This window comes from Triticum urartu, chromosome 2A (genome assembly GCF_056163025.1).
Source record: "Triticum urartu cultivar PI428250 chromosome 2A, HENAU_Tu73, whole genome shotgun sequence".
In the NCBI taxonomy this organism is placed as follows: Eukaryota; Viridiplantae; Streptophyta; class Magnoliopsida; order Poales; family Poaceae; genus Triticum; species Triticum urartu.
The window spans coordinates 761,227,555-761,290,285 of record NC_141874.1 but is presented as its reverse complement, the minus strand read 5'-3'; the positions used below and the strand labels follow the sequence as shown (position 1 = coordinate 761,290,285).

General features: G+C 47.5%; 3 protein-coding genes and 1 non-coding gene across 5 annotated transcripts; 2 read left to right on the top strand and 2 right to left on the bottom strand.

Annotated features, from left to right (window-relative positions):
* The first annotated feature begins 22,298 nt into the window (after positions 1 to 22,298).
* On the top strand, positions 22,299 to 22,370 carry TRNAQ-UUG (transfer RNA glutamine (anticodon UUG)). The gene has a single exon. It is a non-coding gene; the product is annotated as a tRNA-Gln (tRNA).
* Positions 22,371 to 26,842: 4,472 nt separating this feature from the next.
* Positions 26,843 to 32,876, top strand: LOC125527276 (auxin response factor 13-like). Of its 2 annotated transcripts, none has more exons than XM_087545541.1 (3): positions 26,843 to 27,897; positions 30,814 to 31,440; positions 32,549 to 32,876. In XM_087545541.1, the coding sequence occupies exons 1-2, from the start codon at positions 26,950 to 26,952 to the stop codon at positions 31,411 to 31,413; spliced, it is 1,548 nt and encodes a 515-aa protein (XP_087401667.1). In that variant the 5' UTR covers positions 26,843 to 26,949; the 3' UTR covers positions 31,414 to 31,440; positions 32,549 to 32,876. The 2 variants fall into 2 exon arrangements, with proteins under 2 accessions (XP_087401667.1, XP_048560019.2); XM_048704062.2 differs by having other exon boundaries at positions 32,544 to 32,876.
* Positions 32,877 to 33,377: 501 nt separating this feature from the next.
* Positions 33,378 to 35,264, bottom strand: LOC125540447 (uncharacterized). The gene is made up of 2 exons (XM_048704063.2): positions 34,455 to 35,264; positions 33,378 to 34,374 (listed from the first exon to the last, which is right to left on the bottom strand). The coding sequence occupies exons 1-2, from the start codon at positions 34,918 to 34,920 to the stop codon at positions 34,037 to 34,039; spliced, it is 804 nt and encodes a 267-aa protein (XP_048560020.2). The 5' UTR covers positions 34,921 to 35,264; the 3' UTR covers positions 33,378 to 34,036.
* A 786-nt stretch (positions 35,265 to 36,050) lies between these two features.
* Positions 36,051 to 37,167, bottom strand: LOC147987985 (uncharacterized). Its single transcript, XM_087540484.1, is given in 3 exon segments — positions 36,051 to 36,100; positions 36,103 to 36,127; positions 36,130 to 37,167. Coding segments are annotated over 3 exon segments (960 nt in total). The 5' UTR covers positions 37,015 to 37,167.
* Positions 37,168 to 62,731: the final 25,564 nt, after the last annotated feature.

Sequence of the window (62,731 nt, the reverse complement as noted above, 5' to 3'; positions counted from 1 at the left end):
CCCCCATCGTCGCCCTCGCCCGCCCGCCCCCATCGTTGCCGTGGCCGTCGCCCGCGTCGCCGTCGCCGTCGTCCTCTGGTCCGGCCGCGGCGCCCTAGCTAGCATATTTTTTTTGTTATATGCTTTTTTTTCTGTTATATGCTTTTTTTTCTGTTATATGCTTTTTTTTCATGTATATATGCAAAAAATAGTAAATATGAAAGAATATAGGATTTTTTTCATATGATTTTTTTCATAGATTTTTTTCTGTTCATATGCAAAAAATAGTAAATATGAAGGAGAAGAAAGAATATAGGATTTTTTTCTGTTCATAGATTTTTTTGGTGATATTAATTATTGTAAATATGAAAATGTTTGTATATTCATATGAACAAATGAATTAGAAGAGGGAGAAGAAGAGGGGGTCGAGAGGGGGTCTAGGGTCGCCGAGGGGGAGAGGAAGACGGGGAGAAATAAATGAGAAGAAGAAAAAAGAAGAAAAAGAAGAGGAGAAGAAGAAAGGAATAGAGGAGAAGAAGAGAAAAATAGAATATATATTCTATTTTCTCTTTTCTCCTCTATTCCTTTCTTCTTCTCCTATTTTTCTTCTTCTTTTTTTTCTTCGACACGTGGGGGGGGGTCGAGAACGCCGGACATTCATGAGAGAGGCGAGGAAGAAGGGGAAGAAGAAGAGAGGAAGAAGAGGAAGTCTTCTCCTCTATTCTTTCTTCTCTTCTTTTTTCTTCTTCTTCTTCCTCTTTATTTTATCGGGAACGAGGGTCGTCGAGAGGGTCGCCGAGCGGTAGAGGAGAAACCCTAAATAGAAAGTATCGTCGGTGTGAGATACATGTACCGTCGGTGTCGGACACTACATCCACATCCCACAAGTGGCGCGGGCTTCGACCCCCACGTCACTTGTGAGACGTGGATGTAGTGTCCGACACCGAAGGCCACATGTATCTCACACCCACGATACTTGCTAGCTATTTAGGGTTTCCTCTACCGAAAAGAAGAGGAGAAATAAATAAGAAGAAGAAAAAAGAAGAAAAAGAAGAGGAGAAGAAGAAAGGAATAGTGGAGAAGAAGAGAAAATAGAATATATTCTATTTTCTCTTTTCTCCACTATTCCTTTCTTCTTCTCCTCTTTTTTTTCTTCTTTTCTTCTTCTTCTTCTTCTTCTTCTTCTTCTTATTAGCCGGAAGTAGAGAGTGGTTTCCTAGTGTCAAAGTATTGAAGAAATCCATGCCTTCATCATTAGCCGGAAGTAACCAGGGCATGTTGGTACGAAGTTCTGCAAAGTTATTCTGGAATGGAGTCCCGGATAGAATAATCCGCTTTTTGGTACGAATTCAGCAAAGGCCTTCCAAATAGCGATATTCGGAAGGCTCTTGCTGAACTTTGTACCAAAAAGCGAATTATCCTATCTGGGACTCCGTTCCAGAACAACTTTGAAGAGCTTCGTACCATCATGCACATGTTACTTTCGCCTAATGATGAAGACATGGTTTTGTTGAATCCTTTGACACTAGGCAACCTCCCGACCCCTCGGCGATCCTCTCGAACATGAGAGGAAGAAGAGGGTCGTCTAGGGGTCGAGGGTTCCAGGGTCGTCGAGGGTTCGAGGGGTCGAGGATCGCCGAGGGGTCGAGAGAGGTTTCCTAGTGTCAAAGTATTGAAGAAATCCATGCCTTCGTCATTAGCCGGAAGTAACCAGGGCATGTTGGTACGAAGTTCTGCAAAGTTGTTTTGGAATGGAGTCCCGGATAGAATAATCCGCCTTTTGGTACCAATTCAGCAAAGGCCTTCCAAATAGCGATATTCGGAAGGCTCTTGCTGAACTTTGTACCAAAAGGCGGATTATCCTATCTGGGAGTCCGTTCCAGAACAACTTTGAAGAGCTTCGTACCATCATGCACATGTTACTTTCGCCTAATGATGAAGACATGGTTTTGTTGAATCCTGAGACACTACGCAACCTCCCGACCCCCCGGCGATCCTATGGAACATGAGAGGAAGAAGAGGATAAAAAAAGAAGAGGAAGAAGAAAAAAAGAGGAGAAGAAAGAATAGAGGAGATCTTCTCCTCTATTCTTTCTTCTCCTCTTATTTTTCTTCTTCTTCCTCTTTTTTTTATCGGGAACGAGGGTCGTCGAGGGACATAGATGTAGTGTCGTCGTTGTCGATATATACCCCCTCCCGATAGCTTACTATGATTAGGTAGCTAGTTCTACGTTTGGCACTAATATATCCATCTATCATGTTTGAATAATAATTGCCATGTTGTAAATATTTGTAGAAACTATGGACACCGCCCTAGACGAAGCAACAAAAGAAGCGTTGTTGAGGGACATAATCGCAGAAGGAAGTGATGCCATCTCGTTGTTTCTCAACGAAACCGATGGTCTGGAAGGACAGGGTGAACAAGCTGGCTACGGTGACCTAATGCCGGTGCAAGAAGAAGAACATGAGGACGGCTCCGGTGACCCAATGTCGGTGCAAGAAGGAGACCGTGATGACGGCTCCGGTGACCGAACCGAGTCCGGCCAGGTATATATATTAGTTAAGCCTATGCTGACTAGCTGATTGATGCATTCATTGTTTTGGTATGTACACATATTAATTAAGTCTTTGTTCTTTTTTCTAGCCCTCCGAATCGAGCACAACTTCGGTAAAGAGACGAGGCCCGAAGAAAAAGTTGAGCTCGGATGAAAAGTTTGAGATCATAGCAATCGCGCCCGACGGCCAACCTATTGAACCCCTCCGGACAAAGAGCGCATTTGTTGCTCAGTGCGGGGTTCTGGTTAGGGACAAGATCCCGATAAGCATCCAGCAATGGTTTAAGCCAGCTACAGAAGACCCTGAGGTGTCTTATGTCAATGATATGCAGAAAAATGATCTTTGGACTGAGCTGAAGTCAAATTTCACCCTACCGCCTGAGGATAATCCAGAGAACCCAGTTAAAGAGAAATTAATCAAGTCTTTTGCTCTGAAGAGGATGGCAGAACTATTCAGGAGGTGGAAGAAAGAGCTGAATAAGTTTGTCGAAAAAAATGAGACACCAGAATTCAAGGGCAGATATGAGAAGATCAGAGATCACTGGCCCGCATTTGTGGCCCACAAGACATCAGAAAAGAGTAAGAAGATGTCGGCGACAAACAAGCAAAATGCTGCAAAGAAGAAGCTTCACCATCGCACGGGGTCAGGTGGCTACCTCGTAGCCCGGCCTAAGTGGTCCAAGAGTGAGAATGATCTGGTTCATAAAGGGATCGAACCAAAGACAAATAACTGGCCAGACCGTTGCCGGACTTGGTTCTTCGGGGCTGGCGGAACCCTGGACCCTGAAACAGGGAAGTGCATTTGGACGAACGATCAAATGGACATACCAGTCAGTAAGCTTAAGCAGTATATCGAAGCAGCATAGGAAGGGACGTTCTTTCCAGACAGAGAGAACGACGAGCTCACAATGGCCCTCGGGAATCCTGAGCACCCTGGACGGACACGAGGCACGCCAGGCTCCGTTCCGTGGAAGGTTGGGTTTCCGGACGCAGGCGGTTACAAATCCCATGAGAGGAGGAAACAAGTGCAGCAGACCCAAATGCAGGCGCTGCAAGCAAGGGTGGACGCGATAGAGGAACGAGAAGCAAAATCGCAGCAAACGTACTGCCGAAGCCTCCCCCGAAGCTACCCCGCCATCTCAGCGCAGAAGCAGCGTGGCTTCCACCGAGCTGCTTCAGCTAGAGCATGCCTTGACGGCTCCTGCCAGCTATCCCGTGGATGCTATCACGGAGTCTCAAAATTGCCACCTTATGACGCAATGGATGAATTTGAAGGTCAAGGCGGCTGTTGGCTCTGTTTATCCTACTGAACCCGGCGCAACTTTTCACTGCCGGCCGATTCCAGAAGGATATGCTAGGGTGATGGTGGATGAGATAACGGAGGGATTTGAGGACCTCCAGCTTGACCACCCTACCGGTGAAGGGGAGACTCGGCTGGGGTCTGCTCTGAAGACTCCATGCCTATGGCGGAAGGACCTCATCAACCTTCCGAACTGGACGCCACCGCCTCCTCCTCCTCCTCCGGCGAGTTAGGGCACTCCGCCTCCACCGCCTCCTCCTCCTTCGGCGAGTGACGATCAGGGCCCTCGGCCGGCTCCTTCTCCGGTGCGCGGCGGCACTCCGCCTCCTTCTCCGCCTGCGCCGACGCGCCCGAGCAGCCCGCCTCCTCCTTCTCCGCCTCGTCAGCAAGGGCGGAAGAGACCTGCCGCCGCTCCAGCTGCTCCGGCGCGTCGTAGTCCTTCTCCTCCGCCGCTTAAGCAAGTAAAGAAGACAACCGCTACGTCTGCTCGGTCGGCGTCTAGCAGTACAACCAGAGGCGGGAGGACATACAGATTCGGTCCTTCTCTGAAGACTCCAGAGAAGTTACCATACGAGAGGACCCAGGAGGAGAACGCCGAGATCGCGCGAGAAGAAGTGAAGAAATTCTTTGAAGGGGTGAAAGCAAAGAAACATCCACCTCCGGAGGAGAAGGTAGATCGGGTGAAAGTGAAGCGCACTCTGGCTGCCCTGACAAAAACACCGAAGTCTGATTCGCCGAAAGGAAACTATGACCGCATTATTGGAAAGGAATTTGCCGAAGCGGAGCGGTCGGGAAGTACTGTCAGTGATCAAAGGCTGAAACAACGACGAGCTGGGAAACAAATTGCCCAGCTCGGCGAACAAGCGAAGCAATCGTGCCCCCCGCTCAAGGTGCCTAGCCACAACGTCGATAATGATCCGAGGATGGTGCCCGGTTATAGCAATCCTGCAGATTACCTGCCCGACGAAGTACATTATGACCCCATGGACGTGCAGATACAAAGATACGAGTACGGGAAGCCTCTCGTCAAAGATGAAAGATCTCTATCAACGATGATGCGAAGATTGCATGATTGGTACTTGAAAATCTGCAGAGACTCTGGGGGGAGGAGTACTTTGTATGCGAGAGTTAAACCGGAGCATGACCTCGTTGGAATTGATCTGTTGCCTGTTCCATTTGAGGAGTTCTATCAGTTCTTCAATCAATTGGCCCTCGATAAAGCAACTGTCACCTGCTACTGTCTGTAAGTAGTACTACTTCTGTCATTAAGTTTCTCTATATAGCTTAGCTCTTTCATTGCATGTATTTATAATCATCCTCACTATATTATGCAGATTGAAGATCATCGAATTGAAGAAAAGACAAGTCGGTGATATTGGGTTCATTAACACAAATCTCATAGATGCAACTCAGGTTAAATTTCATGCCGCAGAAACCGAGGCCAGCATGCTAGAATCGTTGATAATAAATCAAAACAAAGATATAATACTCTTTCCTTACAACTTCAAGTGAGTGTTACTGTCTTGTGCGTATTCGGTTTCCCTTATATATTAGTCAAGGTTATAGTAATGTAATTGATGAGTTATGCATGCGTGTGCAGTTTCCACTATATTCTCCTACATATTAAGCTTGAGCAGGGACTAGTAACCGTCTTAGACTCAAGACGAAAAGATCCCGAGGACTATGCAGACATGACTCAAATACTCGAGAAGTAAGTTAAATCGATCATTATCCACCATATCAGCAACTTTGTTCATTTCCTAATATATCAAGTAATTGTTTTCTTTGTCCGGCAGGGTTTGGAGAAAATTCACCAGAAAAGCTCCGGGACTGCCGAAGGAGCTGCAATTTAGACACCCGAAAGTAAGTACTAGCTATAGTAGCATTTTAAGCGCATCTACTAGTCATTCAAGCGCTAGTTTCATCAATACCATTTGGCATTCTTGCTTATCAGTTTGATTAACCTCTATTTCTTGTAAAGTGGTTGTGGCAGCAACAAGGGAATGATTTCTGTGGTTACTATGTTTGCGAGTCCATCCGCCACACGTCCTGTGAGCGGGGCTACACTGACGAACAATATGAAGTACGTAAATAACAACATTCACAATTTTATTTTATTACCATCATTTGTGTTGAGTTTCATTCATTCATATATATATATGTATTGACCCCCTTCTTTAAATTAGATGTTTCGGAAGCGGGATGAACTCCTAGCACCAGTTCGCATGCGAGGAATTCAAGAGGAATTGGCGGCATTCTTTCTTGACCACGTGATCCCTGAAGACGGAGAATTCTATGTTAACCCTGAGTCCGTATGATTATATTTGTAAGAGATAATTACTGTATATATGTAGCCGGTAGTGTCAGATAGATATACGAGAACTTGTTGTTCGACCAATCTCTCGGAGAAGGAGAGGTGGTCGATATCACTTCTCTCTGTATATATGCATATATGTTCATGACAATCTTCTGTTTCCTTCGTTTTCTTACTAGCTAGCTAGCGTGTCTAGTCCTCTCTATATACGTATGTATAGTACGTAGCGTCGACCAAGCACAGACATAACAGAGGACACTTCTCTCTATTAATTATAACTAGCTAACACAATATATGAAACACCTAAATTAACCCCCTAAAACCCCCAACCCCCCCCCTTTCAAAAAAAAACAAAAACCCCAGCCACAGAAGTGCTGACGCGTGGATGCCTATTGGTCCCGGTTGGTGCCACCAACCGGGACCAAAGGGTCTCCACGTGGGCAGTGCGCAGAGCCCAGTCAGGAGACCCTTTGGTCCCGGTTGGTGGCACCAACCGGGACCAAAGGGTCTCCTGACTGGGCTCTGCGCACTGCCCACGTGGAGGGCCTTTAGTCCCGGTTCTGGATTGAACTAGGACTAAAGGGTGGAGGTATTAGTACCGACACTTTAGTCCCGGTTCCTGAACCGGGACTAAAGGCCCTTACGAACCGGGACTATAGGCCCTTTTTCTACCAGTGCAACTAAAACTTACACTAGTAAGATTTTTGGTAAGCACAAAACTGCAGTGAGAGGAGTGGCTAGAGGGCAGATCGGGATCATCTGCAGGCCAGGAGGAAGGAAAAGCCTGGTCGGCACTTTGGAATATACCTATACTCTCGAAGATCAAACTATTCGTCTGGCGTTTGGCACGGCATTCGCTGCATACCACGGATGTGTTACACCACAGGAATATGGCAACCCAGGGCACATGTCCTTTGTGTGGATGCCAAGACTCGTGGTGGCACGCTTTGATCTCCTGTACGATGTCGAGGTGTGTGTGGGCACTATCGGATGCAGATGTGCTGCTAGCAATGGCAGAACTAGAAGAACCAAGTGCAAAGAGATGGCTGTTTGAATTATACAGCAGGATGGATCACTCCAAATTTACAACAATGGTTGTCACACTTTGAGCGATTTGATATGCTCGGCGAAAAGCTGTGTACGAGGCAATCTTTCAAGCGCCGCACCAAACTATTTCTTTTGTGAACAACTTCCTTGCGGACTTGCAACATATCCCTAAGGTGAACATGACGGTGAGCATGTTAGCACGGGCGGCCAGGACTCAACGCTGGCTCGCTTCGGGAACCGACACTGTCAAAGTGAACGTTGATGGAGCAGTAGCTCGGAGCAGAAGGGCGAAGCTGTGGCTACACTATGTCGAGATGAGAATGGCAACTACCTGGGGTCTTCGGCAGTGTTCTACGAAGGTGTCATTGATCCAACGGTCTTAGAAACCTTTTCTTGCAGAGAGGGACTAGCTTTGGCAGAAGATCTGGATGTTCATGATGTGGTTCTGGCTTCCGATTGCAAAGGAGTAGTTAATGACATCAACTGGGGAACAAGTGGACCGAACGCAGCAATCACACATGAAATAGTAGCTCGTAGTTCTGGTTTTTCTTCTTGCAAGTTTATTTTTGAGCGTAGAAACTTCAATTTGGAGGCTCACAATCTCGCAAAGTATGCATATAATCTAGGCATAGGTAGAGATGTGTGGTTGGGCAATCCTCATAACCCAACTATTGTACCTATGAACATGTCTCTGAATCAATAAAGCTTGCGAGATCTCTCCAAAAAAAGAGTATACATTACATCTGGAATATTATTCAATGGATAAAATAGAGCCTCAATTAGCATAAGCATAAGTTCACACTACATACTGATAAGTTATACCACGCTTAGGCAAACCAATCCGATTGCGGAGTTGAGTTCAAATACATTAGTCTCTCTTTTACAATGCATGTCTTAGTATCATAATGAAAATTATGATATATCGATTTCAATGTTTAAACCAATGCACAATTTTTAATTTGATAAACGTCTAGGCATCTCATTTGCACCAAACTAAACCAAGTGAATCTGGACGAGCACATTAGGTAATCGAATCATGCATAAAAGTATAATCAACAACATTTTTTGTTCTTCGAATTACTGAACCTATCATGCAGGCCACATTTTCTAAGTCCTAGAAGTTTCCATGAATATGACCACCTAATATACACTAGAAATTGCTATAAAAATATTTGTTGGTATGTCTATAATTTATAAATCTCTATCATAATATTCAATATAACATGAAAAGATATATGAACACACGCATATATATGCAAATGTGTATACACTACACCGTTTATGCAATATTAAAAAAATAAATATGAAAGATTGTCTTAACAATAAAGAAAAGTTTTGGTACATCATAAATTTTTCATTTTGTAAAATTAAAATTTTCAATTATATACATTACAGATGCATACCAAATAATAGTATAAATGTTATTTGAAAACATTTTATGTGGCTAAGTAATAAAAAACATTAATTACAATTGTAATATGATACACTTAATTTAAAATAAGTATAAAAGTTTAATATGAAAAATAATCATTTTACATCGCCCCGGACTCAAAAATATATTGGACCAGCCCTGACCTGGAGGCGTGTGGCTGGGACGAGAGCGTGAAAGGCGTCCAAACCCGTGTCTGATCAGTTCCCTTTGATTTCAAGGTGCACTTCTTGATGCGTTTCTGAACCTTTGTGGTTTCCTTTGATCACTTCATCTAACTTGTACTTACAAAACCCCTTGGATGTCCCTCACAATATCTGTTCATCTGTCAGGATTTGGATCGCTGGAGGCTTGCTGCCAGGACAAGAGCGTGAAAGGCGTCCAAACCCTTTGTGTGTCTGAACTGTTCCATCTGATTTTAAGGTGCCCTTCTTGCTGCGTTTCAGAACCATCGTGGTTTCCTTTGATCAGTTAGTTCATCTTGTTTGTACTTTAAAAATCCCTTGGATGTGGCCCTTACTCTCTCTGTTCATCTGTCAGGATTTGGATCGCTGCAGGCGTGCTGCCTGGACGAGAGCGACAAAGGCGTCTGCACCTTCCTATAAGGCACAGATCCTACCTGTTCTTGCTGCAGAGGCTGAATTGAGTCTGGGTCCTGTTGTAAAGGTGTTGTTCCTACTTCCTCTACATCTAACTATGTTCTTCCATTTTGGTGATTGGAATCCATAGAACCCTCTATGCTTGCATGGTTATTTGGTTATGTGTATGCCAGCAGGAGGTGAAGCGTTAGTGCTAGAATTGTTGATTTTGGTGCCTGTTTAGCCTCTTGTCTTGCATGTTACACAAGCTAGTAATGCTTCCATAGAACTAATTTGAGCGATGTTTCACCTTCAGTAGTGGGTTTTGCTACTGCTCCTTCATCAATCTCATTAATTTTTCTTTCTTCTAGATGTCGAAGGTGAAGCAAGATGTTTTCGACAAGGCACACGCAAAGGCAGTGGCCTCTATTGCAAGAAAGAGCCCCCCCCCCCCCCCCCCGCGCTCCTTTAAAGTATTTAATCTCTTGCAAGATGTTTTCTTAGTTTTTATCTAACTGGCATATTTTTGTTTAATCTTCAATAGGATCTTGAAATTATACAAATCACCTCCACGCCTACTGCAGTTCAACTTTTGCGCATGTACAAAGACATCCACAATTTGTTTGTCAGATATAACGCTGCCCTGGTACCAGAGAAAGTGTGTTTTCCGAAGCCTCGTGGAGGAATTCCGGCAACTTTGAAATCTGAGATTCTAGATGGGGTTCCAATAGCTATACCTTATGACAAGCAGGTATCTTGATCTTTTTTCCCATTGGTTATTGCCTCTCGTATTTTAGTTGGTGGCCTAATTTATACTCCCTCTGTTCCTAAATACAATACCTTTTAGAGATTCCATTATGGACTACAGACAAACGTGTATAGACGTATTTTAGAGTGTAGATTCACTCTTTTTGCTTTGTATGTCGTCTATAGTAGAATATCTAAATTGTCTTGTATTTATGAACGGAGGGAGTACAATCATTGTTGTCTCTGTTATGTATTTGGCTGCTTATTCATGTGTAAATCTACTTTGATAGTATTCTCTCTTGTCCGGTTTATAAGGCTTAAATCTAATCTCATCAACCAAGGCACTTGGTGAGTGGAGGAATGTATCTCGTACTCTACAAAACTACCCAAATTAAAATGATGCATTAATTTGGATTAATTGCAGTGCATGCATGCTTAACCACTACTCCCTCCGTTCCCAAATATTTGTCTTTCTAGACATTTCAAATGGTTACAACATACGGATGTATGTAGACATATTTCAAAGTGTAGATTCACTCATTTTGCTTCGTATGTGGTCACTTGTTGAAATCTCTAGAAAGACAAATATTTAGGAACGGAGGAAGTAGATGAGTAGGAAAGTTACATGCATTGGGGAGTTCCTTTTTAATTATTACATGCAAAGATTTAATGCACCTTGGAATCTCAATAGGAGATGGAGATGAGCCCTTTAAATTGGAAAAACGAAAAAATGGAGATGAGCCCTATAAACCGGAAAGGAGGGAGTAGTTAACTTTAGTTTTTTTACATCAAACAACTTATTGCTTTATCTTGTCATCTTGATGCAGACTTTATATTTCTTTATCATTGAGGTTATGGTGGATGCTGATGAGGTGTTTCAGTTCCCGATGCGTTTGGACAGTATGTACTGCTGCGGTTTCCGTTGTATCAAGCGCACTGAAGATCCCTTAAAAAAGGTTTGGTATTCTTTTGAAAAGGTGTCGATCTTTCCACTGAGGCTTTTCAATAACAGGGAGAAATCTGGTCTGTCTTTAGCCTATAACAGCTTGTAAGTAATTCTGCCTCTAATATGGAAGTTTTGTTGGAATGCCCATTGTTTGTCAATTAATTTTTTGTGTCTGGATCCTTACGTTGGGGTACCATTCATACAAATGTGAATGCTTAGGGAAATGCTAATTAGAATTTATAGATAACATATACACAATCATTCGGGGAAACAATTTGGCCATTTCCCTCATGCTTAGCACTATCATAATATTGTATGAAATAATGATAAGTATTTTGTGAGACTACATGTGTTGCATATTATATCTAGTATAGATCCAGCACCAATGGAGATTTGTATGGCTCCATGTTTGGATGTGTTCTATTTTTGTGTTTTTCCTGCTTTACTCGAGTGTGTTAATCCCCTTCATAAATGAACCTGAATCATGAACATAAAAATGGAGTCTGAACTATTCCTCATGGATGAGTTCTAGCTATGCACATGAACAAAGTCGCAAGAATTGGGGAAGCAGGATGAGTCAGATAGGAGCTGAGGGATCAATAATGAATAAAGAATGTTCTGCTGCATTTAAAAGATGCTGGGGGACTTGATGTTCTGTAAGCATTCACAACAAAATTTGCTGCTCCTAAATGGATGTGACCAGGCTGAAACGTTTCTGCTGGTTGGCTTGTGGGCGGGGACCGACAGAGTTATTCAATGCTACACTACCTGGGCTCTGCACTTGCACCAGCGTTGTCAAAATGAGAAATATATAAATGTTGATATACTTCAGGATTTATCACTTATGTTTTATTTGTGCACCCCATGTTAAAACAGCATGCGCCACATCCTTTTACTGCCCTATAGGAACATTGTTAGCTGTTTTTTTGTTAAGTGTTCTGTGCTGGGTTTTTCCCTGCCTTTTTGTTGTATTTGTTTGAAACTTGTTCTTTTTTTCTCTTTGAACAACAGTGCAAAAATTCAAATTTATAAGGGTGTAATTGCAAAGTTCTGTAATCACTTTCGGCACTTTCGGCCTTGCCGTAATGATCCAGTGGCTCAGGTGTTAAAAGACACGATGTACTTTATATTTTCTGAAGCCTCCAGGTTTTGGTTCGCCATGGGTCTTTTTGAAAGGAATTCAGAACGAACAGGATTATGCCGTTCGTCTCACTGAGCTAATGGGAGATCTAATACAGAGTTATGGTAATTCGTCTCGACTTGGAGTATACTTGTGGCTAGCATTCCTTGAAAGAAAGATGGCGTTATCTGCCAAGTGCCTACTACATGATCCTACCAGATTTCCGGACTTGCTCCTGGCCTTTGACGAAGAGGCCAAAACTTTCTTTAAGTTTGAACCATTACTCAACTTTAGAGGACCAAATAATGATTTGAGTCTTGAAGCCTTGGTTGGAGAATCGCTATTCATTGTCAAGTACAGCTGCGTCCTTGTTCGGAAGGCGCTGATGCGTAATGCAGGCTACAACAAAATTTTCCCTGTGTAAGTATTTTTATTTCTTGTGTTATTTTCTGAACTTGTTCTCTGGTAAACTACACATTTAATTAGATTATAAGCACATCTATTTCCATTATATAACATGTATATAGACACACTGCTCAAACATTGGTGGAGATAGTGGATAATTTATATGCCATTTCTGAGTCAGTATGACTGGATTGTTTAGTCCAAAGCCTACTGTTTACATTGATAGTTATGCACATTTTTAGTTGAGGGTTTCAGCTGATGATGGACACTGGATTTTGTATACTTTATCCACTAGTTTATGTACAAATGTAATTGGGGAGAGGGTAAATTTGCGAGCAGATACTGTAACTGTGGTCAGATTTTTGAAGCATGTTTAAAGTTGAGTAATGGTTCAAACTTAAAGAAAGTCCCAATTATTAGCTGGGCAAACTTTCCAAAGTTGAGTAATGGTTCAAACTTAAAGAAACTTTCAACTTCTCCTTGTTTGTTGTAATCAATCTTTTTGTAATGTCCCAATTATTAGCTGGGCATATGCAGAATGCTGTAGCATACAAATAGTGCACTTTGCTTGTTGTGTCAGCTCCCATTCACGGGTGTTTCTCTCTCTGAACTTGTTCGCTCAGAGTAAACTACACCTAATTCCGTTATAAACCATGTATGGACACACTGCTCAAACATGAGGAGAGATAGCGTAGATTTTATATGCAATTTCTGGAGTCAGTATGACGCACTGATTGTTTAGTTAGTCAGTAAGTTGTCCAATGTCTACTGTTTCAGCTAGTTGTTTGGACACTAGATTTTGTCTAGTTTCTCCACCAGTTAATGTACATACGTAATTTGAGAGTAAACTGCTGTCAGAATTCTGAAGCATGCTCTTTTCCCTGATTGTTGAATACCAAATCTTGTTGGTTGATTAGTCATCTACTAGATTGCTGCTGCCTGCTGCTTCTACGAGCTTGTCTGTATGAATTGTTAATCTACTTTTTTTTTATGCGCATGCTCTCCTCTTTAAGTCAGTACTATGCAGAGGGCAATGGCAGTTTCAGCTTTTCCTTGTTTGTTGTAATCCATCTTTTTGTTATGTTCCAATTATTAGCTGAGGGTACAAATAGTGGACTTTGCTCATGGCAGGAGCATGAACATTGTTTTTCTCCTTCCCATAATTTGTTGTGTCAGCTCCCTCCCATGCACGGGTGCTATTCTCTCTGAACTTGTTCGTTTAGAAACTACGCCTTGACACCTTTAATACACCTAGTTCTGTTGTATACCATCATTTGTACTTTTTATATATTATTTATAAATGCTCTTTGTTGCTTAATTACAGGATGACGCCAATATCTCCTGACGATGTTAATTGTTACGATGACTGAAGGAGCTGCGCTGGAAAACACTAGTGCTGAAAGAGTCCGTCTGGCGAATGTTTCTCATGTGTCTTGGGTAGAAGTGACCAGTATTTTGTCAAATGGTTCTCCTGTGCCTTTGGATGTAAAACCGCACTGCCAGTAGGATTGTAGAAATTTTGGTAGCAATTGGGCAACTATTACCAACCAAATTTGATTCCTTGCCTTTGTTGGTTTGGATGTAAAACCGCACTACGAATAGGATTGTAGAAATTTTGGTAGCAACCTGGCAGTTATAACTAAATTTGATTCCTTGTCTTTGTTGGCTTGGATGTAAAACCGCACTATGGGTAGGATTGTAGAAATGTTTGGTAGCAATTGGGCCTTTGTTGGCTTGGATGTAAAACCGCCCTGCGGGTAGGATTGTAGAAATGTTTGTCGCAATTGGGCAACTATAACTAAATTGGATTCCTTCCCTTTTTTGCTGACTTTTTGTTGATGACTTTTGTTTGCTGGCAAGCTGGAAATTAGTGATTTGCTTGAAGTTAGCAGTAGGAAGCGGTTTTCTTTTTGTACGTATGAAAGTTATCAATAGAAGCAGCCTTTTGAATGAAAGTTAAAAATCTCGCTACCCATGCCAGCAAGCAACCGCCCAATAGTGTAGGGATGATCTAGGCTGTGTTCCCGGACGCACTTGCGGCGGTCGTCGCCGAGTAGAGGCCAAATGGTGTACAACAAGATAGTTGCCTTTTGTTTAGCAGGCAATTGCCAAGGACGCTAAAAGGTCAACCGACGGTTTTTTTTAAACAAGTCAAAACTGACCGGCAGTGCATTGTGTAAGCTGAACTGCTGGGGAGTGGCCAACAAACCGATAATTCGCGATAAGAGACAAAGTCAAAGTTATTTTTCTCTGTGAGACTAGACAGAGTTCATATATGTGACCTCTGAAAGGAAGAAGATCCAAGGACAACATTTTCAACGCTATCATTTCTTTCTCTTTCGATGAGAGAACCTCAATTCTAACAGCTAAAATCTAAGCAAATTTTTGTATGCAACCGCCATACCTGTCATCTTATTTTTAAGAACTTGTTTTGTGAGAACTTATAAAAAAATATGTTTATATTTTGGTAAACAAATAAAATGTGGAACAAGAACAACTGACTTCATTTTGGGGAAGGTCGATGGGAGAAAAATAAAAAATGGGAGGAAAAAACCAAATAGAAGAAGGGAAGAGGGTGGAGCATGTGTAAGAAAAGTTGGACGAAGGAGAAGTAAAATGGGAACCTTACCTTCTTTTTAAGTAGTAGAGATAACCTGTACTACTGGTGGCCAGGGCGGTTGTACCGCTCGGGTCGCCATAGCCTGGTTCTGCTTCCTAGTGCGGTTGTACCAAGCGCTTTTTCATGTCCAACGGTTGGATTTGAGGAGGGACAAGGGGGTTCTTCCTCCTCCCACTCCTATCTCTCTCTCTCTCTCTCTCTCTCTCTCTTACCCCAAGCTCAATCTTGTCCGATCTCCTTCCCTAGCCAACCATACTTGTTGATTTTCTAGGGATTGAGGTAGGAGACCTAGATCTACACTTTCACCAAAAGAAATCTGATCCCCCTTATATTCTAGTGAGGGTATTGTTACTCTTGGGTGTTTGGAAACGCTAGACGGAAGGGAAAATCCAGCATCGCCTTCCCAGAAGCAAAAGAAGGGAATATTTACGGACTTTTGGCATCCACTGGACATCCAGCAACTACATGACATCCGGTACTGCCTGCATGCATTTTCTAGGGTTTTGGCCCGTGTACCCCTCCTTACCCCCTAGACTATAAATACGCGTCTCCTACTCCGCCCTAGGGTTACGAGAAAGCATAGATGATGAACTAGAAGCGCATTGCTCCTACCTACACTATTCCTTAGGGAATATCAAGACCTCCCTCTTGTGGAGAAGAACCTCGATCATAGGATTGCAAGACCCCTCCTTCTCTTTATGATTTGGGATGAACGCTACCTTGCGCTACTTTTCGTTTGTTGTTCTTGTACCTTTGTGGATCTTGTGTGCTTGCGAATTTAGTAAATATGTGATTTGGACTTGTGTCTTAAGTGTACTTCTTGTGATTGGAGTGTTCCTCTCGACCCCCCCTCCAAGTGAGAAAAGATTGGGCTAATTATGGTTCTTCCCTACATCACGTGACTTCCGCATCTTCAACCAAGCTTTACTCGCCCACCAAGCATGGCAGCTCATCACTAAACCGAAATACTTATGCTCTCAGGTATTGGACGCAAAATATTAACCTTATACATCCCTTAAGGACATGGTTAACGCGTCCCCAACATGGCATGCCTTACGACATGGGCTCGAGCTGCTTAAACATGGCTGCTATGGCGAGTGGGCAATAGTAAGAGGGTTCGCATATGGCGGGACTCGTGGATTCCCGCAACCTACATCTTACAGGCCCATCACGGCGCGGAGCACCTGCCAGCTCCGATGGGTGTCTGAACTCCTGGATGCTAATAGCCGCCGACGAGTAGATCTTCTTTGACACGCCCGAGACATGGAACAAATCATGGTGATTAAAACCACCCCCGCACAGACTGGACAACATCCTTGCTTGGGCCCCAAACCCCATGACACCTTTAGTGTCTGCATCGCGTACATGCTTGCGGTGGAAGGAAGTACAAGCACCACATCGTGCGCCATGAGCAGGGAACCAGTCCCACCATCTAGAAGGCAATGTGGGGGTGCCCTACTCCCCTGAACGTATGAGTATTCGCAAGGCCTGTCGCGATGAACTCACTGGCTACTCTTGAAAATAAGCATAAGAGGAAGCTTGAGGTGTTTGACATGTGTATTTTATGTGGAATGGAACGAGAGACCTCTTTCCATGCCCTCTGGAGATGCCAGTGATTGTGGATGGAGATGGCGAAAATCTGGAACATGCCCAAGCTGGAGACTGTTGGCAACACAGGGCCAGAGTGGATCCTCCACTTACTTAACCGGTGCACCCCTAACGAGCGCCTGCCAGTGATCATGATGTTATGGCGAAACTGGCACGTCAGGAACGAGGTGCACCATGAGAAGTCGGCTCCCCCTATAACAACGTCGGCCATGTTTCTATCCGGCTGCATCAATGCCACTCAATACCTAGCAGCAGCATCTATCCTTTAGACATAGCCAAAGGAAAGACGGTGGTTTCGTACAGCGGCATCATGCTAACAACATCTCACATAAAATGTCGTTGTCCGTGATATGCCTCCGTCGTATCTATAATTTTTTATTGTTCCATGCCAATATTATACAACTTTCACATACTTTTGGCAACATTTTATATTGTTTTTTGGGACTAACATATTGATTCAATGCCCAGTGCTAGTTCTTGTTGTTGGCATGCTTTTTGTTTCGCAGAATATCTATATCAAACGAAATCCAAACATGATAAAAATTTACAGAGAATTATTTTAGATATGTGATTTTTGGGAGGTGGAATCAACGCAAACGGAGGCCTACGGCCTCCACTAACCACCAGGGTGCACCTCCCCCTTGGCGCACGAGGGTGTCTAGTGGACACACCGTAAGTCGGTTGGGGCTCTTCTTCGGGCGCAAAGAAGCTTATATCCGGAAAAAAAATCATGTTAAAATCTCAGCCATATCGGAGTTACGGATCTCCGGATCTTTAAGAAACGGTGAAAGGCCAAAATCTGGAAACGCAAACCAATCTTGACGGCAATCTATATCAACAATCTTGCTACCGTCAACACCAAATTTCTCCCCCTCTATACAGCGGTGTAACATCTCTTCTTCCCGTTGTAATCTCTACTTAAACATGGTGCTCAACACTATATATTATTATCCAATGATATGTGGCTATCCTATGATGTTTGAGTAGATTTGTTTTGTCCTATGGGTTGATTGATGATCGTGATTGATTTGAGTTGTATATTTTATTTTGGTGTTGTCCTATGGTGACCTCCGTGTCGCGCAAGTGTGAGGGATTCCCGTTGTAGTGCGTTGCAATACATTCATGATTCTCTTATGGTGGGTGGCATGAGTGACTGAAACACATACCCGAGTAAGGGAGTTGTCGCGTATGGGATAAAAATGACTTGATACTTAATGCTATGGTTGGGTTTTACCTTAATGATCTTTGGTGGTTGCGGATGCTTTCTAGAGTTCCAATCATAAGTGCTTATGATCCAAGTGAGGAATATATGTTAGCTCATGCCTCTCCCTCATATAAAATTGCAATAAAGATTACCGGTCTAGTTATCGATTGCCTGGGGACAAATAACTTTCTTGTGACAAACAACTCTCTACTAAAACTAACTTAATTGTTTCTTTATCTTAACAACCCCTAACTTTTATTTGTGTGTTCTTTATTGTCTTGCTAACCTATCCTACAACACCTACAAAGTACTTCTAGTTTTATTCTTGTTCTAGGTAAAGTGAACGTTAAGTGTGCGTAGAGTTGTATCGGTGGTCGATAGAACTTGAGAGAATATAAATCCTACCTTTTAGCTCCTCGTTAGGTTGTACATCCTTATTTATCTAAAAAGTTACAATTGATCCCCTACATGTGTGGGTTATTAGTCCGCTAGTAGTACCATGGAGCAATGGATGAAAACCCCCTTGGGATGGGAAAAGCTTAATATAGATGGTTCCTGGCAAGAGGAGGAGAGGTGCTTGCTTGATCTTAGAGCATCTATAGTTGGGCGCCTCAAACCCGCCTTATACGCCCGGCGGGCCGCCCGATGACTGTCCGGTCGCGAAATTTCAACCCAGACGGGCACCTCAAACGGGCCTCAAATGCCCGGGCGCCTCAAACAGGCCTCAAATGCTCGGGCAGCCGCAACGTCGGACCCGACAGTCCGCCCCCACTACAAATTGCACCAAATCCACCCCCACAGACCTACCGGGTCTATTTGCTATCTCCTCTCTTCTTACTCCTCTGCGTTGTCCGTCTCGCAGCTCCGCCGCCGCGCGCACTTCGCAGCCATTCCTAGCTTCTGCCATGCTAGCTCTGCCATAGCAGTCCTCTCTCCCTTCCTCGGTGTGGGGGACGTCGTCGCCAGGCCGGACGCCACCGCAGTACGTCCGATAACTCTCTGACTTCGCCTTATGCTTGATGTGTTCGATACATTCTCTGACTGGATTTTTTGTGATTTTATTATGGAAATGATGGATTCCGATGCTTCATCATATGAGGAGTATGAACCGATGGAGCTTGATCAAATGATTCAAGGTGAATTATTTGATTCCTCGGATTCATACGAAGAAGTGGACATGATCATGCTCATGAGCATGTAAGAGGAAATGGACCGGGCGGAGTTTGTTGGGCGGTGCTTGTGAAGATCATATCTGAACCACATGGCAATAAACGGAGCCACTTTGCAACAATGCAGGAAGTGGCTAGGAAGGATGTGGAAAGGACATTTGATGTGCTTCAAGCTCGTTGGGGGATTGTCCGTAGTGTTGCAATGATTTGGGAAACGGAAACATTGTGGCAGCTGATGACATGTTGTGTTATTTTGCACAAGTTGGAAACCCGAAAGATCAAGATGCAGCTCAGCTTATAAAGTTTCTGCAGATGCATCAGAATCTTTGAGATCTTTAGGTGCACACGCAGCTACTTAATGATCTTGTGGATCACATGTGGACTCACAATGGAAATCAAAGAACTGATGTTTGAGTTGTGATTTTCAAATAAATTTTATGTAAACACTGCTTATGCTCGGTACCAACGTTTGTTATTTACGTGCGACATTGGCTTGTGTGATCAACGTGCATGGATTTGAGAGTCCGAAATTCAGATATGAGGGTCCGTCCGGATGCGCCTGCAGGCGTTCCCGAGGGCATCCGCGGACGTATAGGAGGCTGGAGTTGCCAAGTCCGGCTGTAGATGCTCTTGTGAGATTACACAGGTGCGTCAATCTTTGCTTCATGCTGTTTCATACCAAGATGTGCCAACGCCTTGGAACCCGAAGCAGCTGTGCTTCTTGAAGCTCTAACTTTGGCGCTTGATCATAGTCCGGAGAAGCTTGTGGTGGAGATGGACAGCTCAACACTCACACAAATAACCAATGAAGTAACACACAATAGGCCCAATCGCGGCCCTGGTGGGAGACGCAAGGCAGCTGTTACATACTCAGGGCATCTCCAGCCGTTGGCCCCCCCAGGACGCATAAAAATCGCCCCCTGGGGGCGAGCCGGCGATACACTCGGCGTTGGGGGTGGTTTTGCGCCCAGTCGTCGCCCCCAGCTCGCCTCCAGGTGTCGAAATTGGCCCACTTTGCAGCCCAATTTCGGCGAATAAACGGCCCATATTCGGCGTGGTTTCGCCGTGTCTCGGCGTTCAATTATCAACACAATTATTTCTTATCACATATTTCATCACAGAAAAATCAAATACTTCAACAAAATACTACAACAACAAATAGTTCAATACAAATTATATAGTTCAACAAATAAAAACTCGTATTTCATCACGCGGCGTCCCCCTTGAGCCTCCATAGGTGCTCAATCAGATCTTTCTGCAGTTGATGATGCACCTGTGGGTCTCGGATCTCCTGACGCATACTGAGATAGGCAGTCCAAGTTGCCGGTAGCTGGTGATCAACTTCAGCTAGAGGACCCTGCCTGTAGTATGGTTCAGTGTCAAACACTGGGTCTTCTTGCTCGCTCTCGATGATCATGTTGTGCAAGATGACACAACAAGTCATGATCTCCCACATTTGATCTTTCGACCAGGTCTGAGCGGGCTACCGAACAACAGCGAATCGAGATTGGAGCACACCAAATGCCCGCTCGACATCCTTCCTGCAAGCCTCCTGAAGCTTCGCAAACCAGGCGTTCTTGCCTCCTGCCACAGGGTTTGAGATCGTCTTCACAAATGTCGACCATCTCGGATAGATGCCGTCAGCTAGATAGTACCCCTTGTTGTATTGGTGCCCATTGATCTCGAAGTTCACCGGAGGAGAATGGCCCTCAACGAGCTTGGCAAAAACAGGAGAGCACTGCAGCATGTTGATGTCATTGTGGGTTCCTGGCATACCAAAGAAGGAGTGTCAAATCCAGAGGTCCTGTGTGGCTACCACCTCAAGCACCACACTGCAACCGCCTTTGGCGCCTTTGTACATCCCCTGCCAACCAGATGGGCAGTTCTTCCATTTCCAATGCATGCAGTCGATGCTTCCAAGCATCCCAGGAAATCCTCTTGTTGCATTCTGGGCTAGGATCCGAGCAGTGTCTTCCGCATTGGGTGTTCTCAAGTATTGTGGCCCAAACACTGCCACCACTGCCCGACAGAACTTGTAGAAACACTCTATGCTGGTGGACTCGGCCATGCGCCCATAGTCGTCGAGTGAATCATTGGGAGCTCCATATGCAAGCATCCTCATCGCTGTCGTGCACTTCTGGATGGAGGTGAATCCAAGAGCGCCAGTGCAATCCATCTTGCACTTGAAGTAGTTGTCGAACTCCCGGATGGAATTCACAATCCTGAGGAAAAGCTTTCGGCTCATTCGATAACGGCGCCGAAATGTTCTCTCGCCATGAAGTGGAGCATCCGCGAAGTAGTCGGAGTAGAGCATGCAGTAGCCTTGCAGACGATGCCGGTTCTTTGCTTTCACCCGCCCCGGCGCCGAGCCACCTCGCCGCGGCTTTTCATTGCTCGCCAGCAGCTGGGCGAGGGCGGCGAGCACCATCAGATGCTCTTCTTCCTGGACGTCGGCCGCGGCTTCCTCCTCCAGCAGCGCGGCGAGCTCTTCCTTCTCATCCGAGTCCATCGCCGAGACAGGCAAAACGCCGAACACCTTGCGCTCGGTGGGCGTGTACCCACCGTTAAACCGCGCCTCCGCGGCCGGAAACGCCCAGCTGCTGTGGGAGGGGCTGCCGCGGCGAAGCGCTGCTATTTTCCGGCGGGGAATGGCTATCTAGCGGAGTAGGGCGGCGGCCGTCGCCAGGATATAGCTAGTGGTGGCCGAGGGCGCGAGGGGTGTGAGGCGAGTCGGGGGAAGAAAACCTTGACTTTTCCCCTGTCGGTGTGGGCCAGGCGTGCTTTTCCCTAGCGCCGGAGCCCCCAACGGCTCCCCAGCACGCCGGGTTCGGCCTGTGACCGCCGGGCGGAAAAAAGGTCCGAACCGACGATTTTCGGCGTCCTGGGGACGCGACTGGGCCGTTTTTTCGACGTCGGTGCCGAAAAAGTGGCCTGGGGGGGCCTGTTGGGGGCGCGGCTGGAGATGCCCTCAGACAACATGAAAATTAGTTTGGTTAAACGTGAGCAAAATAAAGTTAGCCATACGCTAGCCCAGTTGGGACGTTCTTTGTCTAAAACTGTGGTTTGGCTGCGTCGCGTGCCTGATGAGGTTGACCTCTTGTGTCAGCAGGATTATAATGGTTGTGGTTGATTAATGAAAATTTTCCTTTGCGAAGAAAAAAAAAGATTAGACAAGACCTGGTTCTGTATAATTACCTCGGGGTATAATATAAACTTTGAGCTCCATCCTCGGCTGCATCATTATTAGTAGCGTTCTGTAAGAAAAAATAGCATCAAGTGGTTCTATGGTGTAGTGGTTAGCACTCCAGACTTTGAATCTGGCGACCTGGGTTCGAATCCCGGTAGGACCTCCTTTTTTTTCCATATTGTTCTTTTGCTGTTAACGCTGACTGATCTACTTGTTCTTTTGCTGTTAACGCTGACTGATCTACTGCTTCTTGGCACTAATTAACCCTGATCAAGCTGTGAACTAACGTGAACACGGTCCATTAAAAAAACGTAAAAAGACAGTAAGCATTCGCGAACCAACTTGTGGTTGAGATGGTTAAGTGGACAGTGGTATCCCCAACCCACCAGGGTTCAAATCCTGGTGCTCGCATTATTTCTGGATTTATTTCAGGATTTACGACGAGGCGCCTACGGTAACTTCGTAAATCTCAAGATGATATGCCGGCTCAGTCTCGGAGGTGCTCATAAGGGTAAGGTGTGAGTATATGCGCGTGTATATGAGTGCTTGCGTCTATACTGATGCTTAAAAAAAAAGACAGTAAGCACTCGTCCATGTACTCCGGTATCATCATCCAACTAGTAGTAGTAAACTTTTTACTACTCCGATTTCTTGTGTCAACCGGTCAAATCGGATTGGATGACAATATCCCATAAGCTGCCGTTTCAAACGGAGCCGGCCGATTCTTACGCAAAATTAGGACAAGAGAGACCCGATGATCATGCATGGGCTGCTCGATGGAGAGACCAGATATACTACTCATTCGATTAAGTAGTTGCCGCGCCCGCACCGCACATATAGAGGAGCGTACGTGTTCGCCGGAAGACCAGAGAGATTAGACAGGGCCACACACATCGGGGTCCGGTAGTACTAACGGCCCGGGCATCATGCAGGCGTCTGAAAACAACACATCATCATAAACCCCATGAAGAAAACTAAAACATAACTAAGAGAAAGTTCCACATGACTCGCACGCAGATGATTAGTGCCAATTTCTTTTGCTTTCGCGGAAGATAATCGTCCATCTTAACTTGACAGTGGTTGATCGAGAGGGGCGAGGCTCGAGATATTGCCTTAGCACAGTTAGCACTCCACATTTTCAAAGATGGTAGTGAATCGGTTCGTTTGATTCAAATCTGTAGGCGGCTATATTTCTTACATAATGCACACGAAGAAAGGACTATAAGTGGTTGTTTGGCCTTCATGAATGCACATGACATTGTCGTTCGCTATATATAGACCGATGGAACCAAGGGAGAAAAGCGAGTGCTTCTCAACCGTTGGCAAGTGTGTTCAAACTTTCGCAACCCGCATCGTCCCAATCGAAAAGGAGAGCCCATTCGAGGTGGTCGTTGCTCGCTTTTTAGGGGGGGGGGGGGGGGGGGGGTGATGTGTGTGTCTATGTTCAAATTTCACAACCCCGCGTCGTCCCAACAGAAAAGGAGAGCCGCATATGAATAGGCACACCCTTGTTTTGTTTTGGGGGTGGGGGGGGGTGCACTGTTCCAATTTTGCAAGCCCCGCGTCATCCCAACAGAAAAGGAGAGCCGCACACAAGCATGCACGCACTTGCTTTGTTTAAGGAGGGGCGCGTGTGCAATGTTCACAACCTTGTGTCGTCCAATTTGAATAGGAGAGTCGAATCTGAGCGGGGCCTTCCTTGTTTCCTTAAGAGGGGTGTGTACTATGTTTCAATTTCGCAACATTGTGTCGTCCAATTTCAAAAGGAGAGTCGAATCTGAAAGGGGCCTTACTTGTTTCCTTAAGAGGGGCGTGTGCTATGTTGAAATTTCACAACCTCGGGTCGCCCAATCGAAAAGGAGAGCTGAATCTGAGTTGTCCCTTGGCTATATCTTTTTTCGGTCGAGCACGTGTTGAATCCAAGCAATCCTATAATGACCTAAAGGGTAACAAGAAAGAAACACAAGGAGTATTCCTCCACCATCGATGAGTATGTTCAAATTTCGCAACCCCGCATCATACACTTGAAAAGGCGATCGAGCCGAACCTGAGTTGTCCCTTGGCTACAACTTTTCTAGGTCGGGCGAGGACAACAAGGAAAATTAGATCATGGGAGGACGCCGCCGCTTGGGTCTCGAAGGCCACTGCGTCACCGGCTTACACAGCTGGTGTCTTGCCAGCTGAGCGGAAGCGTAGACCACAGCGACCATCTTCGTCCGACCAAAAACCAACTCTGATCCGTGCTTCATAGAGGTGGAGGGAGGCTATTTGTCCCCTCTTGTTGAAGCATATCTCTCCAGGCTACCGGCAGTCCGATGAGCAGGCTGCCGGACATGGGGAAGACATGTTGTGGGAGTGGAGATCTGCCGCGGCCGGATGTAGACTAGTTTTACCGCAACATAGTATAGTTTAGTTAAAAATATGCCCAAAATATAAATGTTTTCGTTTGGTTTGAATGAAAATTATTCGGTTTGCATGTAATTCGTTCGGTCTGTTTAAAGCCAATTTGAAATGTACTATGCGGCTAGCATTGGATGGCCGGCTCCAATATCCATGTCCGCAGACCGATCCCTAGATATGGTATCCGATTTGCGGGTCAGATGCTTAATAAACTTTTGCATGCATTCATCGTCTGTATTTGTGTGTCAACCAGTGAAATCGGAGATAATATCCCATAAGCTGTCATTTCAAACAGAGCCAGCCGATTCTTACGCAAAATTAGGAGAAGAGCCCCGACGATCATGCATGAGCTGCTCGATCGAGAGACCAAATACTATTCGGTTGTACTAGTGATATGTTAGTTTGGTCGAGTAGTTACCGCGCCCGCACATATAGCGCGTACATGTTCGCGTGAAGACCAGAGAGATTAGACAGGGCCAGATATCCGAGTACTAGTAGCTAAATCCTTGCATGTCCGGTAGTACTAACGGCCCTGAGATCATGCACGCATGCATCCATGCAGGCGTCTCAAACAACACATCATAAACACCGTGAAAAATCCAAAACATAACTTAAAAAAAAGTTCCACATGCTTCGTATGCACATGATTCGTACCAAGTTCGTCGTTCTTCCTTTACTTTCGCCGAAGATAATCGTCGATCTTAACTGGACAATGGTTGGTCAAGAGGGACGAGGGTCGACATCTTTGCCTTGGCGCCCCACACATTTCCAAAGATGGCAGTGAATCAGTTCGTTCGATTCAAATTCATAGGCGGCTATATTGCTTACATAATGCACATGAAGAAAGGGCTATAAAACATGGCCTCCATAAATGCTCATGACATTGTTGTTCGCTATATATAGACCAATGGAACCAAGGAAGAAACACAAGTGCTTCTCAACCGTTGCGAAGCATGTTCAAACTTTCGCAACCCGCATCGTCCCACTCGAAAAGGTGAGCCCATTCGAGGTGGTCGCGTCCCCTTTTTCAAGGGGGAGTGGGGTGTGGGTGGCTATGTTCAAATTTCAACCCCGCGTCATCCCAACAGAAAAGGAGAGCCGCACATGAGCAGGCACGCCCTTGTTTTGTTTAGGGGGGCATATGCACTGTTCCAATTTCACAAACCCCGCGCCGTCCCAACAAAAAAGGAGAGCCGCAGTGCAGGCACATCCTTGTTTTGTGTATGGTGGGAGGGGTGCGCAATGTTCCAATTTCGCAACCCTGTGCCGTCCAATTTGAATAGGCCTTACTTGTTTCCTTAAGAGGGGCATGTGCTCTGTTCAATTTTTGCAACCCCGCGTCATGCAATCGAAAAAGAGAGCCAAATGTGAGTTGTCCCTTGGCTACAACTTTTTCCGGTCGGGTGCGAGCTAGATCCAGGCAATCCATTAATGACCTTAAGGGTAACAAGAAAGAAACACGAGGAGTACTCCTCCACCATCGGTGAGTATGTTCGAATTTCGCAACCCTGTGTTGTCGAATAAAAAAGGAGAGCCGAATGTGAGCTATCCCTTGGCTATAGGTTTTTTTCAGTAGGGCGCGTTCTGGATCCAGGAATCCATTAATTAATGAGCTAAAGGGTAACAAGAAAGAAACACGAGGAGTACTCCTCCACCATCGGTGAGTATGTTCGATTTTCGCAACCCCGTGTTGTCGAATCGAAAAGGAGAACCGAATGTGAGCAGTCGGTTTGCTACATGTTTTTTCGGCCGGGTGTGTGCTGGATCTAGGCAATCCATTAATTAATGACCTAAATGGTAATAAGAAAGAAACATGAGGAGCATTCACAATCGTCGGTGAGTATGTTTGAATTTCACAAACCCGCGTCGTCCAATCGAAAAGGAGAGCCGAATCCGAGTTGTCCCCTGGCTACAACTTTTCTCGGTCGAGCGTGTGCTGGTCCAGGCAATCCGTTAATTAATGACCTAAATCGTAGCAAGAAAGAAACAGAGGAGCATTCCCCATAATCGACGAGTATGCTCGAATTTTGCAACCCCACGCCGATTCTTCTTGAGTTGTTGTTGCATCAAGTTGTTGGGATTTATTGCACCAATGTTTGGGGATGGGGGTGTCCAATCCCCAACAATAACAATGTGGTGTGTGAAGCAGACCCAAACCCAAAGCGGGCGTGCTATAAATACTCTCTTGGTCTTCCGGCCCACCCACCCATCCGCCCCGTCCGCGTGTAAGGAGAGAGGACATCTTCCCCCCATCTCCTCGGGCTTCCTTCCAAGTTCCAACAACCATCTCCCTCATCTCCCGCCCAAACCCTAGATAACCCCTCACCCCGCCCCGCCCGAGAATGGCGGACGCGCCGCCGCCGGCGACCCCGGCGCCGCTCGATCGCGACGTCTGGCTCGCCTGCGCGACCCCGCTCTCCCGCGTCCCCGCCGTCGGCTCCCAGGTCTACTACTTCCCGCACGGCCACTCGGAGCAGTGCCCGGCGCCGCCCCGCGCGCCCGCGCACAACCTCTTCCCCTGCACCGTCGCCGCCGTCCGCCTCTTCGCCGACCCCAAGACCGACGAGCCCTTCGCCACCGTCGACCTCGTCCCCGGCCCGCACCGCGACCCCGCCCTCCACCTCCCCGACGCCGACGCCCACGCCGACGCGGCCACGGGGTTCCGCTACTACGCCAAGCAGCTCACGCAGAGCGACGCCAACAACGGCGGCGGCTTCTCGGTGCCCCGCTTCTGCGCCGAGCTCGTCTTCCCGCCGCTCGACTTCGAGGCCGACCCGCCCGTGCAGAGGCTGCGCATGACCGACCCGCTCGGCCGGGGCTGGGACTTCCGCCACATCTACCGCGGCACGCCGCGCCGCCACCTCCTCACCACGGGGTGGAGCAAGTTCGTCAACGCCAAGCTGCTCGTCGCGGGCGACGCCGTCGTCTTCATGCGCCGCGCCGACGGGGAGCTGCTCACCGGGATCCGCCGCGCGCCCAGGTACCCCGCCGTCTCCCAGCAGGGCGCCGAGCGCCGGCCCCGCAACGCGCGCGCGCGGGTCCCCCCCGAGGAGGTGGACGAGGCCGTGCGCCTCGCGGCCGAGGGCGCGCCCTTCACCGTCACCTACTACCCGCGCCAGGGCGCCGGGGAGTTCGTCGTGCCCAAGCAGGAGGTGGAGGACGCGCTCGTCGGCGCCTGGGCGCCCGGGGTGCAGGTGCGCATGAAGTTCCTCGACGCCGAGGAGCGCCGCTCCGAGTGGGTCAACGGCATCGTCAAGGCCGTCGACCCATCCATCTGGCGCATGCTCGAGGTACATCATCCATCCATGATTCATCTCTGCTGCGTTAATCCATCTCATCTTTGCGATAACTGTTGAAGGCGCAAGTCTGATTGATTGATCGATCGATCGAGTCCACTTCTGTTTGGTTCAGTATTGGCATGCTTGCTTCAATTGTTTTGCTCTGCCATTCAATACAAGTACAAGATAGTGGAAAGTAATATTGGACATTCATAATTGCTGATAATCCACCTGATCCGATGTTGCTTTCATGTTGAATCCGCAAATCTGATTGATCGATTTGAGTCCATCTATGTTTGGTTCAGTAATGCCATTTTCAGTTAACTGTCGGTGTGAGTCCATCTCTGCATGTTTGGTTGATTGGTTCAGTATATATCGCCATGCATATGTGGTTCAAGTATTCTGCTAGGTTCTGAATGAGGGTTCAGAGGCAATCGCCATGCATGTGTGGTTCAAGAATTGTCGTAGGTTCTGAATGAGGGAGGGACAAGCAATCTTGGACTAATAATTAATTACTATGTTTAGCCACTTGCATTTTATCGCTGCATGCTGTAGACTTGCTGTCAACGATTGTTTAGTAGTTCAGTCTTTTTTAATGTTGGTTTGGTAGTGGTTGCTCTGTCGGATGGATGGCTTCAGGTCACTTGTCTATTTGCAATAGCACCGACTCTGCTTCTGGTGGTATATACTGGAACAATCAGAGATGAACTCGATCAGCAGTCAGTTTTAATTTGGAATCTGCAATGTTCTTTTGTCTTAAATGATGTTCTGCATGTTACTTTTTGCCTTTACTGAAGATACAAGAGAGTGGCAAGCAATCTTGGACATTCATACTCCCCCAGTAAAGAAATACAGTATAAGATTGCTACTAATCCACCTGATCCGATGTTGCGTACACCGTTGAATCTCCAAATATGATCAAAATTGAGTCTGTCTCTGTATTCCATTGTTCAGTTAACTGTCGGAGCAGCTAGCGAGTGATCGATCAGAGTCCATCTCTGCACGTTTGATTCAGTATATATCGCCATGCATATTTGGTTCAAGTGTTTTGTTGGGTTCTGGATGAGGAGTGGCAAGAAATCTTGGACTAGTAATTGATAACTATATTTAGCCACTTATACAGGACTACAAGTAGAAGAGACTGGCAAGTGATCTTGGACATTCATAATTGCTGCTAATTCACCCTATCTGATGTTGCATCCATGGTTGAACAAGTGCTAATACTGAACCAAACATGTCGAACTTGTTGAGCACCCTCCCATCCTGATTGCTGCTAATTCACCTGATCTGATGTTTGATTCATCATTGAATCCGCAAATCTGATCGATTGAGTCGAGTCGGTCTCTGTTTGGTTCAGTACTGCCCAGTTTAGTTAACTGTTGGAGCAGCTAGCGAGTGATTGATCGAGTCCATCTCTGCAGGTTTGGTTTAGTATATATCGCCATGCATGTTTGTTTAAATTGTTTTGCTAGGTTCTGAATGAGGAGCGGCAAGCAATCTTTGACTAGTAGTTGACAGGAACTATGTTTAGCCACTTGTACTTTATTGCTGCATGCGTAGAGTTGATGCTATCGTTCATTATTTAATAAGTTCAGTCTTTTTTAATGTGGGTTTGGTGGTGGCTGCTCTGTCGGATTCATGGCTTCCGACAGACAAAGATGAAACAAACAAAGATGAACTCGATCGACACCATCTCTGCATGTTTGTTTGATTGGTCCTGTATGAGTTATCTTCATGCATGTGTGGTTCAAGTGTTTTGCTAGGTTCTGAATGAGAGGGGCAAGCGATCTTGTGTTAATAATAAGTAACTATGTTTAGCCACATGTACTTTATTGCTGCATGCCTAGAGTCGATGCTGTTGCCGATTGTTTGATAGTTCAGCCTTTTTTAATGTGAGTTTGGTGGCGGTTGCTCTGTGGGATGGCATTAGATACTTTGTCTGTTTCCAACAGGGCTGACTCTGTTCTGGTGGTATATACTGAAACAAACAGAGGTGAACTCGCTCAGCAGTCAATTTTGATTTGGAGCTAGCAATGTGCTTTTGGCTTGAATGATGTCTGCTTGCTACTTCTATACTGTTATAAATACAAGAAATCATGCCATGTAATGCCATCGGTAATTAGTACTTTATTGAGATCTTGAAAAATGTAGAGTCTACTGAAGTTAAATCTGTAAATCTGATCGATCGTAAGTCCATCTCTGTTTGGTTCAGTATTTTCATGTTCAGTTAACTGTCGGAGCAGCTAGCGAGTGATCGACGGAGAGTCCTCTCTCCATGTTTTGGCTGATTGGTTCAGTGTACATCACCATGCATGTGTGTGGTTCAAGTGTTTTGCTAGGTTCTGAACGAGGGAGTAGCAGGCAATCTTGGACTAGTAATTTATAACTATGCTTAGCCACTTGTACTTCATTGCTACATGCCGTAGAGTCGATGCTGTTGTCGATTGTTTGATAGTTCAGCCTTTTTTTAATGTGGTTTGGTGGCTGTTGCTCTGTCTGATTGCATTAGATCCCTTGTCTGTATCCAATAGGGCTGGCTCTGCATCTGATGGTATTTACTGAAACAGACAGAGATGAAGTCGGTCAGCAGTCAATTTTTATTTGGAATTCTGCTTGTTACTTCTTCCCTTTACTGTTATTAATAAAACAAGTCATGCCATGTAATGCCATCAGCAGCAAGTCCTCTATTCAGACCTTCAGAGTCATGAATGTCCAATACAGAGTTGTGTTATTTCATAGGGCTGACTGCACCTTTGTTACTGACATGTCAAGAGAAGTGTTCTATGTCGTTGTCCATTCCATCAATTCCTTGATTCTTCAGATAGTGCTCAAACCAGTTGATCTTACAATTTCAAGATTCTGTATATCATTACTGGCTCCAAAGATCCTTATCTGACTTGCTGCTTAAATCTATCTACTTGCTTGCAGATAGACTGGGATGAATCTGTGGTAGGGTCACTAAGGAACAGGCATGTCAATGCTTGGCAAGTAGAACTTGTTGGGTACCCTCCCATCCTGAAGAAGCTCAAGATCTCCGAGACGACCCTTCCCCCTATGTGCTCCGGCGATGTCGGCATGGCTGACCCCCTGCTGGGGCCAGATTGCGAAAACATGGTGATGATGCTGGGGTCACCGATGCCTGCTGGCATGCAGGGAGCCAGGCACATCGGCCTCACTGAGCTGCCCTCTTCATCTCCTACCGTGCTCACAACCAAGCAGTTTTTCCCACCTAGCTCCAGCGGCGGCTCCTCCGAGGTCGTGAACCCTGAAGCTGGATCTCCACCCAACAACTCGGTGAACATGCGCCCCTCTGAGGAAAGGAGGAGCATACAGCTGTTCGGCGCCACGATCACGTCGCCTGTGCAGAGCGCCACCAATGGCTCCTCTGAAGAAGTGAGCCAGGCCCCTGATGCTGCGGTCGATGGAACTGCTCATGAATATGCTTCTGCCACAAGTCTACTTGCCTGCCAACTCACAATCGGTAAAGATGACGGCCACGACCGAAATGCTTCTAAGCAAGAAGCCTGAAGTGGCATGTACACAGTATACTGGAAGGTACTATCTCATTTGATTTTCCTGCTTTGTTTGCGACGATGGACATGCAGAGATGGTTTTACATGACCATTCAGACCTAATTGTGAAAGGCGATGTAGTGATGATGATGCCTGTCAGGCCAAGTGTAGGTTTTCTTTTTCCATTACCAGCCAATTGTCTGTCAGTTTCACTCCCATTCAGACAAACTGAAGAAAGAAATTATCTCTGAATCAGCAAATTAAACAGTAACTAAACTAGTACGTATATGTTGTTTTCTGATTTTTATTATGCCTACATTATGGTTTATCAACAGAAAATCTTTCCAGGTTCCATATCTGTTTGATTTTCCTCTGATACAGTCCGAATTCAATGATTTCTCCATTTTGAGAAAACCAGCAACGATTTCATTGCATTCTTTCGTGTTTCCTTACTTGATTCTCACCTGGTTGCATCAATCAACTAAGTTAAGAGCAACATCATGCTTTCAGCGAATCAGTCAATTTAAAAGCAAAAGCTCAGCCTAAGCAGACTGTATATGTCGTTTGCCACACTGGGCGTGTGTGAGAAACTTCTCGAGTGAAGTTCGGGTGTCCCTGAAGCCGCTGTTATTGACAGTGAACCATAGCACTTTTAATTTGCAAAACAATGAGCACAATGAACTTTGAAGCTCTTAATTATTGACAATACCGAGATGCCATCCTCCTATTTATTTAGTACTCCCTCCGTCCCAAAATAAGTGTCTTGAGCTCAAATTTGTACCTGAGCTGGTACAAAGTTGAGACACTTATTTTTGGATGGAGGAAGTAGTTTTTGTCAGTCCATACAACACTTTGACTAGTACAATTCATTCTGTACAATGTTGTGTACCTATAGGTGTCGTCGATGATTAAGAACCGAGTATGATTCATCTTGAGAGAAACACATAGTTTGTGCTTAGAGCCTTAGAGGCAACGGGCATTTTAGTTGAGTGGCAATGCCACAGGGCTCCTAAACCCATTTATGCCCACAGATGACAAAAAAGTTAGATTGTAAAATGTTCATCTTGTTGCTAGTGTCCATTTAGCAGTTTTTTCTTACTTTGTTTTCTACCAAGATGATTCAACCATTTGTTTCTTTTCCTGTAGCGAAGCCAAGCTGGACGACCGAGGCTGCTATTCTGCTACGCACATTGAGTTCCTGGACCTGACTTGAAGCAAGGATACCTACGGCTGCAAGCCAAGCCAACAAAGTCTGTAGACAGGTGCGGCTGCACGCCGATGTTCGCCGCATTGCTATAGGCTGCCATGTTATTCTTTTTTCTTTTCGCTTTCTGTAAAATCTTTCCTGGACGCCTCTTCCACGTCGTCTTGACTGCGGAGGCCGAGTGCTCCTTGCATCACCCTGATGCTTCGGAAAAGCACTCTGCTCCTTAGCATTCCGGTACGTCTGGCCCATCTTGTTGTGAGCTGGACTCTGTTTTTCGGCGTTTCGGTTGTGATGGTGGTTCCTTGTTTCTTGGAGATGAACTTGTCTTATCCTCTGTTTTTGACCGGTGGAACTCCGTGAAGTGGATACTCGTCTTCATCATTGCGCTGCAGCTGCTGCTGCTGGTGGTGCTTTGTTTGAGATCTTTGCCATCTATCCACGAATCTGTTGGCTAAACCTCCTCTTTTCTCCTTGAAAGAGGAGATATGTCTCTGGCCCTGCTAAAGCTTTGCTGGGGCCGCCAAAGAGAGGAAAAGGCAGCTTTGCTCCAAAGAAGAGAAAAAAGCAGCCTATGTAGTAATACAGACAACTAGACGACATGTAGTCGTAGAGAGAGCATGCGTGCGTGCACATACCATAATACCATACCAAACCCATCATCGACTGGTACCTATTCTACAATCTGTCATTCCGTCCTTGTCTCAAGAGGACTGCTCGTCACTTCAGTCGCAGCGGCAGCTGAAAGGTGATCCTCAGCTGCCTGCCAACGTCTCTTCAACTAACAAACATTCCCAAATCTTCTTCTACTCATACAGTACAGGACAATGCTCCCTCTGTCACAAGATGTTTTGGATAATATACATACAGACTGAAATGAGAACGTCTTTATATACATCTGATTCAGAAAAATATTTAGGCATCTTATATTTGTGAATGGAGGGAGTACATGACAACAAACAAGACACACACACACAAGGAGCTAAAATGGCACTTGGAGATGCAAACCAAAATTACCAGTGTCATTTGCTGAAAATTGACACTACACAGGCAATCCAGACTTCAAAGTTCAGAGTAATATCATGCCACTTCTTGACAGAAAGAAAATACAGGCATTTCTATGTACACAACACGCCAATTTTTTCTATCTGTTTTTATCTGTCAAAACTAATGAGCAAGATCCTGGGGACAAACAAACACCTCTCATGCAGGAAGGAAAGAAACGAGATCTGCAGAATGCGATCCTTTCCTTCTTTTGCTGTGTAGTATATTATATATCTATATCTGATTATGATTACTATATATATTTTTATATATATCTGGATGGAAATGGAGATATGGATGGATCTGTGGCTGGCTGTATGCGCCACGTGCGTGCGTACGTACATACTCGATCCACCGATCACGCGTGGACGCGTAGCTGCCCGTGGCCCGCTCACGACCACGCCCTCTCGCCGTGCGCGGCGCGCCGCCGCGTCAGGCTCCGGATCCAGCTCCGGCCGCCGCCGCCCCGCGCCTTCGACCGCTGGTCCGCCGCCGCCGAGGACGACGGCTGCTTGCCCGACGCCCGCTTCCACCGCGCCAGCTGCAGCAGCCGCCCCACCACCTGCTTCCGCCACCGCGTCACGCCGCCCCGCCGGCTCGCCTGCTCCACCACCAGGGTCTTCGTCGTCGTCGCCGTCGTCGCCTCGCGCACCGGCTTTAGGGACGTCTGCTGGCTGTCCACCCATGTCGCCTTGCCGTTGTCCTCGAACTTGATCGATATGAAGGAATCTGCACACCGGCCGACCCGTGACCGTGAGCCAGAGAGCAACCAATTATTGCATCCGTACGCCGTACGAGCGGCAACTTACCGTCGAGGCTCGCGACGGAGGCGGTGTCGTCATCGTCGTCGGGGTTCCTGTCCTTGTCCTCGCCACGGCCACCGCCGTCGTGGTCGTCGTCGGGGTGGTGGTGGTGGTGGTGGTGGCGGGAGGAGTCGAGGCGCTGGAGGAAGGAGCCGAGCGCGAACACCTTGGGGAGCGAGCTGGAGATGCTGCCCGTCCTGCGCCGGAGCGCCCGGCAGTAGGGCCGCGCCGACAGGTAGCTGGCGCCGTCGGCCGGCGGGCGCGCGCGGCCTGTGCCGCCGCCCTGCTTGGCCGCGAGGAGGAGGAGCAGGCGCTCCCGGAGGCAGTGCGCGCACACGCCGACCAGCAGCTCCCTCGGGTGGAAGTAGCAGAGCAGCGTGCCGTCGGCTCCCCCGTGCTGCTCCCCTCCGCCCCCTCCTCCATGGCCATGGTCACCACGGCCATGGCCGCCGGCGCCGAACACGTTGCTCATGGCGCGCTGCGCTCTTGGGAGAAGCTGCTACGTACGTAGGGCTAGTGGACAGGAGGTGGCGTTGGCATGCAGAGCACGCTAGCTAGCTAGTGGCTTGAGTAAAGAATGCTTGGATATATGCATGCGGAGGAGAAGAGAAGATATGGAGGAGGTGGATTCATTGGAGGAAGCTTCACTGGCTTTTGCGTTTCTTTTATGATTCAGAGAGGAGGAAGAAGAGGAAGAGGAAGAGGCTAGGCTACTACTGTAGGAGCAACTGTTTGGGCAGCTTGTTGTTGTAATCTGCTTTGATGAAATGGACCATGCATGGGGAGTAGTGGACCGGCCTTCCGGCGCCGAGTGACACTCAGGCATCAGGCATGGATGGATGGATGGATCCGGCACCGGCAGCTACCAGAAAAAACACCTAACAACACATGCATGCACCACCCAACTTAATTGTGTGTGTGTTTTCAAGAAAAAAATATTCGTTTCAAAATGCACAATTATTCTGAATGTGTGTTAAGTTTCAGAAAAATCTGTCATATATGCAAGCTACGTGGCCAAATTCCTAACTAAAACGGCTTGTATTATTTATGAGATGGCACACCACAATTAGACAATGCTAAACAACTGATGACTGATTAGGCACGCAGATGTCAGGCCCCAATTAGGCACGCACGCACATTAACTGTTCGCTTAGCTTAGAGCAACTCCAACGGGCCGACCCAAACGGACGGCGATTTCATCCGCTTTTTGTCCATTTGGGTCGGCCGCCCGCCCGGCGTCCACTCTGTTTTTCATATGGGTCGGCAGCGCGCCCAACGCCCCGACTCATATGTGCAGGCGTGGCCGGCTGGCCGCCCAATTTTGCATTGCATTCAGCATGTTGTGAAATGAAAATTTAACAAACAAAATAGTCCGCCCAAATAAATAGTATAGTTTACAGGCCAAATAAAAATAAAAATGTTTCACATAGTTTTGCAAACGAATAAAAAAAGATACATCTATTGGTTGCCAACATGAGTCCACATATGCTCAACCAAATCATTTTGCAGTTGCACGTGAGTTTCCCAATCACGCATGTCTTCATGAAACTGAGTGAACTGCTCAAATGTTGCAAAACACCAACGGCACGCTCGACATCCTTTCTAGCACTCTCTTGCTCTTGGACAAATCTTTTCCTTCTCTCTCCGACAGGTTGGGTATTGTCTTTACAATAGTGGCCCACTGAGGATAGATACCGTCACCCAAATAGTACCCTTTGTCGTAGTTGTGGCCGTTGACAGTAAAGTTCACCGGTGGGCTGTTGCCTTCGGCAAGCCTAGCAAACACCGGCAAGCGCTGAAGCACGTTGATATCATTGTGTGATCCAGCCATGCCAAAGAAAGAGTGCCAGATCCAGAGATCTTGAAACGCCACGGCCTCTAGTATGACAGTGCAAGCCCTGACATATCCCTTATACTGCCCTTGCCAAGCAGAAGGGCAGTTCTTCCACTCCCAGTGCATGCAGTCTATACTGCCAAGCATCCCCGGGAAGCCCCTGCTAGCATTCATCGCCAACAAACGGGTTGTATCTTCAGCTGTCGGCTCTCTCAAGTACTTAGGGCCAAACACAGCAATCACAGCCTTGCAGAACTTATACAGGGACTCTAGGCATGTAGACTCGCTCATACGGACGTACTCGTCAATGAGATCACCGGGCACTCCGTATGCAAGCATTCGGATGGCGGCAGTGCATTTCTGATAAGAGGAGAAACCAATCTTGCCGACGACATCCTCTTTGCACTCGAAGTAGTCATCATAGCCGACCACTTCCTCTCTAATACGGTTGAAAACATGCCTACTCATATGGAACCGGCGGCGAAATTTGTGATGTTTGAACAACGGGTTTGTTGTATTAAAGTAGTCCTTCCAGAGAAGAAAATGCCCGCTCTCCCGGTTACGATTCAATGCCGGAAGATGGCCCGGAATGGAGCCACGGAACAACGACCGCTGGTTGTTGAGGTGGTGATGGACCAACACGGCAGCCAATATCTCCTCCTCGTCGTCGGACGACGAATCGTCGGAGTCGCAAAGGAAACTGTGGAAAAAGAACTCGTCGGCGGAGTCCATTTTCGTACCTTGGCAAACTGTCGAACAGCTTGCGGGCGTCGAAGAAGGAGACGGCCGGCGAGGGGAGACGCGGCGCCCACAGACTAGCTAGCTGCCCGGCCGGCGTCCGACGAGTGTGACGGCGTCCGACGAGCGTGCCGGTCGTATGTGGCGGGGGCGGCGAGGCGTCTTCTTGGTCGCGAGCGGCTGGGCGATGGGGGAAGCGGCGGCGGGAACCAGCTTGCTCCCCGGCGGCAAAACGGCGGCGGCGGGCGACTGGGGCAGGGACGGCGTTGCTGGGCGGATGTGGAGGCGGCGGCAGCTGGAAGAGTCGCCGGCAAAATGGACGGCGGCGTCGGTGACGGAGCAGGCGGGGGCGAGGGTTGCTTGTTGGCCGGGGGGAGGGGAGGCCAACGTGCCACAGACGAGCGGGCGGGACAGGAGTAGGCGAGCGCGCGCGTCCGTCGCGTGCCCGCACCGACGCAAATCGGTTTCAAAAATGGACCGGGAATAGGTCGCCCGCGGACGAAAAACGTACGCGCGTCTGTTTGGGTCGGCGCATTGGGCCGCCTTTTCTGTCCGCGCCGACCCAAACGGATGGCCGCGGATGAAATGGGTCGCCCCATTGAAGTTGCTCTAAGTAAAGTATAATATCTTTTGACGACATGTGTAACAATTTGACTAATAATGCTACTAGTAATTCACAGGAAATGTGTACGGGGGAGGGGTGGATCTGTCCATGGATGGATGGAAGTGGTCGAGTTGGGGTTATGGTGGTCCAAGTTTGATGGAGAAGAAAGAAAAGGACCACCGAGCTATCCATCTTGCATCGTCACATCATGCACCGTACTAGCGCTAACCCATTGTTAAGGAATTGCCTACTCCTAGTCCTATTAGATTTAGACTTGGTACTTTCCCACCCCACCAAAAAAAAAAAGATTTAGACTTGGTGCATGATTGTGCAATCGATTTTGGTAGCTAGGAGTAGGATTCGCCAACGAGCTGTACTGTCATTGTGTACAGTATGTGGAATGATTGATGTTTGCATTGTAAATTAACTAATTAATTAATGGCGGTCAAGGCAAGGGATGGATGGCCCACACGTGTCTGTGTGTATCAATGACGGGAAGGCGCTTAAATTAACTTAGCTAGTAACATAGCGCATTTTGAAAAAATTCTGTTTATGTGGCAAGTAATTAATAAGAGATGGTAACATAATATATTACTGTAATATAGCGCTTTCCAAGACAAGATGAGTCTACAAGCTAATAAATGAAGTCATCTATGATATTACTATTATGTTACTTTGCATTATGAAGATACTCCCCACTATATGTGACCAGCATTAATTAGGCGTCGCTGACGCGCACGCGTCAGGCGTAGAATAGATTATTATGAGATCGTGTTCAATGTGTGTGCATGTCTGCCTGCTTAGAGCATCTACTAACCCATTCCTAATCGCATAACTTGTACAACCAGTAGTACTGTACTTACTTAGTTTTGATTTAATTAAGACAGAACGTACAACCCGATTTAGTGTTCAATAACAAGCCATTGGTTTTCTTTGAACATGCACATGTTGTCAGGATTATTGGGCTGTAGCCCATTTGTTACATCCAATAATTTCGAGTGAAATCCCCGTATGGCCCGTTCATGCATGACAAGAGAAATAAATAAACTATTTTGCGCTAGGGAAGAACAAAACCAAATACTCTTCCATCACAATTTAGAAGACACAGTTAAATTTGCGTATGTTTCCATAATAGATAAGGTTTAGAGCGTATTGCATTTATTTCTAGTAGCTAATTAGTACTCCGATATACTATTTCTATATGCATGCGTAGTGTGAATGCTATATTTTAGCCCATCTCATAACCAATAGATAACCACCTGGATCCCAGAGAATTTCCAAACGCGTCTTCTAAACCGTGACGAAGGGAGTACTACAGTTGTGACCCCTTCCTTCGTCTCCCCATTAATGTTTCACTTTCGTTTCTCCATTAATGTTTTGGTTTCGTTTACATTCATTTCATGCATGGAAAACGGAATCGAATGGGTATGAATGTTTCCATTCATCTTCCAATTGATGTCATTGATGTTTCAGTTTTGCCAAGACATTGGTGATTCGGTTTCGCTTCCACTTTCTGGAGTCTATAAGAGAGGTCGCTCCTCTTCTCTAGATATAAGCCACTTGGTCTCTCCCAAAGCGACTGCCTTCTTGTCACAAGCGTTGTGTTGTTTGTAGTTTTTCCATTTTGATTCTCGGCGTGCACTGCGACGTGAGACAACAAGCCTTTAAAACCCCGCCTTTTTTGATCCGGTACGTGAGGAGCGTGATCATATTTTTGGGTTGTATCCTTGCGTGACTACTAGATCTTTGTTCATCATGGCTGCGAACAAAGACATCCTCGGCGACGAGTTCACGAGGACAACTACTTCTCCGACGTTGATGACCTCCTTGGTGACATGGCAAAGACCCACCTGCATCTTTTTCTGCCGCACAACGCTTGTTCTTCTCCCTTATGACAGGGTTTGTGTATGGTCTACTATTTGTATCAATATGGATATAATGTTCGTATGTTATGTACCAAATTGCATGACTAGTTACATCATTGTGTTACTTGCATATCTCATCATGATTATCATGTATTATCTTCCGTTCTTCTGGATTAAAATTAATGGAACGTTCTCAATTATTAAACACATATTTCAACTTTAAACTTACCGAAAAGCACGGATTCAGTCTGTCAAGTTGAAGAAAACGCTAAGTTGCACGCTGAACTTCTCAACCGGACAAGTTTGGTAGCCACAACCTCTCCATGTGATCGTGAATACTAACCAGTACAGTGTATTTGCTTGTTTCTAACCAATTTCTTTTTTTTTTTGAAAGAAAGACATTTCTTAGTGGGAAAAATAAATCCATTTTGTCTTCTCCACGCTCATCAAACTAGTACTGAACCTAAATCTTCAAGTTTGAGTTTGGTGCCTAGCCCGTGTATATCCAGGAGTGAAGATTCACATAAATCAGAGGACATATTATCAAGAAAAAGAACAAGAAAATGGTTAATTTGATATAACTCTCTTCTTCTTCTTCTTCTTTGTGAAAAATCGCGTAAATAACCGAATGTGGAGCACTCCACTCCAGCGAATGGTAACAGCAAGAAAAAAGAAGGGCCGGCGAATGCATGGTTAGATCGACAGATGGCCCTCGCTAGCTAATTAAGGGCATCTTCAGCCGTTCGGCCCCCCAGGGTGCCTAAATAGAGCGGCCTGGGGGCGTGCCGGCGCTAATTCGGCCCCTGAAGGCGACCTAGCTCCCAGTCACGCCCTCAAGCGCCGGCCTCAGGATGCGGGAAATTTGAACTAGGTCGTTCCCGCTCACAAAAGACGCCACAAATCCGGCGATCGGACGTAGTCTGGCGTTACAAAAAACAGAGTGCCGCACGCCGCAAGTTCGCATGCGCAACGAATCACTCGGCGGGGTCGGCTCCAGGCGTTGGCGGAGTCGGCGTGCGCGGGCTCGGCGGTGTCGGAGCTGCTTCGGTGCTGGGCTGTGTCGGCGCGGCTTCGGTACTGCTGGGTGGCGATGTAGAGGCGTCGTTCGGGCTTGGCGTCCGTGTGGCCGTGGGCGCGGGAGCTGGCGTCGTCGGCGTCGTCGGCGTTGCCGTCTGCATCTGGTTCAGGATGAGGCCGCGCTCCGCCATGTACCACGCCCTGAGCTGCTCGTCGTTGCTCTGGAGCATGTCCGCCCCGTCCATCAGAAAATCCATGTCGGTGTTCCTCTTCTTCGAGACGACGTTCGTCCGGAGCAGGTCGGCGTTGGTCCGGAGCAGGTCGAGCTTGATGGCGCTGTTCGTCATCAGCGACGACCACCGCGCCTCGGTCTTCTCTTCACGTAGGACGGCCCGGGCCTGGGCGTCGGCAAGGCAATGCTCGATGGACTCCTGCACTCGCGCGGTTGCCGCGTCGGTGTTTTTTCCCTTCTTTGCCAATTTGTGGCCGTCCGGCCGCCCCTCTGACGCGCCCGGAGTCGTCGCGTCCGGCTTGTATGTCTCCTTGGCCTTGTCGAGGGTACGTCAGACTTCCGCCCACTTCTCGCACTTGTCAATGCGCTTGTAGACGTGGATGTGCTTGAAGTCGGCGTCGAGGTTGTCGCGCCGATACATGGTGAACATGCGCAGCAACTGCGCGGAGGAACAAACAGTTGGCGGGCGGCGGGCGTAGACGACGAAGAGATGCGGGCGAACGGCGTGCGTACCTGATCCTCAACGCTGGCGCCGCTCTCCGCACGAGCCGCGACCTCCTCGACGATTCCATGCCATTTGTTGCACGCCCACTGGATACGCCCCCAATGGTCCGCCATCGCCTTGGAGCCGCGCTGCATGTAGATGCCTTTGAAGTAGGGGTCGACGAGCTTCTGCTCGTCGAACTCGGCCTTGATGCGGTCCCAGTACGTCTGGAAGCTCTGGTTCGTGCTGGTGGTCGGATCGAGGCAGATGACTTTCCATGCTTCAGTGAGGCATTCCTCCTCCTTGGACGTCCACTTGATGCGCGGTTCGCCTGGCCTAGCCGCCCGCTTCTTCTTCTGGCGCCCCTTCGTCGGATCAGGAGCCGGCTCCTCCTCCTCCTCCTCCTCGTCCTCCTCCTCCTCCTCCTCCTCGGATTCCTGCGCTTCGTGCGCGTCCTCGCCGTAGACGTAGCCGAGCTCAGCCTCCATGTCGCCGCTGAGATCCACTACCTCGTCCTGGGTGGCAAACCCGGGAGACGCGGCGGCCGCGGTCGATCATGTCGCGATGATGTCGTCCATGTCGGCTCCTGTGTCGTCGGTGTCGCCGAGGTGCGAGAAGGGCAGCGGTCCACGGCGGAGATGGGGCGTCGGTGTGGACGCGTAGGCGGGCGGCGAGTAGTTGTATGGAGGGTACTGCACGCCGACGAAGGCGGGCGAGGGTGTGCGCGTCGCGGGGTGGCCATGGGGGAAGGTCACGTTTGGGTTGAACCCACCGTGCGCGTCGTCGTCGGCGTAGCCGGGCGACGACGATCCCCATGGAGATCCGACGCCTTGCTGTCCCCGGGGCGCGTACTGGGCGTGGCTGACGACGAGTGGATTCATCGTCCCCGCGTGGTCGACCGATGAGGAGGACGCCGCCGCGCGCGCCGCGTTGTCGCGGGCCTTCTTGGCGATGGCCCTGTTCCGCCGGTCGGCGGTGACTGCGTCGCGTCGCTGAACTTCCACCCTCCACTCGGCGTTCGACATGCCCGGTGGCTTCAATGGCGGCGCCCTCGGCTTCCTCTGCTTCGGCTGGGCCACGGTGCCAGTCGTGGTTGCCGCCGCGCGCGGCATGGCGTACTTCTTCGGCGGCATGGCGGCGACTGGAAGGCGAACGGGAGGGGGTTTGGCGGGAGAAAGGGAGGGAATGGCGGGAGGAAGGCGAGCGAGCGGGAGGGATGCGAGGGAAAAGTATCAAGAAACGGCGGGAAAAGGCCCTCGGGTCGCCGCCAGGGCGGACCTATGCGCCTTTTTCGCTTGTGCCGGCTCCCAAGCGCCCCCAGGTTCGGCCTGGGTCCGCCGGCACCAGTTTTGGCCCGAGCTAGCGAAAAACAGGCTTCTGAGGGCGCGACTGGACCGTTTTTTTGGCGCCGGCGCGGCAAAAACGTCTGGGGAGTGTCTGTTGGGGACGCGGCTGGAGATGCTCTAACCTGCCATCACATCACATGGGCTGTGGGGGCAGCATATATGAGAGTAATGCTACACATACGAACAAAGTTAACATAATGTTACGTGATTAGCCAGATGGCAGTTTGTGATTGGGATTAGAGGAAAGGAGGGGTGTTCTAAAAAAGAGAGGAAAGGAGGAGTTCACCCCACTTAAAATCAGGGGGGGAAGAGAGAATTGTTGAGGGAAGGTTATGTAAGACTTGACGTAATTCTATCTTATCTTAGAAAAAACTTGACGTAATTCTTGGTAAGTGTAGGATTATCGCATATATGGCTACCAACGACACGACAGACATGGCGACAAGTGCATCTTCCTCCTCTCAACCCCATCCATGGACTCCTTCGTTCGATCGGCATGCACTTGTAATTTGATCTCTCACCAGTTTGTTTCATCGATCTATGCATGTTGATGCATGCATGCGTGGCAGGGTGAAGATCAATCAGTATGATAGGCCGAGAATTCCATCGATCGATCTATCAACGGAGCCGGCCGGCGCACGCGTACCGGCGTACGTGGTCACATGTCGCATGTGCATCGGTCTCTTCGTACTGAGAGCGAACCCACCCGTGCCGTTGGTAGCTTCCTTTTCCCACGGACTGGATGAGGACGGAGACGCGATTCAGATCACCGCCGTACCACCGTTGCTGTCCATACGGCGCATGCATGATGCATCGATCGATATCCATACCATCCTTCCAAGCTACTCCGTACATACCTACCTTTGCTTGCGTTGCGTGGTGCATTGGAATGGCCATGATCTATCTATGTGCCAGCACTGCATCCTGGCTTGTCAAATCTTGGAGCAGAGAAGCCGATCGACAAGGGCAGAGCAGTGGATTTGACGCACGCACGTTTCAGGTTCCTACAAATTCCTCTGCTTCTCCTGCCTTGCCGATTAGATCAGAGATTCCGACGATCCAGATCAATGTGCGCATGGTGCCCCATCAGAGATTCGTCCGAGAGAGTTTGATCTCTGTTTGGAAAAGCACGTGCAGATTCAGCCGGGCAGAGCATGCACGCTCTCTGAGCAAAGTTGCAGTGAACCACAATGGCAACAGCAACAGCAACATTGGAGGGCTGTCAGAATCGCGACGGCAACGCGGTCGGCCGGTCGAGAGACGCGGAGAAGAGCCGTCGGAATCGCGGCTCGACGACGGTCCGGCAGATACCAAAAGCAAGGCCAATCAGAGAGAGAGGGAGAGAGAGAGAACTATGTTCCTTGTTGAAGAAGCATGTGCAGATTGACCTGTTAATATCGATCGAGAGGCAATGGATGAAACACGCTCACGCTGCTGCTGCTGCTGCAAGTGCGTGAAGATGGAGGATCGTGTAGCCATCGCCGGGACAGTGGACCGGAAGGATGCGCCGCACGCACCGCAATAGCAATAGTCAGATGGAGCCACTGCATTCGGACACCGGCATGCGGCCAAACAAAGCTTGGCTCAGGCCTGGACCGCAGCAGATCCTCCTCAGTCTACTCTAGACTCTAACCTATAGTCCTCTCCATTGGAGTACGTACGTCGACAGCAATACGGTCGGTCAAACAGACAAGGCGTCCCTGGACAGGAGCCGTCAGAATCGCCGCCGCCTGACAGCGGACCACAGACATATCGTCGAGCACGTAGAGGTAAGACCGCAGATTTCTTCTAACCTTCTTCTTTGGTGGTTTTTCTTTCGGTAGGGTGTTTCTTCCTTGTTGGTTTGGGCAGCGGTTTTGGCAATGAGAAAGTCCCGCTTCGGTTGCCCATTCAACTTCAACCAATAATATATGACGGTGAAGAACTTCTCAACTTCTTATACACCACACAAGCACGAGTAGGCTATAAAAGTAAAACAATGCATAACCGTCTAGTGAGCAATAAAACTAGAACATCTCCAGCTAGTGATCAACAAAAGTAGAGCATCTCCGGTTAGTGATCAACAAAACTAGAGCATATCCAGCTAGTGATCAACTTACTTGCACGGTGATTTGTGCACCGCTAGGCCACCGTGCGATGAAATGCTTCAAGTGCTCGCAATACTTGGCAACGACCTCTTGGATGGTGTACCATCGAGTGGCAGTCAGGCATAGATGGATCCGGCCAGAAAAACACCTAACAACACATGCATGCACCACCCAACTTAATTATGTTTATGTTTTTGAATTATTATTATTATTATTATTATTATTATTATTATTATTATTATTATTATCAGGCAAAGGATTAGACCTATTATCAAAATTCATCTGAAGTACAAAGGATCTCAAACATAATAAAAATTATATTGAAATTTCAAGACCATTGAGCAACCACTATTGTCGCCAAAACGAGCAGCCGACGCACTGCTGTCGCTGCTCCCTTATCGGAACTGGCTTGACTTTGTCGATGACTTCTTTTCAAAATATACGATCGTAAATGTGTTACGGAAAGTGCTATTGTGATCTCATACGCACCCTTTGCTACCATATAATTCAAATAAATACTATAAATATTCAAATTATTAGGCGCAGCTGGGATCTAGAGATTATTGTAGATCGTGTTCAATGCGTGTGCATGTCTGCCTGCTTAGAGCATCTACTAAGCCATTCCTAATCACATAATGTGTACTCGTACTTTACTACTTAGTTTCTATTTAAGGCAGAATGTACACCACGATTTAGTTATTAGTAGTAACAAGCTCTGGGTTTTCTTTGAACACCTACATGTTGTTGGAATTATTGGGTTTCAGCATTGTTATGTCTCTAGCCCAATTGTTATATCCAATAATTCCTGTAAAATCCCACCATAGGCCCATATAGCACGTTCATGCATGACAAGGAAAAAACTGAATTGTTTTGTGCTAGTGAAGAACGAAAGCAAATACTCCCTCTGTTTATTTTTATAAGGCTTTGCAGATGTTTCAGACAATGTGCAAAACAGCACAATTTCACTTGTCTAAAATGACTTATAAAAGTGAACGGAGGGAGTACAATAGTTGTGGCTGTTTCTTTCATCTCCCCATTGAAGTTTCAACTTCATTTCTCCATTAGTGTCTTGGTTTCTTTTCCTTCATTTCGTGCGTGGAAAACGAAATCGAATGGGTGTGAATATTTCCATTCATCTTCTGATCGATGTCATTGCTGTTTCAGTTTTGCCTAGACATTAGTGTTTCGATTTAGCTTCCACTTCCTGGAGTCTATGAGAGAGGTCGCTCCTCTTCTCTAGATATAAGCCACTTGGTCTCTCCCAAAGAGACCTACCTTCTATTCCAAGCGTTGAGTCGTTTACCATTTTTCTATCCCGCATCTCTGCGTGCACTGTGAGGTGAGACAACGGGCCTTCAAAACCTCATCTCTTGTGATCTGGTACGTGACTGGCGTGCTCAGGTTTTTGTGGTACGTCCTTGCGTGACTGCTAGATATTTGTTCCTTGTGGTTGCGAACGAAGACCTCCTCGACGACGAGTTCCCGACGACAACTACTTCTCCAACGTTGACAACCTTCTTGGTGACATGGCAAAGACGCACCTGCACCTTTTTTCCACCGCACAACGTTTGTTCTTCTCCCCTATGACAGGGTTTGTGTACGGTCTACTACTTGTATCAATATGGATATGACATGCGTATGTTATGTACCAAATTGCATGACTAGTTACATCATTGTGTTACTTGCATCGCTCATCATGATTATCATGTATTATCTTCTGTTCTTCTGGGTTAAAATTAATGGAACGTTCTCAATTATTCAACACCTATTTCGGCTTTAAACTTGCAGAAAAGTGCAGATTCAGTCTGTCAAGTTGAAGAAAACGATAAGTTGCACGCTGAACTTCTCAACCGGAGAAGTTTTGGGAGTGACAACCTATCCATCTGATTGTGAATACAAACCAGTACATTGTATTTGTTTGTTTCTAACCAATCTGCTTTTAGAAGAAAAAAAGCCATTTCTTAGTGGAAAAAACAAACGAATGGCTACAACGTCAATTAGGCTACCGCGCCAGCCCCGACACCCCGCAAAATCCCCGGTGAACCTGCACCAGCCACCCTAACATAGATAGTGGGTTGCTTTTTCCCCGGTGTCGGTGGCCTCACCGTATCCTTCTTCCTCTCCCTCGGCGCTTCCTTATCTACCTTCTCAAAACGAATTTCTACTTACCCGAAAAGTAAATTCAGTAGCTTGACCTTTAGCTGTTGTGGAAAAACAAATCCATTTTCTCTTCTCGACGTCATCAACTCAACCTGAATCTTTAATTTTGGAGTTGGGTGCCTAGCCTGTGTACTTCATCCAGGACTGAAGATTCACATAAATCAGAGGACATATTTTTGAGAAAAAGAAAAATAAGAAAAAGAAATATTAACTGGGTATAACTCTCTCTTCTTCTTTTCTTTTTGCGAAAAATCATCTAAGTAACCGAATGTAGAGAGCACTCCAACACATGGTGGCAGCAGAAAAGAAAAAAGAAGGGCCACGGCCGGCGAATGGTTAGATCGGCGGATGGCCCTGGCTAGCTAATTAACCTGCCATCACATCACATGGGCTGTGGGGGGCAGCGCATATATATGGCTACCAACGACAGACATGGCGACAAGTGCATCTTCTTCCTCTCAACCCCATCCATGGACCCCCTCCTTCGATCGGCACTTGCAGTTTGCTCTCTCACCAGTTCGTTTCGTAGATCTCTGCTACATAGTGGAGTATATATGAAACAGGCAACCGAGACCATGACATGTTCCTGGAAGCATGCATGCAGATGGACCATGTTTGATGCATCTTGATGCGTGGTAAGGTGAAAAGAATTCCGCCGATCTATCCATGGATTCAACCGGCCGGCGCACGCGTACCGGTGTACGTGGTCACATGTGGCATGTGCGTCGGTCTCTTGGTACTAAGAGCGAACCCACCCGTGCCGCTCCTAGTTTCCTTTCCTTTTCGCACGCACTGGATGCATGACGAGATGAGTGAGATTCAGATCAACATCACACGGTCGTACTACCCGGCCTTCTGCTGTCCATAGGGATACGGTGCATGCATCAATATCCATCTCATCCTTGATCTTTCCAAGCTACCTACCTACCCAACTATCTTTGCTTCCGTGGCACTAGATTTTACACGTCCTCCGTTGGCGCATCCCATTTGAATTGTCCCAAATCAATGCGCACATTACATAACCAATCAGAGATAGATTCCCCGGAGAGTTTGATCTCTGTTCCTTTGAAAAGCACGCTGAGCAAACATTCAGCCAGCGGAAGGATGCAGTGCACGCACCGCAGTGCCAACAGCAACAGCAGAGAGCTGTCAGAGTCGCGACGGCAACACGGTCGGTCGGCCGAACGACGCCGGAAAGGAGCCGTCGCACTCGCGGCTCGAGCTCGAAGACGATCCCGCAGTTACATTCCGCCGAGCACGTAGGCGACACCAAGCTTGGAATTGGATAGGCCTGGATAGCAGATCCTCCTCTAGGCTCACAACAGTACGGTCAAACAGACAAGGCGCCGTCGGACAGGAGCCGTCCAGTCGACAGCTGACCGGACCGACAGACATACCGTCGAGCACGTACAAGGCACAATGATCAGGTCGCAAAATTACGGCACACACGTTGATTAACACCACAGAGATCATAAGCGCCTGCCCGTGCTGGCACTTGACAGTATCGTATAGACTATAGAGTACAAGGATAGGCAGGTCTGCACTAGTAGAAAACAAGACTTTAGTTGAGGCTAGGATAGGACATCAATCCCGGTTCACTCACCGGGACCAAAGGATGCATGCCATTGGTCCCGGTTCGTCTGACCCCAGCTCGGACAAAAACCCCTATGATGAAAAGACTATATTTATGATTTGGTGTGATGAAAAACAATTCAGTAGCTTGTCTGCAAAATTAATATATTACAGTAATCAGTAGTGCACATCTCTTCTACTTAAAGGAGGTCTGCAGTTTTGATGGTACGTCATGACTTGGTTTGGTCTCGTGCATTTGTTGATTTCATGTTAACTATGAAGAATATCATTCATTAGACGGGAGATCACGTTAATTACACATAGGATAATTGTTTGGACGGAAATATCACGTTCCCTATGAAAAGTGTCATCAAGCGTTAGACATAAGGATCATGATAATTATGAAGAGAATCATCCTTTGCAATCTAGAGCTATTATCAAAGTTCATCCAAAGTACAAAACACTTAAAACATAATAAAAAAATACATCGAGATTCTGAAAACACCGAATGACCACTACCACCACCGGAACGAACCGTCGGTGTGCCGTTGTTGCTGCTCCCCTACCGGAGCCGGCTTGACCTTATCAATGACAGTCGACAAGTCTGCACGCATGTGCCCTAATAAGGACCAGCACCCTGGAGCGGCGACTCCAGTTGTCGCCGTTGAACCCCTTGAAAACATCAGCAACACCTGACACCAAATCTCGACAAGAAACCTAACCTCACCGCCTTAACGAGACGACCCCACAATTTGTGGACATCATGACGAAAGGCTTGCCGACATCCATGTTCAAGGAGTTTCGGTTCAGTCTCTGCATTGTCAGCAATGACGCTTCGACTTTGGGAAGGGGGGATGTTGAATGACATTATGCATGTGCCATGCATGTATAGTTATCTAGCCCACGTTCTCTTTTATCTCTCTCTATTAGCTTTGATATTAGGGTTGTACGTAAGGCCATGCATGTAATCATATATATGGCACTGGACGCCCTTAATAGAATTGTGTTGAATCAAATCTTTCTCTACAACTTTAGTCTTTTTTTAATAGGAAATGTAATTGTGATCTGACCCGTTCATTTCATCGATCTCTGCTGCGTATGCATGGAACAGGCAGCCCGGACGGCTGCATGCTCATTGTAATCTGACATGACATGTTCCTGGAAGCATGCATGCAGATGGATGGACCGTTTTGATGCATCATGCATGCATGCGTGGCAAGGTGAAGATCAATTGGCTTTTTCAAAAAGTGTTGGAGCATCGTCAAGCTTACGGTCATGAGAGTTGTCCAACGCTTCGACTCCCTCCACACCTCTAACTTGCAATGGTTGAACTCCGCCAATGTGGTCTTGCTGCCCAAGAAGGAGGGTGCAGAGGGCATCTCTGATTACAGACCTATCAGTCTCATCCACGCCATCGCCAAAATAATCGCCAAGGTCCTTTCACTTCGGCTTGCTCCTCACATGGATCACCTCGTCTCCAACGCGCAAAATGCTTTCATAAAGAGGCGCAACATACATGGCAATTTTATGTGCGTTCGGAATTTTGCTAGGCGGTTGCACAAGTGCAAGACACCTGCACTGCTCTTCAAGATGGACATAAAAAAAGTCTTTGACTCCGTCAAGTGGGGCTACCTTTCAGATCTCCTCCAGCGGATGGGGTTCCCGGATAGGTTCCGGGCTTGGATTGCCGCGCTCCTATCCTTGTCCTCATCACGTATTCTCCTGAATGGGATCCCCAACCCTCCCATTAAGCACCGGAAGGGGCTCAGACAGGGGGACCCTTGTTCCCGTTGCTTTTCGTCATCGCGATTGACCCACTGCATAAGATTCTGGACCTGGCAACTCGGGAAGGCCTCCTGCGCAAGATCCGTGGGCGGGGCCCACGGTTAGAACCTCCCTTTACACGGATGATGCAGTCGTCTTCCTTGCCCCCATCAAAAGGGACGTTGACAATCTTGCTTCCATCTTACGAGGCTTTGGGGAGGCGACAGGCCTATGCACCAACTTTCAGAAAAGCTCCGTTGTGCCAATTCGATGCAACCATCGTAATCTTGGGCACGCCCTTTAGAATTTGCCAGCAGCTCGGGATTCTTTCCCGGTGAAATATTTAGGCTTGCCTCTCTCGGTGTGGCATCTTAGAAAGGTGGATTTCCAATACCTTGAGAACAAGGCGGCGGGCAAATTGGCCACTTGGGATGGCCAAAATATCACCACAATCGGCCGCACGACGCTTTTCAAGTCGGTCATCTCATCCCAAGCGGTATTCTCAATCACGCCTCTCATCGTGCCGCCGGGCACGCTCAACAATCTGAATAAGTTGGAGTGGGCCTTTCTATGGTCCGGCACGGACAAGACAACGAGAGCCAAGTGCAAAGTCAACTGGAAAACAGTTTGTAGGTCAAAGGAGTATGGGGGTCTAGGGGTGCTTAACACTGACAATTTCTCGTGGGCGTCACGTCTCCGGTGGCTGTGGTATGAGTGGAAGGAGTCCCAAAAGCCTTGGATGGGTTTTGGGAACCCTTGAACTGACGAGGATCTCGAGTTCTTCTACACTTCTACAACTATCTCCGTGGGGGATGGTGCAAAAACATCATTCTGGGGCTTTCCTTGGCTTTTTGGGCGGAAGCCCAAGGATATTGCACCATTAATCTTTGAGGCCTCGACGAAAAAGAATTGGAAGGTGCGTGAAGCCCTCAATGGCAATGCGTGGATTCTCAAAATCAATCCCAATACTAATGTCACCATTTGCCACATTAGCGAATTCTTCACCCTTTGGATGCTTGTTCATGACTTCCCCCTTGATGTCCAAGCCGAGGACGGCATTACTTGGAAGCACGCAAACGATGGGATTTACTCAGCGGCCACAGCGTACAAGGCGCTTTTTCTTGGGCTCGCTTAGGCTTTGGAGATCTATCATCGAGAAGGTTGGGCTACCTCATGCCAACCTCCCCAATTGGCATCTTGATGATACTGTCATGGCGTGGTGGGACAAGCGGACCGACAACCGAACCCCAAATGGGCGAGCCATGGCCTCCCTCACCATGCTCACCTTGTGGACCGTCTGGAACGAGCGGAATGCTAGGGTTTTTCGACAAAAATTTGCGTCACCCCATGTCCTCCTCCAAACCATCATTGAGGAGGCAAAGTTATGGGTTGCTGCTGGCGCCAAGAAGTTAGGGACTATTATGTTGTGTGAGTAATTATCATGCCGTTTGTATGGGGGTCCTGTAAAACTCTAAACTCTTTTCTCCCCTTACTTATAGACGAGGCAAATCTTATGCCTCCGTTTCGAAAAAAAAAATTAATTGGCAATGATAGGCTGAGAGTTCCACCGGTCGATCTATCGATGGAGCCGGCCGGCCGGCGCACGCGTACCGGCGTACGTCCTCACATGTGGCATGTGCGTCGGTCTCGTACCCTTGCCGCTCCTAGCTTCCTTTTCGCACGAACTGGATGAGGACGAGACGAGATTCAGATCAACATCACACCGCCGTACTACCGTTGCTATCCAAACGGCGCATGCATCGATCGATATCCATGCCATCCTTGATCCATACTTCCAAGGTACCTACCAGATGCCTTTGCTTAAGTGGTGCTGGCTTTTACACGTCCTCCATCGCTGGCGCATCGAGATTCCATGGTCATCATCTATCTATGTGCCAGCATTGCATTATGGCTGATCAAATCTGGGAGCAGAGAAGGGCATAGCAGTGGGTTCGACGCACGCATCTACAAATTCCTCGGCTTTGTGAGGATCGATCCATGCTATTGCTTGCTCTGCTTCTCCTGCCTTGCGAATCAGAGATTCCCAAGATCCAGATCAATGTGCGCATCGAGATTCACCGGAGAGAGTTTGATTTCTGTTCACTCCTTGGAAAAGCACGTGCAGAGCATGCACATTCTCTGAGCAAAGATTCAGCGGAGGGGACGGCCGGCCAAGTCGGGAAGGATGCAAGCAGTGCACGCACGCACCGCAATAGCCAATAGCATCAGCAACATCAACATCGGAGAGCTGTCAGAGTCGCGATGGCAACGCGGTCGGCCGGTCGAGCTACGCGGAGAAGAGCCGTCGGAATCGTGGCTCCACGACGGTCCGACAGATACCCGCCACGATGGACAGGTCGTCGAGAAGAGGGTCTCATCGGCACCACATTCCTTCTCCTGACTCTGGCCAGTTTGCTGTGGCATACGTGCGTACATTCGAAATTCCAAAAAATACCAAGAACAAGGCCAATCAGAGAGACAAGTATGTTCCTTGTTTTTTTTTTTTTTTTTTTTGCGGGGGAAGTATGTTCCTTGTTGAAGAAACATGTGCAGATTCACCTGCTAATATCGATCGAGAGGCGACGGACTGGACAGCACACCCTCCTCTAGACTCTACCTATGGTCCTCTCCATTGGAGTGCGTACATCGACAGCAATACGGTCGGTCAAACAGATAACGCGCCCAGGCCGGACAGGAGCCGTCAGAATCGCCACTCGACAGCGGACCGACATACTACGAGGCACAATGATCAGGTCGCAAATTAAAACGCTCGCGTTGATTACCACCAGATTCCTGTGGAAGCATGTCCCTCTATAAAGAAATATGTAAGAGATTATTGCAATACACAATGTATTGATCATGTGCAATGTGCACGTATATATGATGTACAAGGTGGGCCTTTATCTTAATCTATACAGGGAAAACTAGAGATGTGGGTTTGGTGTAAAAGAAATGATATACATGCAATATGACGTGCTCAACAAAATATAAAAACGTTTAAATCACTAGAGTACGTAGTGTGTCCCTAAGAGGCCATAAGCGTCCAAATAAATAACAACCCATAAGCGCCACCCGACAACCATAGTTTGGTTTGATAACCCCAATTCAGTACTACTTCACATAAGATCGTATGGATTAGTAGGCAAAACGTTTAGCTCATAATGGCACCTACCGGGTTCGGGTGCGGGTAATGGCCGCCCAAACCCGTATCCATCTCATTATTTTTTGCCCATACCCGTACCGTACCCGCACATCGGGTTTCAAACTGTTCCCATACCCATACCCGGTCGGGTGCGAGTAATACCCGCATGTTAAAATACCCGTCTCGATCATCTTACCCAATTCACACTTCATCATGTATTTTTCAACATTTACACATATGTACCCAACATTTCAGCATGTATACTTCAACATTTCAGTACATATATACCACATTTTAGCATTTGAGCACATATAGATGATGATTTCTTGCACGATGGAATAAAAAGAATGATATTAATTTTCAGAAATGGATAGCAATAAGCACGAAATAGATGGCACTAAACAACATCCAGCTATATACATGGGTACGCGGGTACGCGGGTATATTGCATTCCCATACCCATACCTATACCCGGCTTACCCGATTGGTACAATTTTTCCCATTTATAAACCCATAGGTATTTATTTATCCCAAACCCTTACCCTAATAGGGTTTTTATTCACCGGGTTCGCGGGTTGCAGGTACCCATTGCCATGTTGACGTTTAGCCAAACTAGAAAAGAAAAATCTCCCAACCGCTGCCGTCTCAACTCCGCGTGGTGATGGGAAGCCTAACTAAAATATGTCTATGGTTGACTAATTGGCGGCCCCAGGAATGGTTGGAGCCATGCCCAATCGGAAAGGATATTACCCAAACGCATTTCAAGTAATTGTACTAAAACATGGGTACTCCTCACCCGCCTCCTTTCTCACCGCTGCCAGAGGGTGCGTTCGGGTGAAGTCTGGCCGGCACCAGTGGTGGCTGGGCTTTCTCGTATCCCAGCACGGAGGGGCTGGCGCGGACCGACACTGAAGGGATGGAATGTCGCGTGGGTGTGGTCTGTGGCGGCTAGCCGGCGCGGTGATGGGTGCGAGCTTGGCTGGCGCATGGCGGGCTGCGAGGTGGCGGAGCATGCCCAAGACGGTGGGTGTGGCAAGTTGGCCAAAGCAGCTGCGTGGACGACGAGGTCAACAGGCAGTGCTGGGCATTGCTCCCTAGAGGTTTATCTTCGACGGTGGCTCTCGGAACACCCGGATCCCTTCCTTGTTAGGCAGGTGGCCGTGTTGGTTTCACGTGCAGCTGGGCTGGCGGCTGTGGTGGGGCATTGCAGGGGGTGACGTGGGGAAGGTTGGAGGGAAGCACGGGTGGTATGGCCATCCGTCGTTGGTGCAGGGGGCACTGATTGTGGACATGCATGCTCTGCTTCTCCTCCTTTCCCTTTTTCCCAACTTGGTGCCTCTGGTTCCCAGATCCAGTGGTGTTCAGGCAAACCGTTCGCTGGAGGCCCCTGTTCGTAGGGGTTGTGAGTAGGTACAGGGCCGTGCATTTCGATGACCAATGCAGTGCATGGATGCAATCATGCAGGGTGACGACCTTATTGATGGTTTGTCGCGGTGCTTGTGGGCAAAGCTCATGACATTTGTGGGTAACTAGGGTTCGGCGATCCGTGGTGGTGGTGCAGCAGGTGTTCTCGCATCTAGTCACACCCCTGTCGGAGGTGGAGCGTGTGTGCCATGGTGAAATCATTGTCTGGCCTTGGTCAGACCAACGACGGCGGCATCAGCGGGCGTCATCCCCTTCTTGAATGCTCACGTCTGCATCGTCTTCCTCTCTCTACCCCATCGGAGTCAATGCGTGCAGCGCCCGCAGAGGGGAGAACCGTGTTTTCCTCCTGGATCGCTGTAGCGGGGGCGCCAGACTCGTCCTGTAGAGCAGCTGGATTGTACCCTGCAGACCGTTAGGAAGCCCTGGCCAATCGAGGGCCGAAATGTACTCGGGATGGGGCCGGGGGAGCAGGACAGGCATACAGGACCTAGGGGGAGGGGGCGATGGCGGGACAAAAGGCTATAGGGCACCGCCCATGCCCTGTAACTCACAGCTTAATGGCGGTAGGTGGGGAAGACGGGGCATCCGTGAGGATCCGCACGACCACCGGCCCGCGCATCCGCAAGGGACATGTGCAACCCGAGCCACACGACTGCCGCGCTGCCGACGCTGGATGTTGCCATGAAGCCAGCGATGACAGGGCTAGCAACTTGGACAGAGAAACCAGATTTTCGACCTGCATAGTGACAAGACGGGCGGGGCGCGCGCAGAAGACGTACGACATGAGGGTGGAGATGGGGTGGCAGAAAAGGGAGGGCTCACTGCCGGCGGGGCGACCCAGAATGGGCCGGGAAGAAGACGGGGTCAAAAGAGGCGCCAGAGAGGAAGGAAGAAAGGACGACATCATGGAAGGCCTTACCTGGACGCGCCACCACTTTGAACCCCCTGGCGTTGCTGCAAGCCGCCATTGCACCGAAGGAGCCGTCGGGTCGACAGCCAAGGGAAGAATCCGATGGAGTATGATTTGTGCTGGCGGCTGGTGGTGGGGGAGAGGGTGGCCGGAGGGAGGACGGCAGGGCACAGGGCAGACCGTCCGGCGTGTCGCCGCCAGGGCTCTCGGCCATCCCCATCGGGTCCTTTAGCAAAAAACGATCTGTGTCCTCCTGAAGTACTTATATTTCTACTTCAAAAAATGTTATAAGTTTACTATAGCAAAGAGTGCATGTGAACCTGAGCTCACAAACTCCATGTCCAATGTGTTATAAGTTTCAGAGAACCTGATCATATATAGTAGTTCTAATTAAGATGGGGACACCAGAATTTGACAATGTTAAGTAACTGATGATTAGCAAAACCGAATTAATTAAGCACGCAGATAGCAGGACCCAATTAGGCACGCACATTATCTGTACGCAATTAGGATAAATATCTTATCTGAAGCATGCGTTTTGCTGTTGCCATGATCTTGAGACGACATGTGTAACAATGACAATGAATAAAATACTTATTCATAGGCAATGCAGGGCAGGATCGGATGAGGTGGTATGGTGGCAATGGGTATGGGGGTGGATGGATGGATGGATGGTCCAAGTTTATTCATTTGTCCATGGATGGATGGAAGTGGTCGAGTTGTGGCCTAGTGGGTGGTCCAAGTTTGATGGAGAAGAAGAAAAGGACCACCTAGCTATCTAATACTTGCATCGTCACATCTATGCCTAATCTACTATTGCTAATTGCGTACTCCTATTAGATTTAGACATGCTACATAGTTGTGCCATCGGTTCTCTCGCAAGTCGCAAGCTAGGAATAGGATTGGGAAACGATATGTACTGTAATTCTGTATAGTAACAAGTATATAAAATGATGGATGCTTCATGCTTGCATTGTAAATTAATTAATTATTGGCGGTCAAGGTAAGCTTAGGGATCGATGGCCCACGATCCCTAAATAATCGTGTTCAATGCGTGTGCATGTGCTTGGAACATCTACTACTAAGCCATTCCTAATCACATAACTTGTATTTAAGACATAACGTACATCACGATTTAGTGTTCAGTAGTAGCAAGCTATGGTTTTCTTTGAGCACGTACATGCTGTTGGAATTATTGGGTTTTAGCCAATTTGTGATGCCCAATTATTCCCAGTAAAATCCCACCATAGGCCATATGGCCCGTTCATGCATGAAAAGAAAAAATGAATTATTTTGCGCTACTGAAGAACAACCCAAATAGTTCGGACTGTTTCCTTCGTCTCCGCATTAAAGTTTCAGCTTCATTTCTCCATTAGTTTTTCGGTTTCGTTTCCTTCATTTCGTGCATGGAAAATCGAATGGAATGGGTGTCAATATTTTCATTCATCTTCTGATTGATGTCAGTGTTGATTTAGTTTTATTTAGACATTGGTGTTTCGATTTAGCTTCCGATTGATGTCATTACTGTTTCAGTTTCGATTAGAAATTAGTGTTCCGGTCTCGCTTTCACTGCATGGAGTCTATAAGAGTGGCCGCTCCTCTTCTCTAGATATAAGTCGCTTAATCTCTCCCGAAGCAATTGCCTTCTTGTTCCAAGTGTTGCGTTGTCTACCGTTTTTCTATCTCGCTTCTTGGCGTGCACCGCAAGGTGAGACAACAAGCCACCAAAACCCCACCTCTTGTGTTCCGGTGTGTGAGGGGTGCGATCAGGTTTTTGGGTTGTGTCCTTGCACGACTGCTAGATCTTTGTTCATCCTAGCTGCGAATGACAACATCCTCGGCGACGAGTGCCCCAACGACAACTACTTCCCCAACGTCAACGACATCCTCGATGACATGGCAAACGACACACCTGCATCTTTTTCCACTCACCGTATCTGTTCTGACAGGGTTTGTATCCGATCTACTACTTGTATCAATTTACATGGATATGATGTTCGTATGTTATGTACCAAATTGCATGACTAGTTACACCACTGTGTTACTTGCTTCATTTATCATGATTATCATGTTCATATCTTCTGCTTTCTGGATTGAAGTTAGTGGGAAATTGCTCAATTATTTAATGCATATTTTGTCTTCAAACTTACTGAAAAATGCGGATTCAGTATGTCAAGTTTAATAAAACGATAAATTGCATGCTGAACTTCTCAACCGGACAAGTTTTGGTAGTGACAACCTCTCCATCTTATTGTGAATACAAACCAGTACCGCGTATTTGCTTGTTACTAACCAATCTGTTTTTAGAAAGAAAGCCATTTCTTAGTGGGAAAAAATATGGGAATGGTCAGATGCCAGGCGACTGAAAAATAAATTTGGGTCAGTTGATTTGTATGAGCCGTCAGATGCAAGATGGATGGCTAGATTAGATTCCTCAACCTCCAAACAGTTTCACTGTGTATCTTCTTTCTGGAACCACCGATCTAGTTCCGGCCCAACCGCTTGCTGCCACGCCCGCCTCGCCGTCCCGCCCTCCCCGAAATAGTTGTGCTTCCCCCTTCCCCTCGGACATCCCCCTAAGGCCGGCGACCACCCAAAAATCCCCGATGAACCTGCACCAGCCACCCTAAGATAGATAGTGGGGTTGCTTATGCGGTGAACCTGCACCCGCCATCCTAAGATAGATAGTGGGGTTGCTTATGCGGTGAACCTGCACCCGTCACCCTAACATAGATAGTGGGGTTGCTTCTTCCCCGGTGTTGGCGGACTCACCATATCCTTCTTCCTCTCCCTTGGCGCTTCCTTCTTCCTTCTAAAAACGAAATCCACTGACCCCAAAACTAAATTCAGTCGGCTGGCCTTTAGCTGTTGTGGAAAAACAAATCCATTTTCTCTTCTCCACGTCATCAGCTCAACCTAAATCTTAAATTTTGGAGTTGGGTGCCTGCCCTGTGTACTTTATCCAGGACTGAAGATTCACATAAATCAGAGGGCATATTATTGAGAAAAAGAAAAGGAAAATGTTCTTTTAGGAAAATGGTTAATTATGTATAACTCTCTCTTCTCTTTTCTTTTTGGAAAATAATCGCCTAAATAACCGAATGTGGAGAGTACTCCAACACATGGTGGCAGCAAAAAGGAAAAAAAAAAGGGCCTCGGCCGGCGAATGGTTAGATGGACGGATGGCCCGGGCTAGCTAATTAACCTGCCATCACATCACGTGGGCTGTGGGGGCAGCATATATATAGATGGCTACCAACGACAGACATGGCGACAAGTGCATCTTCTTCCTCTCAACCCCATCCATGGACCTCCTCATTCGTTCGATCGGCATGTAATTTGATCTCTCACCACTTTGTTTCATCGATCTCTGCTACGTGGTGGAGTATATATGACATGTTCTTGGAAACATGCAGGCAGATGGACCATGCATGGATGTTCTTGCGTGGCAAGGTAAAGAGAATTCCACCAATCTATCCATGGAGCCGGGCCGCCGGCCGGCGCACGCGTACGGGCGTACGTGGCCACATGTGGCATGTGCGTCGGTCTCTTGGTACGTGGCCACATGTACCCGTGCCGCTCGTAGTTTCCTTTTCGCACGCACTGGATGCATGACGAGATGATTGAGATTCAGATCAACATCACATTCACACGACCGTACTACCCGGCCTTCTGCTGTCCATAGGGATACGGTGCATGCATCGATATCCATCTCATCCTTGATCTTTCCAAGCTTCCGTGGCACTAGATTTTACACGTCCTCCGTTGGTGGCATTCCATTTCCATTGTCCCAAATCAATGTACACATTATACATACCCAATCAGACATGGATTCCCCGGAGAGTTTGATCTCTTTTCCTTGGAAAAGTATGCTGTTGGCTTCAGTAATTTGAAGTCGGGCTTCATGCCTTTTCTCTAAAAAAAACACGCTGAGCAACACGGTCGGTCGGCAATTACATTCCGCCGGCCACGTAGGTGTCACGCTGAACAGGTCGCCAAGAGACGGTCTCATCGACACCGCATTCTCTCTCCGGACGTAGGTGCATACGTGCCATGTTGTTGTGGCTGATAAGGTGGCGTGGAACTGGAAGAAACATGTGCAAATTGACCCCTTAAGACTGATGAGGAAATTGACCAAACATGGCCAATTGAGCCAAGGAGGAGCGTAGCCATCGCCGGAACACTGGGCTGGAACTGGAAGGATGCGGGCCACGCAATAGCAACATTCAGATCGAGATCGAGCCAGTGCATTCGGACACCAGCCCAAACCTAGCATGGAATTAGCCAGCAAATCCTCCTCCGGGCTCACAACAACACGGTCGGTCAAACAGACAAGGCGCCCGCCGGACACGAGCCGTCAGAATCGCCAGTTGACAGCGGGCCGACAGACATAACGTCGAGCACCTAGCCGCCAGAATCGCTAGTTGTTGCCATGATCTTGAGACGACTAATTCACATGAAATGTGTACGGGGGGTGGATCTGTCCAGTCCATGCATGGATGGTCCAACTTCGATGGAGAAGAAGAAAAGGACCACCTAGCTAATCCATTGCATCGTCACATCATCTACGGCTGATCCATTGTTAAGGCTTTGCCCACTCCTATTAGATTTAGACTTGCTAGTACATGATTGTGCAATCGATTTTGCTAGCTAGGAGTAGGATTTGCCAACGAGATGTACTGTCATTGTGTATGGTGTATGAAATGATGAATGTTTGCATTGTACTCCCTCCTTTCCGGTTTATAGGGCTCAATTCAAAAATCTCATCAACCAAGGTAGATGGTGAGTAGTGAAATAATTTTTGTAGTTTGCAAAACCACTCAATTGATGCGCTTGTTTTTCTCAAACAATTATGTTTACCAATGCATTAATTATAGTGCATGCATGCATAAAGCACATGCATTGATCAATTTTCTTTTAATACTTGCATGTAATGATTTAATGCACCTTAAAATCTGAATATGTAATGGGGAACAACCAAATTAAGCCTTCTAAAAAAAGGGAAAACTAAAATTTTGAGATAAGTCTTATAAACCGAAAAAAGGAAGTGAATTAATTGATTAATTAATGGCGGTCAAGGCAAGGCATGGATGGCCCACACGTGTGTGTGCGTGTCATTGAGAGGAGAGCGCCTAAATTATTAGGCGCCGCCGACGCGCACGCGTCACGCAAGGATGCAAATAGAATACATTAGGGCATGTTTGGTTCCAAATAAGTCACCAACTCATAAGTCGAAAAGTGAAAAAAAGTGACTTATTTTGCCAAACAGACCCAACTTATAAGTCACCCCAACTTATAAGTCATAAGTTGCTCCACCCCAACTTAAAACTTACAAGTCACCCCCTTTTGCGTGGGTTCCACCACCTTTACATAAAAAAAGAAGGTGAAAAGGTGTGGTCAGGTGACTTATAAGTAAGGTGACAATCAAACAGGCGTGATTTATAAGTCATTGGTTTTAAGTCACCTGACTTATAAGTCAGGTGACTTATTGGAACCAAACAGGCCTTTATTATTGGAGTAGATCGTGTTCAATGCGTGTGCATGCATGTCTGCCTGCTTAGAGCATCTACTAAGGCTACTTCCAATGCATTGGTGCTTGGATGAGGTGCCAAGAGCATTAAATAGCTAAGCAACTGAAGTTCGCAATGCATAGGTGCTTAGTTTGTTGTTGCTAAGCTTTCTCCCATGCATAGGGCAAACTTCTTTCATTCAACTATTTTGTATAGGTCAGCACGCTTGGCATTGGTTCTTTTTGGGGTCACCAAAATATTCTTTCTCTTCTTAACTATCATGCCACATCAGATTTTTTTACCGATGTGGCATGCTAAGCACCTGTACACCATGGAGCATTGGGAAGGGCCTAAGTCATTTCTAATCACATAACGTGTACTCCTACTGTACTACTTAGTTTCTATTTAAGACAGAACATACATCACCATTTTTTTTAAAACGAAGGCAAAAGATTTGCCTCATATATTAAATGAGGAGGAGAAAGAGTTTGTTACAACACAGTGCCAAGAAACGGCATGTCAATTACTCTCGCAATAAGAAAGACCCTAATTTTTTCGCCCCAGCTTTAACCCAAAGGTTAGACTCTTCGATCACATTGTTTAGCAAAACATGCGGAGGGGCACTCTTGTGTCTAAACACCCTTGCATTACGCTCATTCCAGATCACCCATGAAACCAACATGGTTATTGAAGCCTTCGCTTTTCGGTTGGCGGTGCCCTCGGCGCTCAAACTCGCCCACCATTCCTTGATGGAGTCGTACAAGTGCCATGTGGACGTGTCCATGTCGTGGATGCAGAGCTTCTGAATCACCATGTTCCAGAGCCTGAGGGTGAAGCGGCATCTGAAGAATAGATGGGGACCGCATTCCTGCACCCCTCTGCACAAGGGACAAGGGCCACAGTTTGGCTAGCCTCGCCTCTGCAATCTATCTACAGTCCAGATCCTATCTTGAAGCGCGAGCCAAGCAAAGAACCTGACTTTCGGAGGGGCCCAAACCTTGCAAACCATTTGGTCCATGGGGGAGAGGACCAAGCCCAAAAACTACGCCCTGTACGCGGAGGCCGTGGAGTAGTTCCCGGAAGCCGTGTGCTTCCAAAGGATGTCATCGTGGCAAGCTCATCAAGGTGGACCTCTTGGAGCAGCGTCCATAGGGTGAAGAATTGTGAAACATGCTCAATGGAGGCTGGTGTAGGTGGCCTGATTTTGAGAATCCACGCGCTCTCCTTGAGAGCCTCCCGCACCTTCCAGCGCTTCCACGAGGAAGCCTCATAAATGAGCGGAGCGATGTCTCTGGGCTTGCGACCCAGAAGCCAAGGAGAGTCCCAAAAAGGTGTCCGCGCACCATTGTCAACCGTAATGGTGGTACATGCGTAGAAAAAATTTAGGTCACCCTCATCACGCGGGTTCCCACCTCGAACCCACAGCTTTGTGGGCTCCTTCCACTCATACCAAGGCCACCGCAGACGCAAGGCCCGCGCGAACTTGAAGGTGTTTAGGACCCCAAGCCCACCATGGTCAAGCGGCCTACTGACAGTGTCCCAATTGACCTTGCACTTTGCCCCAGTTGTCTTATCTGATCCCGATCAAAGGAA

Bases quoted from the DNA above. Each gene is read 5' to 3' on its own strand.
- LOC125527276 (XM_087545541.1), top strand. From the start codon at position 26,950: ATGGCGGACGCGCCGCCGCCGGCGACCCCGGCGCCGCTCGATCGCGAC. The intron at 27,898-30,813 runs GTACATCATCCA...ACTTGCTTGCAG, and splicing joins CCATCTGGCGCATGCTCGAG to ATAGACTGGGATGAATCTGT.
- LOC125540447 (XM_048704063.2), bottom strand. From the start codon at position 34,920: ATGAGCAACGTGTTCGGCGCCGGCGGCCATGGCCGTGGTGACCATGGC. The intron at 34,375-34,454 runs GTAAGTTGCCGC...GCCGGTGTGCAG, and splicing joins CTCCGTCGCGAGCCTCGACG to ATTCCTTCATATCGATCAAG.